General features: G+C 38.8%; 4 protein-coding genes and 1 non-coding gene across 5 annotated transcripts in view; 2 read left to right on the top strand and 3 right to left on the bottom strand.

Annotated features, from left to right (window-relative positions):
- Nucleotides 1-27540: 27540 nt before the first annotated feature.
- LOC145126694 (uncharacterized) lies at nucleotides 27541-28835 on the bottom strand. The gene is made up of 2 exons (XM_079062004.1): nucleotides 28421-28835; nucleotides 27541-28268 (listed from the first exon to the last, which is right to left on the bottom strand). The coding sequence occupies exons 1-2, from the start codon at nucleotides 28833-28835 to the stop codon at nucleotides 27541-27543; spliced, it is 1143 nt and encodes a 380-aa protein (XP_078918130.1).
- Nucleotides 28836-32091: 3256 nt separating this feature from the next.
- LOC145127958 (small nucleolar RNA R71) lies at nucleotides 32092-32198 on the top strand. The gene has a single exon (XR_013716562.1). It is a non-coding gene; the product is annotated as a small nucleolar RNA R71 (small nucleolar RNA).
- Nucleotides 32199-37837: 5639 nt separating this feature from the next.
- On the top strand, nucleotides 37838-44131 carry SPP (Insulinase (Peptidase family M16) family protein). Its single transcript, XM_079061679.1, has 22 exons — nucleotides 37838-38179; nucleotides 38631-38822; nucleotides 38895-39344; nucleotides 39431-39478; nucleotides 39567-39674; nucleotides 39747-39935; nucleotides 40007-40309; nucleotides 40396-40497; nucleotides 40576-40710; nucleotides 40798-41022; nucleotides 41102-41305; nucleotides 41389-41559; nucleotides 41666-41953; nucleotides 42043-42270; nucleotides 42359-42511; nucleotides 42605-42716; nucleotides 42800-42920; nucleotides 42993-43113; nucleotides 43198-43278; nucleotides 43400-43501; nucleotides 43612-43762; nucleotides 43829-44131. The coding sequence occupies exons 1-22, from the start codon at nucleotides 37973-37975 to the stop codon at nucleotides 43921-43923; spliced, it is 3786 nt and encodes a 1261-aa protein (XP_078917805.1). The 5' UTR covers nucleotides 37838-37972; the 3' UTR covers nucleotides 43924-44131.
- Nucleotides 44132-46942: 2811 nt separating this feature from the next.
- On the bottom strand, nucleotides 46943-53652 carry NRPA2 (nuclear RNA polymerase A2). The gene is made up of 26 exons (XM_079059906.1): nucleotides 53347-53652; nucleotides 52815-52897; nucleotides 52587-52715; nucleotides 52347-52423; nucleotides 52195-52258; nucleotides 51956-52026; nucleotides 51775-51852; nucleotides 51649-51694; nucleotides 51380-51560; nucleotides 51222-51274; nucleotides 51050-51123; nucleotides 50823-50940; nucleotides 50653-50740; nucleotides 50446-50561; nucleotides 50243-50370; nucleotides 50052-50131; nucleotides 49661-49902; nucleotides 49428-49589; nucleotides 49179-49343; nucleotides 49018-49092; nucleotides 48827-48930; nucleotides 48674-48749; nucleotides 48427-48555; nucleotides 48195-48335; nucleotides 47648-48115; nucleotides 46943-47568 (listed from the first exon to the last, which is right to left on the bottom strand). Exons 1-26 carry the CDS (start codon nucleotides 53552-53554, stop codon nucleotides 47155-47157), a joined length of 3570 nt encoding a protein of 1189 aa, XP_078916032.1. The 5' UTR covers nucleotides 53555-53652; the 3' UTR covers nucleotides 46943-47154.
- Nucleotides 53653-66994: 13342 nt separating this feature from the next.
- The window catches only part of KEG (protein kinase KEG), a 7934-nt gene continuing 2839 nt past the window's right edge, over nucleotides 66995-72089 (bottom strand). The window contains exons 5-16 of the mRNA XM_079060695.1: nucleotides 71713-72049; nucleotides 71404-71561; nucleotides 71137-71294; nucleotides 70921-71042; nucleotides 70673-70807; nucleotides 70424-70548; nucleotides 70157-70261; nucleotides 69830-70063; nucleotides 69342-69675; nucleotides 69063-69251; nucleotides 68680-68985; nucleotides 66995-68603 (exon numbers count right to left, since the gene is read on the bottom strand). Coding sequence (XP_078916821.1) covers nucleotides 67359-68603; nucleotides 68680-68985; nucleotides 69063-69251; nucleotides 69342-69675; nucleotides 69830-70063; nucleotides 70157-70261; nucleotides 70424-70548; nucleotides 70673-70807; nucleotides 70921-71042; nucleotides 71137-71294; nucleotides 71404-71561; nucleotides 71713-72049 — 3448 coding nt within the window. The 3' untranslated portion in view covers nucleotides 66995-67358. The remainder of the gene's footprint in view (nucleotides 68604-68679; nucleotides 68986-69062; nucleotides 69252-69341; nucleotides 69676-69829; nucleotides 70064-70156; nucleotides 70262-70423; nucleotides 70549-70672; nucleotides 70808-70920; nucleotides 71043-71136; nucleotides 71295-71403; nucleotides 71562-71712; nucleotides 72050-72089) is intronic.

Raw genomic sequence — 72089 nt, 5'->3', positions numbered from 1 at the left:
TTATCCTCACAGCTTCAGGAGCTGTTGGGGAAAGGATTTATCAGACCGAGTAGCTCACCTTGGGGAGCGCCGGTCCTTTTTGTCAAGAAAAAGGATGGTTCACACCGGATGTGCATTGATTACCGGGAGTTGAACAAGTTAACGGTCAAGAACCGTTACCTACTGCCGAGGATCGATGATCTGTTCGATCAGTTGCAGGGAGCATCTTGGTTCTCCAAGATTGATTTGAGGTTGGGATATCATCAGATGAGAGTGCGAGATGAGGATATCCAGAAGACGACGTTTAAGACTCGTTATGGGCATTACGAGTTCGTGGTGATGCCTTTTGGGCTCACCAATGCACCGGCGGCGTTCATGGATCTCATGAACAGGGTGTGCATGCCGATGTTGGATCATTCGGTGATTGTATTCATCGATGACATATTGGTGTATTCGAGATACAGAGAGCAGCATGAGGAGCATTTGAGGGAGATCCTCGGAGTTTTGAGATCGGAGAGGCTTTACGCCAAATTCTCCAAATGTGATTTCTGGTTACGAGAGGTCCAGTTCTTGGGACATCTCGTCAACTAGAATGGGATATTGGTCGATCCGGCCAAGATTGAGGCTGTGATGAGTTGGGAGGTGCCGAGATCCCCCACCGAGATCAGGAGTTTTCTGGGGTTGGCCGGCTATTATCGGATATTTTTCAAGGATTTCTCCAAGATTGACGTTCCTCTCACCAGGTTGACCCGGAAGGGCATGGCTTTTAGTTGGGGTCCTCAGCAGCAGGCCTCGTTTGAGACTCTTCGCCAGAGGTTGTGCGAAGCCCCGGTGTTATCCCTTCCAGAAGGAATGGAGGATTTTGTGGTGTACTGCGACGCATCGATATCAGGGTTGGGTGCGGTGCTTATGCAGAGAGGGCATGTGATAGCGTATGCATCGAGGCAGCTGAAGCCTCATGAGACGAGGTATCCCACCCACGATCTGGAGTTGGGGGCAGTGGTGTTCGCCCTCAAGATCTGGCGTCACTATCTGTATGGGGTTCGTTGTAGCATATACACGGACCACAAGAGTTTGAAGTACCTGATGGATCAGCCCAACCTGAATATGCGCCAGAGGAGATGGTTGGATGTGGTAAAGGATTACGATTGTGAGATCCTGTACCACCCGGGCAAGGCTAATGTTGTAGCTGATGCTCTGAGCCGTAGGGCAGAGAGTGCCCCGATTCGAGACACTTGTATGCGATTGACGGTGATGACTCCGGTGTTGGACACCATTCGGGAGGTCCAGGCAGAGGTCGTAATACCAGAGAACCGCAAGAAGGAGCGGGTGAGCGGGCAGGTGTCTGAGTTCGTTACCGATAGCCGAGGGTTGATGACCTTTTAAGGTCGGATTTGGGTGCCGTATACAGGCGGGGCACGTACCATTCTGATAGAGGAGGCGCATTGATCGAGGTTCTCGATCCATCCCGAAGCCACTAAAATGTATTTGGATTTGAAGAAAAACTATTGGTGGCCCTATATGAAGAGGGATTTTGCGTGGTTCGTTGAGAGGTGCTTGACCTGTCGTCGGTTTAAGGTCGAGCACCAGTGTCCGCATGGCAAGTTGTAGCCACTTGAGGTTCCCCAGTGGAAGTGGGAACAGATCTCCATGGATTTTATCACCAAATTGCCAAGGACCGCGAGGGGTGTCGATGCAATTTGGGTGATTGTTGTCCGGCTGACGAAGAGCGCTCACTTCCTTGCCATCAGTGAGAGCTCTTCCGCAGAGAGTCTGGCCGAGTCGTATGTGAGAGAGGTGGTATCACGTCATGGAGTACCGACCTCGATTGTGTCAGATCGAGATGTGTGTTTCACTTCCAGGTTCTGGAAGAAGTTCCATGAGGAGTTGGGTACGAGGTTGCATTTCAGTACCGCCTACCACCCACAGACGGACGGACAGATTGAGCGGACGATCCAGAGACTTGAGGACATGCTCCGAGCATGTGTGTTGGACTTCGGTGGAAGTTGGGACACGTACTTGCCGTTGGCTGAGTTTTCCTATAACAACAGCCACCATTCGAGTATTGGTATGCCTCCCTTCGAGTTGTTATACGTGAGGAGATGTCAGACTCCCATTTGCTGGGGAGAGGTAGGGCAGCGCGTGATGGGTAGCACTGAGATAGTGCTTCAGACGACCGAGCAGATACAACAGGTCAGGCAGAGGTTGTTGACAACCCATAGTCGCCAGAAGACTTATGCGGATAGACGACGATCCGAGCTTGAGTTTCAGGTGGGAGACTTCGTACTCCTAAAGGTGTCTCCTTGGAAAGGAGTGATTCGATTAAGGAAGAGGGGCAAGCTGGGGCCCCGGTACATTGGTCCGTTCAGGGTGACCGCGAGGGTGGGCAGGGTAGCGTATCGTTTGGAGCTACCTACGGAGTTGAGCCAGATTCATGATACCTTCCACGTGTCTCAGTTGAGGAAGTGTATTGCCGACGAGACAGCAGTGGTACCGCTAGAGGACATTCAGGTGGATGCGAGCCTGAATTATGTTGAGAGGCCAATCGCGATTGTGGATCGAAAGATCAAGGTTCTGAGGAACAAGGAGGTGCCCCTGGTTCAGGTCCAGTGGCAACATCGGAGAGGGTCCGAGCTGACTTGGGAGCCGGAGTCGCAGATGCGGGAGCAGCATCCGGAGTTGTTTACGGCATGAGACTTCGAGGGCGAAGTCTGGTTCTAGTGGGGGAGAATTGTAACATCCCGAAATTCAGGTACATCTCTTATATCCTTCTTCTTTTCCAAGTTGTCAAGTTTGGCCCCTTAAAGGAAATATTAAGGCAAATGAGTACGTTGGGCGTACTGAAGAGTACGCTGCGCGTACTCATGCGCTTAAGTTGGACGCGGACTCGCCTAGGTACGCTGGGCGTACCCAAGGTTACGCCGGGCGTAACCGGCCCAGATGCAAACCCTAAATTGTGGCTTGTGCACTATAAAAGGAATGTTAAGGCCTTATCCTCAGCCACCATTTCAGAGAGTGAAACCCTAATAGAGAGATACCCTTTGTTCCTAGCTTGTGTGTGTGTGTGTTCTAAGCTTCAAAGTGCCATTTCAAGGTGGTGAAAGAGAAGAGGAGGCCATTTTAGGAGCTAGAAGTTGGTGGACAAGAGTAGATCTGAGTTCTACAGAGGTTGGAGCTTCTTTCTGAGGTAAAAAGCTCAAAGCTTTCCTTGTCATTTGTGATTTGTGCTTCTTGGACCAATTTTTAGGGTTTTTGGTCCCAAGGTGGAGACTTTATGAGCAAATGGTCTCCATAAGCCTAGACCTGCCATATTTCAGAGTAAAATGAGTTGTAGGTTCATAAAAATTCAATCTTGGACGTGAATATTAAGCCATGCATGAGATCTAGACTTTATGAGAAAGAAGGAAATGTGTTAAAGTGATTAGGGACCTTTACAGCCATGCAAAGGCTTAAAGGTCTCGACTTTATGGATTAAGTGGTCTTAGAGAAGTCAGATCTGGAGTTTGAGTTTATGTCTTAACCGTTTAAGACCAAAATCCATGAATGCATGAAACTGAGACTTACGATGGGCGTAAATCTCAGTACGCGCAGCGTAAGGGTCTGAGACCCCGATTCTGGATCGCCGGAGTACGCCCAGCGTGCAAGAGCTGGTACGCGCCGCGTACTGCCCCTGTTGACTTTTGTTGACTTTTAGGGTTTTGGTCAACATTTGGACTTTTGGGTCAGGGAGGGGTAAAATGGTCTTTTACCCTTCTGTGGGATTGTAGGAAGGGATGTAATCTAGTCTTTGAGAGCCTTTATTTATTCGAGAGTACTGTTTATGTGTTTAGGCGGGGACTAGATTAGTGTTTTCGTGTGCGAGATTATCCGAGATACCTGAGGTGAGTCTTCTCACTATACATAACCTAGAGTGGTATTTGTGTGTAGACCAGAGGGTCTTGTATGCTATGTGTATATATGAGATTATGTGCATTGTGTTATATGTATGCTATGTGTTGAACAGACCGGGCCGGAGGGCCCAACGATATAGACCGGACCGAAGGGTCCAACGACACAGACTGGACCGAAGGGTCCGACGAGCTATGACCGAACCAGAGGGTCCAACGAGCTACGGGACTGGAGGGTCCCGCTGAGACACATCTACCGGAGGGTCGTACTGTAGCCTCGAGTGGCGTATGTGTTGTATGTGGTATTTTGGGGAACTCACTAAGCATTTATGCTTACCGTGTTGTGTGTTATGTGTTTCAGGTACCAGTGAGGATCGCGGGAAGGCGCCGGCATGATCAGTACACACTCATAGAGATTATGTTGAGATTCTGGGAATTGTTTTGTGATGATGACATTGTATACATTATGTTTTGATATTGTTTTATGATTAAAAGTATGATTTAAAAATGAAAAAATTGTTTTGGAAATTTACGTTGTTACACTTTTATACTTTTCCATTTTTGAATTTGAAAGTTTATATGGTTTTAACAATTTCTTTAATGCTAAATAACTCAACACTTAACCCTTTTGGGTTAGATTAATAACTATATTATTTTTATTTTTATTTTTACTATAAAACTACCATGCTTATATACACTTAGGCCATTAGTCAAACAACCCTGCCATAAGTGGTGTGAAATCAATAAAAGCCACAACACAGAAAAAACAAAATATGTTCGAAAACATCTATATAAATCTCGTCACACATCATTTCATTGTTAAACCAAAATACATGTTTTATCAACTTCATGTACTATAAATATATTTACAAAGAGTTATCATCTTTGACAGATTCAGTTGTTATAAAATTCTTACTAATATATCTAAAACACGATTAATGAGTCTTTAATAGATTGTTATAAAAGTATTGCTAATACATTCAAAATACTATTTAAGACATTGTGACAATAAATCTTGAAACTCGATTTCAAGTAAACATTTTCCATATATGCCCTCGTCCACTTATGATTTACTATTTCCAACTTTACCCTTGTTATGCTAAAACCACCTTACCTTGACACATATCTCATGTATGTTCATAACCTTCTAAAAAGGTTCTTCCATCAACACTTGGGTTTAATGCCGTTAACTCATCAATTGGAGTAATTACCCCTTTACCATTTGATGACTCTAAACCTGCCATATCTGATATAGTTAGCCTCTCAAGCTAACTTTATAACCATAGACCACATAAATAAAATTAAAAACCAAACACACCACCCAACCATGTTGCAACTAAAACCTGACAAGAGAGCAGTGAAACAATGGAACAATTTTTACATAACATCATGTCAAGTATGTACAACATGATCCGGTACAATGCATGGATTTTGGAAAAATCCTAAAGACTGATAGACAAAGCATATAACTCCCTTAACCCATCCAACCCATACCCACCAAAAAACTTGGTGGGATGTCAAGTCCACCAAGCAAATTACACCCTTTGTTTGCAAATAAAACGTAATATAATGGTAAAAAAGGGTATCGATCCTCGGGGAAATGGTTGTATTCAATCACCAATGCAATCCAATAGAACTAGTGTAAATAAACTAACTAACTATAATTAAACTAAGGGGGGGTGTTGTGATTGCTCAAAAACTAAAAGACTTGAATAACTAAAAAGCTTGCAATTAAGCAAGATGGTGAGATGCTCAAATATTGGAGAGAATTTGTTAACCAAGGCAATTCAACACAATGAACATTTGTGTGTTTATCACTAGGATTCAATATGAAGCTTATCATTCACCCCAAATTGGTTATAGCAATAATGAAGCATGATATGCCAAGATTCCTCATAGGTGGTATGGAGGTTAGGGAAGCCCACAACACACCTTCTTAATCAAAATCAAGGATTCAATTAAAGCAATTGAACCCAAGAAGTTGATTAGCCTTAAGAACGAAGGAATCCCCAATTCCTAGAGGATCTCAATGCTTACACATCCATAAAGGAGTCATGATTCATAAGCTAGAGATGATTTCTACTATCATAAAACCATTGTTCTAAGTAAATTCAATGATTCAATGCTAAACCAAAGAAAAAAACCAACAATTACTCATTCAAGTACCAAGCTCATGATCAAAGTATTAAACAAGCATAAAAAATATGAACTAGAATCATAAACATAAGATAAATGACAATTAAGCATGATTCCTTCAAAAACCCACAAATATCCAAGGGTTTTAGCCAAAGTTAACCAAAATAGAGAAATTGGCCACTCATGGCAACAAAATAACAATCACAAAAGTGTTTTTGCATCAAGAATCTACCAATTACTTAGAAAGATGAGAAGAATAAGTATCCAAGCTCCAAAAATCGCCTCTCCATGTCTCTAATGGTGGAAAATCGAAGTGTGCTGAAAGATCCAACCCCCAAACGTAAATGGTAAACAAAATGACCAAAATGCCCAAAAGTGTGCAGTTGCGCGGGTACCCGCGCAAGCGTTGCGCAACTGAGATTCCACCCTCGCAAGTGTTGTTGGAATGCTATTGGTCCATTCTGTCACACCCCCCAACCGGAATGGCGGAAACGTTTGGGGGTGGATGGCGTCATGTGTAGTATCATAACAATTTTATCATAGCAATCATAGTAAACACAACCATTACATTGAATACATATATGAAAAGAGTTTACATCTATTTAATTCTTGTTTTCATACATCAAAAGTATAATCAAAAGAAAAAGACGTGACTCTATACGCTCCGTCTTCTCAAAACTCCAGGAGGTACCTGTCTACTAATTTCCTGAGAATACAAGCAGTTTTGAAAGAGTATCAGCATAAAGCTAGTGAGTTCATAAGCGATGTTTTTGTATTGAAAACCTGTCGATGACTCTGTAAAAATGTTTGCGTGATTCCAAGAAAATCCAATATTTTCTTTAGTAAGGGTGAGATAATATCAGTTCTATCTATAACCACTTAGTTCATGCTAGCCACGTATAAACCAATATCGAACAGACAGTTGACTATGTGAATCTGCCCTAAACCCACAACCAAACAAGGAACAGGGAATGAGGCGGAAACCACACATTCCACAGTCTATCGAAAATGCTCCATACGTAACCCTGTTGCCTAAACTAAGGAGTTATAGAATTAATAATGAATATTTATTACTGTATTTTGTTGTAGTATAGAAAAACGTTGGTTTGCATGTCTATTTACTATCAACCGTAGTGTGTGTGTATTCTTATACAAAAACCTTTGTATAGTATATTCTACATGAAAACTCTGGCTAATAAAAGTAGTTTCATTACTTAAAATAAAACTAATGAAGAATGAAATCCTGTAAACAAATGATTAGTTTATACTATTGTGAGTCGTATAACCATGTTTGATATGACCTAGTGACCTTTACGATGTTCTTCAAGTGTCGATTAAATAACATTTGTCACCTCAGGCATGCCTGCCTAACTGTAGCTAGCAGTTCAGGTGTGGGATTGTCAGTCCCGAATAGATCTATTCACAAATCTCACGCTCTCCCTCCAGGAGACTCTGGTCATACTATGATAGGATTTAATTCAGTACACCTAAGGGTACAGTTTTGAAGTAGAGTCTCACAATCCTATATAATCTAGTTTACATGTAATTATGTAGTATTCTCTTGTATTTGGATCCGTTGTATATTGCTTAAAGAAATAATTATACTTAAATAATTATTAAATATTGTACTCCTGATAATGTATATCATAAACTAAATCTGTCATAGTTTATATGTTTAGCAGTGTATAACTCTAAACTTGCAAAAGCTGTGTATTTAATTCCCCAAACTATACCCTTTATAGTTTGCTTGAAATGTTATGTACTTGGTTTGTGTATTGTTATGAAAATTATGTAATTAGGTTTCCAAGATAAAAGTGTCCCTTATGCTCAACATAATACAAAAGGGATAAAATATCTAAATATTTTATAAAACGTAGAAATCGTTTGATTGTATCAATTGCATAAATTTTAAACTTGTTAAAATCATTTGTGTTTGGCTTGTATTCCCCCTGGAAACATTTAAAATCATAAAATGGTAGGGGTATGAACTCACTGTTAATAGTGTGCAGACGTCGAATCAATGAACTGAAAAGAAGACCCTCGAGTTGTAGCGTGTGGCACTTAACGGAATCCTAATAACAATTAAATACATTTATGTATTTAAATTAGTGATTTCGCTAGATAAAGTGTAGAAAAACACATGAGTTCGGTTAAGGAATGTTACCGGGACTTGCTTGAATCGAGGAAAGTGAACTTTCAGTCTAAAGCACCACTTAGGAAGGGTGTGTACGACCGTGAACTAGGGTGTACGGTCGTGGACAGGTGTACGGCCGTGAACCAGCTCTTGAGTGGTGTACGGCCTTTGAAGGTGTACAGTCGTAGACTAGTGTGCGGTCAATGAACTTGAAGGTGTACGGTCGTACACTCAAGAACAAAGATGCTGATTTCGACGAGATACGAGCTCTAGATGCTCCGAAATGATCCCCAATGGTGTTTTTCGATGTTTTCCGGAGGAATAAAGGTGCTTTTAGGGGTGTACGGTCACAAGTCTAGAGAGAGAATGAGTGGGTGTTCGGCCAGAAGAGTGTAAATGAGGGGTAGGGTCTCATATATATAGGGGTTGTTATGGTCGGTGGGTGGGGTCCACCTGACTCCGGCCGTAAACGGGTGTACGGCCGTAGACAGGTGTACGGCCGTGAACCCAAGTCAGGGCGTGAACTCGGTCTTGTTCGAAGGAATTCCCGAAATTTCGCGTGGTTTTGGTTCCGTCTCGAATATAGAACTCAAAATATATAAATAAATTATTTTCCAAACCGAAGGAAGTTGACGGAACCCAATAAAATAGAATTTCATTAACGGAAATTAATTAACGGAAATTAATTAACGGAAACTAGAAAAAGGTTCGGGTTGTCACATCATCCCCCCCTTAGAGGGAATTTCGTCCTGAAATTCAGACACATAATACAAATTATGGACTCGGAAATAGATGAGGGTACTTTTGTTTCATTGAATCTTCGCTCTCCCAAGTGAATTCAGGTCCCCGCTTGGCATTCCAGCGAACCTTCACTATCGGGATACGGCTTTGTTTTGTTCGCTTTACTTCCATATCCATGATTTATATGGGTTCCTCTACGAAGTGTAAGTTCTCGTCTAGTTCGATCTCATCGAGGGGAATCAGAAGTGTCTCATTGGACAGACATTTCTTTAGGTTCGAGACGTGAAAGACAGGATGAATGTTACTAAGTTCTCGGGGTAGACGAAGTTTGTATGCTATAGGACCAATCCTAGCGAGGATCTCGAATGGTCCAATGTATCTTGGATTCAGCTTTCCACGCTTTCCGAAGCGTATCATGCCTTTCCACGGTGAGACCTTCAAAAGGACACGGTCACCAACCTGGAACTCCAAGGGTTTTCGTCTCTTATCGGCGTAGCTCTTTTGTCTGTCTCTTGAAGCCTTTAGTCGTTCTCAGATTTGTACGATCTTTTCAGTCGTCTCTCGGATGATTTTTGGGCCTGTGAGAGTGCTATTGGGGACTTGACCCTTGACTAGCTGCGTGTCACCCACCTCAGCCCAGCACAGAGGGGATCTGCACTTACGGCCATAGAGGGCTTTGAACGGCGCAACCTTGATGCTGGTATGGTAGCTGTTGTTGTAAGAAAATTTGACCAAGGGAAAATGAGTGTCCCACGACATGCCAAAGTCGATGACGCAGGCTCTCAACATATTTTCCAACGTTTGAATGGTTCTCTCACTCTGCCCATCTGTTTGAGGATGGTAAGTTGTACTCATATCCAGCTTAGTTCCAAGAGTCTTCTGTAGTGACTGCCAAAATCTCGAGGTAAACCTGCTATGTCGATCAGAGATAATGGATACTGGCACACCATGAAGGCGGACTATCTCTCGAATGTAGATTCGTGTCAATTTTTCCATCTTGAAGTTTTCTTTGATTGGCAGGAAGTGGGCAGATTTAGTTAGTCGATCGAAAATTACCCAGATGGTGTTGTGCCCACTTGGAGACTTGGGCAACTTAGTGATGAAATCCATAGTAATCCTTTCCCACTTCCACTCAGGTATTTCCGGCTGTTGAAGTAGATCTGAGGGATTTTGATATTCCACCTTCACCTTGGCGCAGTTCAAGCACTTGGCCACAAAGGTAGCGATCTCTGCTTTCATGTTCGGCCACCAATATAGTTGTTTGAGATCCAGATACATCTTATCTGAACCTGGGTGAACGGAGTATTTAGTCTTGTGAGCTTCGTTCATTACAACCTCCCTGTAACCGCCGTACTTCGGGGTCCAGATCTGGTTCATGAAATAGTAGACTCCATCACCTTTGACCTCCAGGTTCTTTTCCATTCCTCTCAAGGCTTCATCCGACGTGTTCTCCGGTTTTAAGGCTTCCAGCTGAGCCTCTATGATTTGATCGGATAAGTGGGAATGGATGGTCATTGTCAGTGCCTTCACTATACGACCTGAATACTCTTTCCGACTAAGGGCATCCGCTACCAAATTGGCCTTGCCGGGATGATGGCCTATTTCTCACTCGTAATCACTGAGTAGTTCTACCCATCGTCGTTGTCTCATGTTCAAGTCCTTCTGATCGAAGATATGTTGTAGGCTCTTATGGTCGGTGAAGACAGTGCACTTGGTTCCGCAGAGATAATGTCTCCAAATCTTTAGCGCAAAGACCACTGCTCCCAACTCTAAATCGTGAGTTGTGTAATTGACCTCGTGCGTTTTCAGTTGTCTCGAGGCATAGGCAATAACCTTTCATCGCTTCATGAGCACACAGCCTAGGCCCTGATTGGATGCATCACAGTAGACAACGAAGTCCTCCGTCCCTTCGGGCAGGGATAAGATAGGTGCGCTGCATAAGGCCTGCTTCAATGTTTGAAATGCAGAGTCTTGCTTTTCTCCCCAACTAAAGGTTACTCCTTTCTGAGTCAGGGTGGTTAAAGGCTTAGCAATTCTGTAGAAATTTTGGATAAATCTGTGATAGTAGCCAGCGAGACCCAAGAATTGACGGATTTCTGTGGGCGTCTTCGGTGCTGACCAATTCTCAATCGCTTTGATCTTGGAAGGGTCCACGTGTATGCCTTCCTCGCAAACCACGTGACCAAGGAATGTCACTTTTCTGATCCAGAATTCGCACTTAGAGAATTTTGCATAGAGCTTCTCCGCCCTTGGTGTTTCTAGCACTAGCCTCAAGTGTTGTCTATGATCATCCTCGCTCCAAGAATAGACAGGTATATCATCAATGAACACGGTTACGAACTTGTCTAGGAAAGGGCGGCACACCCGATTCACCAGATCCATGAAAACCGCCGGTGCGTTGGTTAGACCAAAGGGCATCATGTCACACCCCAAAACCGGAATGGCGGAAACGTTCGGGGGTGGAGGACGTCATGTTTAGTATCACAAGACATACATCATAGTAATCAAATTAACAAACAACCATTTCATTAGAAAGAAAGTGTTTACAAAGTATGTGGTTCACATAAGATAGACTACAATAGTAAATAACAAAACAAGACATGAAGCTATTATGCTCCATCTTCTGAATCCCAGTGTGCGTACCTGTCTACTGGTCTCCTGAGAATACAAGTTATTTTGAAAGCGTATATCAGAATTTAAGCTGGTGAGTTCATAAGATTTTAATGATGTAAGTAAGTTGTAAGAAAGTTGTAGTAAGTTGTAAGTTCTTTTAGAAAAGTTCGTCTGTTCCTCCAGAAAATCCTATATTTACTGCTTTGATGAAAGATAAGTAAAAATGACTCTACAATCCTTTCTATGAGTACTAAATGGATACAAGTTATATAAAACCCAGAGTAAACAAACAATCGGTTGTGTGTATCTGCCCTAAGCCCACAACCAAACAAGGAACAGGAAATGAGGCGGAAGGCACACATCCCATTGTTTGTTAGATCATCGTTGTATATAACCCTGGCGTATTCACTTGGTACTCATGGAGTTAATTGTAATAGTTCCTTTATATTTGATGAAAAGATCCTTTAAGAAAACCCTTATTTCTTTTAGTAAAAATGGTAACCACAATAGTTCTTTCTATAATCACTTATTTTATACTAGCTATATATAATCTAATATCTAACAGATAGTTAGTTGTGTGAATCTACCCTAAGCCCACAACCAAACAAGAAACAGGAAGTAAGGCGGAAAGCACACATCCAACTACCTATCGGATATTAATTATATATAACCCTGATCTATAAACTAAGGTATTATAGAATTAACCACCTAAGGTCCTTTAAGTTATACTGGTTTAATAAAATGGATTAAACCCTTACTGGTAAGTTTCTAGTTTTGTATACCAAATGTTCTATTTGAAAAGTATGTTTTGTACTAGAAAACGGTGCATTGAATTAGTGTCCTATGACCTGACCCATACCTGGTACTCCTTATGATTACTTGGTGTATACGGAATATATATATAGCTAAGATCAAATAGATAGTAGGCTGGGTGAATATGCTCTAAGCCCACAACCAAACAAGGAACAGGAAATGAAGTGGAAAACACACATCCTACTACCTGTCGGACCCGATTAATATATATCCCTGATGTATAAACCAATGAATCATAAAGTTAGCATTATAGGCCCCTTTCTACTGAATATACTAGACTCGACTGTTCTGTTTGTCGCTTGGAAAGATGTAAGTTTTCCCTAGTTTATAACTATCTTAACTCGAAAATAGTTTGCATTAACTTTCAAGTGGAACTGTCACAATATGAAAGTAATGGGAAAATGTAAGTACACAGTTGTCTTTTGAATTGACATTCTGAAGTACCGATTACCTTAAAACAAGTTTGTTTTATTAAGGTCATAATGTGATGAGTAGTACCCATACTATACGCTCTCCCTGTAAGAGATTCTGGTTACCAAACGCGACTTCCGCAAACATATTGCTAAACCGTGTAAATTCACATTAAAGTTATATGATCATGTATACCCAATTTATTATCACCTTTTGTTTAGAACACTAGTGATCATTGGTATAATTAGATCCTGGTTTGTTCTTCTGCTATAGCATCTTAGTATGTTCTTTCTGTTATAGTATCTTAGTATGTTCTTTCTGTTATCGTGTATTGTATCTACCTCCCTGTTTCTCTTTATAGTATGTTCTACTATCTAGTATGAACTGAACCCCTAAACTATACCTATTATAGTTTACTAGTATGTTTACTTTGAACTGTTACTGAAAAGACTCATTTATCTACTAAGTTATGATTGTACTTTAAAAACAGAGTTTTATAAACTATAAAGTAACATAACTTAAAAAGAGTTTTTGAAATGTTTTGATCACTTATAAAAACATAAGCAACCCTTTAAAAGATGTTTATAACAAACATTTACACAATTATCATTGTGTTCAACTTGTATCCCCCCCCCCTTAAAAGCATTTAAAACAGTTTAAAAGATTGATTATAGGGGTATAAACTCACCTTATGTGGGTGATTCAAACGAATGTGCGCGTAAGGATGAGAAGTTCCACGAATGAAGTCCCGAGACACAAACGAGTCCTAAATGACATATATGGCATGTATTGGCATGAATATAGTGTTTATAAGCACCTAACATGCAAGGAAACACCCTTAGGGACTAGGAAACACTTGGACTAAGTGTTAGAATCACATGTGATTCATCATAGGGGAGTGTACGGCCACAATAGGGAGTGTACGGCCATGGGTGTACGGCCATGGAGTGTACGGACGTACACTCATGGTAAAAAGGGCACAAAAGTGTGTTTGAATGATAGGGAAGCTTGTGGCACTATTGGTCAACAAGCATGTGAACTAGATTCTCACTTTGGAGGCCCTTTAGGGGTGTTTTGAGCGGTTTACGGCCACACATGGGTGTACGGTCGTACACTCCTTATGTTCCAGTTTTAATGTCTATTCGATGGTGTTTAACATGAGATCCTAACATGTACTAAGTATAGGGAAAGGGTACTTACAATTTGGAGGCTCAAAAGGGTGTTCACAGCCACCAAGAACAAGTGTGTGTTCTTGGTGTTCTTGGTGAAAGATGAAGATCTTGAAGATCTACCCAAAAAGATGACTTCCATGGATGAAATCAAAGGGTGATACATGATCAAGAAGGATAACAACAACTAGAGGGAAGAAACACTTACGTTTTTGAAGATCTAGGATGAAGAACTCGATGATACTTGAGAGAGAATCCGATTTTCTTGACTTGGGAGATGAAGAAATGACTGGAAATGGAGGGGATATCATACTTATGGAGGGGGTGTACGACCAACATGGGTGTACGGCCGTACACTCATATGTACGACCGTACACTCCTTCTGATGGAGTGTTCGGCTCGATTTCAACGCGAAGAACTTTAGCTGACACTTCCCTAAACCCAATACTTGAATGTACTGAGCTTAGAACCTTTAAACAGACTCTAAACAATGCTAACTGATAGCAGGAATGGGTCTGATACACGATTGAATTGACTGGATGGACTTACAAGGCAAAAAAATTTCGGGTTGTCACACATCACTACAAACTCGTAGTGTCCATAACGAGTTCGAAATGTTGTCTTGGGAACATCATTCTCATGAACTCGCAACTGATGGTACCCTGATCTTAGGTCTATCTTCGAGAAATAACTGGCTCCCTGAAGTTGATCGAAGAGGTCGTCGATTCTGGGTAAGGGATGACGGTTCTTGATGGTAAGCTTGTTCAGTTCTCGATAATCAATGCACATCCGAAATGATCCATCTTTCTTTTTCACAAATAAGATTGGGGCTCCCCAGGGTGAGGAACTCGGTCTTATGAATCCTTTGCTGAGAAGCTCATTGAGCTGGCTGGATAACTCTTGCATTTCTGCCAGTGCTAGGCGGTATGGGGATTTAGCTACAGGAGTAGCTCCGGGGAATAAGTCGATACGGAACTCGACTTGGCGCAGGGGAGGGATTCCTGGAAGATCTTCGGGGAAGACATCAAGAAAGTTGCAGAATTCGGGGATGCTCTCGAGGTCTTTAACTTTTTGCTTTTCGTCAACAATGTGGGCTAGGAATGCATGACACTCCTTTCGCAGATACTTCTGGGCTTTGATGCACGAAATGATGCGAAGGTTTGAGCTGATTTTATCACCGTAAACTATGAGGGCTTCACCCGAGGGTAGATTGAGGCGAATGGATTTTTCATAACAAAGGATATCGGCACGATTGGGGCTCAACCAATCCATACCAACGATGACGTCGAAGATTTTTATGGAAACTGGCATAAGATCGATTGGGAAGGAATGATCGTTTAGGGTAAGGGTACAGCCTAGGAATATGTCGTTAGTACTCTCTTTCTTTCCATTAGCCATCTCGACGGTAAATGTTTCAGTTAAAGGTTGGGATTTACATTTGAGTAGATGTTTGAATGCATGACTAACAAAACTCCTATCCGCAGCAGAATCGAAAAGAATGCATGCATAAGAGTTGTCAATGAGGAACGTACCCGTAACAACGGTAGGATCAACGACTGCTTCCTCCTGGCCCATTGCCAGCACCCTCCCTGTGTTACCACCTGTTGTTATCTTGGGTCAATCTCTCTTGAAGTGCCCAACCTCTCCACAGCCATAACAGGCTTGACCGGCGCCCACTCCGGGAGCCTGATTGGTTGGTTGGACTGGTGCCTTGCAGAATCGAGCTGTGTGTCTCTTTTTACCACAGTTGTTGCATTGCAAATCACGGAAGGGTCCGCGGTGATGAAAGTTGCACTTGTTTCACTTTGGAAGAGTACCAACATATCCACCGGTAGGTGCTTGGGTGGTTGGAACAGCAGCAGGAGTAGTAGTAGCGTGGACTGCCACTGTTTGTTGTCTCTTGGAGGGCTCCTGTGAAGACTAGCCCTTTCGTTTGTTCCAGAACTTTTTCTTTCCACCACTCTCCTTTGGTGGTTCGGGAGTGGCTGTCACTTCATCCAGACCAACTCTGTGATCTATCAGAGTCTGTGCCAGGCACTTGGCGCTATCAAATGTAGAAGGCTTAGCAGCCAAAACATTCCCTTGAGTTGGGGGCGTCAATTCCCAAATGTACCTTTCAATCTTCTTGCTTTCCGGGGTGACCATTCCCGGACATAGGAGAGCCAGATCGCAGAATCTAGCTGTGTAATCAGAAATGTCGGAACCCTTCATCTTCAGGTTCCAGAGCTCGTGCTCCAACTTTTGCATTTCTCCCCTTGGGCAGTACTCAACAAGCATAAGTTCCTTTAAGCTTTCGCAACCCATGGCATTCGCTACCGGCAGGGTTAGGGATTTGACTCGACCATTCCACCAGGTCAGCGCTTTGTCGGTGAAGGTGCAGGCGGCGAACTTCACCTTGTTGGCTTCCGAACAAGCATAAATTTCGAAAATGGATTCGATCTTCTCGAACCATCGGGTTAAGGCAATGACTCCTCCATTGCCGTCGAAGGATTTGGGTTTTGCATTCATGAAATCCTTATAGGAACACTCCTTCGGGTGTCCCTGACCGCCGAGATTCTGGGGATGAGTACCACCTCCGGATCCGCTAGCTCCACCGGGGTTCATTTGCGCCATTGCTGCAGTCACGGCGGCTGTAACTGCTGCCTGGAACATGGCAGGGTCGAACTGAGGAGGGGGCGACGGTGGAGGATCGTTGTTCTTCCTGATGGGTCTCTTTCTGGGAGGCATCTTTTTCTAAAAAAATAATCACGAAGAAGAGGATGGTAAGTCCCCTAGATTTTAAATCATGAGATATGAAACAATATATATCTCATCCTGATAGATAAAGTGTTCTACTAAGCGATAAACAAAGAATGGTTACTAATGCAAGTAAACTATCGCTTAAGAAGAAATATGTAACAACACTTGGAATGAATATGTATACTGTATTCGACTCTAGCTAAAATACTCCTATAGTATTTTAAGTTGTATGCTCTGTTCTATCGATATCTTGATGTATATAGCTTGGTAAGTTTTAGGCTTGCTGCAACACCACGATCACTCCCAGACACATGTTGGTCATGTCTCAAATAAATATGGTTGATCATGCTATATTGATCCCAGACATGATTACATAACTATCCAAGTTTAACCACAGTGTCCAACATCCAAATACTTTTGTTTTGTTCTACTTATGATACTGTTTTCTGGTACTTATGGATACTTGTATACTCTTTATAAAATACTTATATTTTAAAAGTATACTTTTAGTTCAGAGTACTTCGGCCCCTTAGTGTTTATAGTTGTATACCATGTAAGGTTCGGTATACTTAGTAAACTATAAATAATAGCTCTGATACCAATCTGTCACACCCCCAAACCGGAACGGCGGAAACGCTTGGGGGTGGATGACGTCATGTGTAGTATCATAACAATTGTATCATAGCAATCATAGTAAACACAACCATTACATTGAATACATATATGAAAAGAGTTTACATCTATTTAATTCTTGTTTTCATACATCAAAAGTATAATCAAAAGAAAAAGACGTGACTCTATACGCTCCGTCTTCTCAAAACTCCAGGAAGTACCTGTCTACTAATTTCCTGAGAATACAAGCAGTTTTGAAAGAGTATCAGCATAAAGCTAGTGAGTTCATAAGCGATGTTTTTGTATTGAAAACCTGTCGATGACTCTGTAAAAATGTTTGCGTGATTCCAAGAAAATCCAATATTTTCTTTAGTAAGGGTAAGATAATATCAGTTCTATCTATAACCACTTAGTTCATGCTAGCCACGTATAAACCAATATCGAACAGACAGTTGACTATGTGAATCTGCCCTAAACCCACAACCAAACAAGGAACAGGGAATGAGGCGGAAACCACACATTCCACAGTCTATCGAAAATGCTCCATACGTAACCCTGTTGCCTAAACTAAGGAGTTATAGAATTAAGAATGAATATTTATTACTGTATTTTGTTGTAGTATAGAAAAACGTTGGTTTGCATGTCTATTTACTATCAACCGTAGTGTGTGTGTATTCTTATACAAAAACCTTTGTATAGTATATTCTACATGAAAACTCTGGCTAATAAAAGTAGTTTCATTACTTAAAAGAAAACTAATGAAGAATGAAATCCTGTAAACAAATGATTAGTTTATACTATTGTGAGTCGTATAACCATGTTTGATATGACCTAGTGACCTTTACGATGTTCTTCAAGTGTCGGTTAAATGACATTTGTCACCTCAGGCATGCCTGCCTAACTGTAGCTAGCAGTTCAGGTGTGGGATTGTCAGTCCCGAATAGATCTATTCACAAATCTCACGCTCTCCTTCCAGGAGACTCTGGTCATACTATGATAGGATTTAATTCAGTACACCTAAGGGTACAGTTTTGAAGTAGAGTCTCACAATCCTATATAATCTAGTTTACATGTAATTATGTAGTATTCTCTTGTATTTGGATCCGTTGTATATTGCTTAAAGAAATAATTATACTTAAATAATTATTAAATATTGTACTCCTGATAATGTATATCATAAACTAAATCTGTCATAGTTTATATGTTTAGCAGTGTATAACTCTAAACTTGCAAAAGCTGTGTATTTAATTCCCCAAACTATACCCTTTATAGTTTGCTTGAAATGTTATGTACTTGGTTTGTGTATTGTTATGAAAATTATGTAATTAGGTTTCCAAGATAAAAGTGTCCCTTATGCTCAACATAATACAAAAGGGATAAAATATCTAAATATTTTATAAAACGTAGAAATCGTTTGATTGTATCAATTGCATAAATTTTAAACTTGTTAAAATCATTTGTGTTTGGCTTGTATTCCCCCTGGAAACATTTAAAATCATAAAATGGTAGGGGTATGAACTCACTGTTAATAGTGTGCAGACGTCGAATCAATGAACTGAAAAGAAGACCCTCGAGTTGTAGCGTGTGGCACTTAACGGAATCCTAATAACAATTAAATACATTTATGTATTTAAATTAGTGATTTCGCTAGATAAAGTGTAGAAAAACACATGAGTTCGGTTAAGGAATGTTACCGGGACTTGCTTGAATCGAGGAAAGTGAACTTTCAGTCTAAAGCACCACTTAGGAAGGGTGTGTACGACCGTGAACTAGGGTGTACGGTCGTGGACAGGTGTACGACCGTATACAGGTATACGGCCGTAAACCAGCTCTTGAGTGGTGTACGGCCTTTGAAGGTGTACGGCCGTAGACTAGTGTGCGGTCAATGAACTTGAAGGTGTACGGTCGTACACTCAAGAACAAAGATGCTGATTTCGACGAGATACGAGCTCTAGATGCTCCGAAATGATCCCCAATGGTGTTTTTCAATGTTTTCCGGAGGAATAAAGGTGCTTTTAGGGGTGTACGGTCACAAGTCTAGAGAGAGAATGAGTGGGTGTTCGGCCAGAAGAGTGTAAATGAGGGGTAGGGTCTCATATATATAGGGGTTTTTGTGGTCGGTGGGTGGGGTCCATCCGACTCCAACCGTAAACGGGTGTACGGCCGTGAACCCAAGTGAGGTCGTGAACTCGGTCTTGTTCGAAGGAATTCCCGAAATTTCGTGTGGTTTTGGTTCCGACTCGAATATAGAACTCAAAATATATAATTAAATGATTTTCCAAACCGAAGGAAGTTGACGGAACCCAATAAAATAGAATTTTATTAACGGAAATTAATTAACGGAAACTAGAAAAAGGTTCGGGTTGTCACACATTCTTCTCCACTACCCAAGATTCCATTGGTCCCCTCCATGACTCACATGATTTGAAATTGGCCAATCACCTTCAAGCTTTAAATATGGATAGTCCATGCCCAAAATAAGAATCCATGACCCATCTTCAAAAGCCCACTCCATCCAAATCTTCAACTTTTTAAGCCCAAATCTCCTTTGATGGATCCGTAAAGCCCAATAATGCATCGAGAAGCCCACTAAGCCCAACTCCAGTCAAACCGCAACCGCAATGAGCTCCAAAACCCTGTAAAATATCTTATGCAAAATAGAAAGTACCCGACACGATCCATGATAAAGAAAATAAAGAATATACAATACAATATTAATAAAAAGAGATAAAAATACTATAATAAACTAATAAAAATAAGGAAATAAAATAAGCTATTAAATCACCCCAAGCTTAAACCTAACTTGTCCTCAAGTTAGAACAAGACTAAAATGAGCTCGGGATGAGCTAAACTACAAAGGAAAAAGAAAGATACCATAGAACTTGGTTAACATCAGTCAACATGGTCAGAATCAGTCTTTCGTGGACCATACGCATCTTCAAAATGTTCCCCGCTTTAGAGCCATAAACCACATTCTCGAACCACTTGATGGGCGAATAGATCACGGCTGGATGTAGTCGCGGTGTGCAAGACAAAGGAAACAGAGGATGCGCCCAGTGGGGGCACTTTAAATCACCAATGCAGATCATAATGCATGAAGGAAAGGCGCCTCTTCACACACGATGATTCCTATATTTGTTAGGCTATAGTGTATAATACGAAATAGGGTTTTGCAGCACGGCCTCCGGGCAAACATCCGGTTTCAGAGGCTTCTGCCTTGTACTGTCCTTTACAATCTACCGTCTCATCATCATTGCCTTTTCTCACCGAAAATCAAAAATAAAATAAAATAATAAAAGTTCTACTTAACATAAATCTAAACCTAACAACTTAAATCTTCAATCTTGAACGTCTGTTATTTGGTTTTCAGCCTCTTTGTAGCTCGATCTTTTTTTTTATTTTTTTTATGGAGAGAAGTCTTGAACTTGGATTCTTGTTCTTCTTTTTGTGTTGCTCTTTTTCTTCATGTTTATTCTTTGTTTTTGTTGCTTTTCTTTAATCTTCTTCATTGTTTCTTTTTGTCTTCACTTTTCCAATTTCTTCATTTTTTGTGTTTTCTTCTTGGAAGGTCTAAGGAATTTCACCATGTAACATAGGACTCCAATAATGAAAATGGAGTAATAGATAGAGGCTAACATGAACACCTAATGATCATTCACAATGTGTCAAGATCTACTAAAAAGGGTGGGGAATGACTCAAAAATGGGTGTTACCAAAAAAAAAAAAAAAAAAAACTTGGTCCCAAAAGATGTGAATTAGGGGACCCGCCTCAAAGTTCATCAAGCACTTCAATGCAAGGTGTGATAAACAAAATCTATCCAACTATCTATTCTAGACCTCTAGAAAATGATGACCTATCCTAAAAAGGTGGTGAAAATCTAACTAAGCAAGGCTCGGACGAGACTCGGGAGTACAAAGGGGTACTTCCCCCAAAACCAAGATACGAGTCTTCAATGTCTTCAAAATACCTTACCGGGCTAATCTTTGCTCGCACACATCGGTTTGACCAACCACATCCCTCCGCACCTAGACCCAATCAAGCTACCTGCATCTGACCCCCACACAAGCGGTCTCAAAGTGGTCTGTGAGGCTCAAAACGTGTCCCATTTATCCAATACAAGGAATTCCATATCAAGAGTCGGGACCAATCTATGATTCAATACTTATGACTCGACGCTATGGTACCTGTAGGGATGAGAAGACAAAAGAGAACAAAAATGCATGACCTTAAACTAGAATGCATCTAAAAAGTATGAAAATTAGAAAAGAAATAAACAAAATATGCAATTTTTTTAAAATTTTTATGCAATTTTTATGAATGACCTAAATGACTTACTCTGAATGCAAATATATACAACCTAAATGCAATAAAAAATAAAAGATAAAGAATACCTTACCCAAGCTTAAAATTAAGTATTGTCCTTACTTCTTAGGATGAGAGTAAGGAAGGATCGTACCGGGATCAAGGTGGAGGAGGCCCGCGAGGACGGTAACCGCCTTCAGGCTGAAAATGATGCCAAAGATCCTCCATGTAGTTGTTGGCGCGAGCTTGCTGCTCCTCGATGTGCCGAATGGCTGCTGTATTCCGGTTGCCCTGGAGGCGCAAGGCAGCAAGTTGATTGTATATATCAAGAGGAAACTCGAGTCCTGGCTCGTTGTGTTGTTGGTAAGACTGGTACTCATGTTGTGGCTCGAAGTGTGCTCCCGAAGGTTGATCATAAAAGGGTGGTGGCAGTTGTCGGATTGGGAGGTCATAATGGTCTTCGACCTCAAATGGGCTATCAGCATTGCCAGTGTCTACCTGCATGTCATCATCATCATCATGTAACTCTTCAGGCAAGAACCAAGTTTCGGGATCGCTGGTGGTAAAGGCGGATATGCTGGTATTAGGTAAGATGTAAACTGATTCATTGACATGATTGAGCCAAGAGTAATGGTTATTGCTGGTAGGTAGTAATAATTCCATCCGGGTGAGAGCTAAGCAGTCAAGGAGGTAGAGAGGTGGGTCAAAAAGTGGATCGGGTCCAGGTAGGTTTTTATGTAGGTTCGGGTCGGTTTCGGGTGATCGGGTGGGGCACGGTTCGGGTATGGGCATTAGAGGGCTGGTGTGGTGGTCGCGCAATGGGGATGGAAGTTTGGTCTTGGTTATGCAAGGGTTTATGTGACATCCCCATTTTTACGGCCAGAAAAGACCGATTTCGTTTATGCTTTTTAACAAAAATCAGAGTAACTTCTTAAGAAAAGTATTGCGGAATTTGTTCCCAAAACAAAACATTGATATAAATTTATCAAAGCATTTCTTAAAGAAATGTGTTTTCATTACATTACGAAAACTCGGGATGTCAATCATCGATACAGACCATAAGCATAAACCAAACAGAAATAAACATCTTAGGCCACAAAACACAATCTGGCCTCAAATCCATAATCTCTCGTCAAGTCATCCAACTATGCTTTTGCCACTACCTGTAATACAAGAAACTGAGTGGGTCAGGCCGGGGAGCCTGGTGAGCATATAGGGTTTTCAACCCACAATAAATAAGTTTATTATTTCAATAATCATTAAACCCGATTACCTGTTCCCGTTATCCTCACCTTACGTCCCTAAGCATCTCTCATAAGGGACCTATCCTAAGGAATTTCATTGGGATGGACACTACTGCTAAGGGGATTCCTCAGCCATATGTGTCCGTAAGGCAACCATGGGGGGGGGGGGATGGAGTACACCGGTGAACACTTCGTTCACAATCACCTACAGGTTGTGAGCCTGCTAGCGTTCCACTAGACTTCCTAGAAGAGTCTGTGGTCGTCATCCATACTCCGCTAGATGACTGGAACAACGTCAACATTGAGGCCTCTCATCATTTTATTTCACCACACACCAACTATTTTATCTACCCATGTTCTACCCAACATATTTGTAGATATAAAATGCATACATGGTCCAGATCTGTAAAACAAAGCTTACATCTTTTATCCAGCATAACCTTCAAAGCATAAAATACATTTACTGTCTAGAAAAAATTCAGATCTGAAGGAAAGAAGTTCAGATCTTTCATCCAACATAGATCTCAAAGTATACGGTTTAGATCTGAAGAAAAGTTTAGATCTGAGATGAGGAAGTGTAGATCTAAAGGAAAAAGCTTCAGATCTAAAAGAAAGAAGTATAGATCTTTCATTCAGCAAACATCTCAGGTAAACATATAGCATATATATACACATAGCACATAATTTATATAAAATACTTCATATCTATGTGTAAGATGAAAGTGACTATACACTCACCTGATACGGAGTGATTCGGACAGCACTTCGCTTCTTTAAAATAATCTTCTTTGATGAAACCAAGAAGTTTGCTTGAAAACCGGGCTCTGCACGGGCAAAGTTTCAAACCGAAAAACTCTTTTTTCTCGGAGCCTTCTAGCGCTCCGGGGCTTTCTTCAAGTGCTAGGGAAGTTTCCTAGGCTTTTGGGGATTTAGGGAGGCTAGAGAGAGAAAGTAGTGAGAGAGAGAGAAGATTTTGGAGTGAGGGAAGTGGCTGCCCTCGGCCTCCATTTATAGGCGAGGCCTCGGACGAACGCGGGGCGTAGCCCTCGCTGTGCGCGGGGCGTACAGCTCGGCCGTACACACGTGGCGAGACTTCGGTGGGCGATGTGGCTCATTGTGGACCGAGGAAAAAGTCAATACACGGGGCATACCTCCTTCGTACGCAGGGCGTAGTGCGAACGCTGAGAGTCCGAAGGTACGCTGGGCGTACCCCTTCGCATAGCCTTCGTGATTTCCCACCCCAACTTCAAAAATTCATATCTTTCACGTACGAGCTCCGTTTTCGACGTTCTTTATATCCACGCGTAGGTGGGATTGTACTCTTCAACTTTCGTTTAGATTGCTAGGGCTAAAAAGTCCTTTATCGTAAATTCACTATTTACGTCACACAGTGTCGTGCCGGTTTTGTCGTGAAACTTCGACGGACCATAACTTCTTCGTTATAGCTCGGATTTCGACGTTGTTTATATATCCGGAATCGTTGTTTCGGCCACTACAACTTTATGTAAAGGTATCGGGTTTATCTCGCACTTTAATTTTGACGCTTATTTTTATCCTTTATTTATTATATTATTATAAACAAGTAATAAGCACACAAAAGCACATAATTCACATAATATTCAAGTAATTCATCTTTATTACTTTAAAATGGGTCACAATGGTTGACCTAGACTATTACATCATCGCTTCAATGCTTAGCCTCAAAACACGGGAGTTACAGTTTACCATGGTAGGGGTCAGGTCGCGCAAGAGGTTGCGAGGGTGAGTTTTAGGTCGCGCAGAACCTCCCGCACCCGCGCGCATACAAAATTTTGTGCTCAATATGGGGGTAATTTGGACTCGGATTTGCGCGGCTGGGGGTCGGTCGCGTAACGTTTGCACGAGTACACTTTTTGCATACTTTACCAAGATCATTGCTAAACTTCAAGATGCTTATTTTTGACAAAATTCAAGCCTAGAAACACCAAAACTTCAAGCGGAGATTATTTATTTACAATGCATTTATTTAACGTTTTTGCCAAGACATAGCCCCTCTTCCTTCAACCTTCGTAAATCGGAGTTTCCAATGTTACATTGTCGAATTCTCCCGTGTCAAACCCTTCATAAAATGGTTTCAAACGGTGCCCATTCACTTTGAATATTTGATTCGTTTCCAAACTCTTAATTTCAACCGCACCATGATCAAACACTTTTATAACAATAAAAGGTTCGTGCCATCGAGATCGCAATTTTTCCCGGGAATAGATTTAAGCGTGAATGATAAAGAAGAACTTTTTAGCCCGAAATAAAATGCTTTCGAGTGATGTGCTTGTCGTGAAACACTTTTGTCTTGTTTTTGTAGATGCTTGCATTTTCATAAGACTCGTTCCTCAACTCTTCGATTTCTTGAAGTTGCATCTTTCGGTGCTTCCCGGTTTCTTCAATATTGAAATTACACTTTTTAACCACCTAATATGCCTTGTGTTCCAATTCCACTGGTATATGACAAGACTTTCCATAAACGAGGCGGAATGGAGACATGCCAATTGGAGTTTCGTAGGCGGTCCGATACGCCCACAATGCATCTTCTAACTTCAAGCTCCAATCTTTTCGTGTAGTGTTGACTGTCTTTTCAAGAATTTGCTTGACTTCTCTATTTGACACTTCGGCTTGGCTATTTGTTTATGGATGGTAAGCGGTTGATATCCGGTGTGTGACACCATATCGCTTCATCATGGCTTCCATCATTTTGTTGAAAAAATGAGTGCCCCTATCACTCACCAAGGCTCTCGGTACACCATATCTTGCAAAAATATTTGACTTCAAGAAGTCAATTACAGTTTTAGAATCATCATGCCTTGTAGCCTTTGCTTCCACCCACTTTGAGATGTAGTTAACGGTCAAGAGTTTATACGTATAACTGAAAGAGACGGGGAATGGGCACATGAAATCGATTCCTCATACATCAAAGATCTCACAAATAAGGATAGGGCTTTGAATCATTTCGTGCTTCATGGATACGGTTCCCATTCTTTGACATCTATCACAACTCTTGCAAAATAGATATGTATCTCTTGACATTGTTGGCAAATAGAGTCCACATTTTAGCACCTTTCGCATGGTTTTGTTTTGACCAAAATGTCCTCTGCATGCATACTCATTGCAAAACTTCAAGATTGATTCAACCTCGTTTTGGTGAACACACCTCCGTATTAGTTTATCCGGACAATGTTTCCAAATATAAGGGTCGTCCCACACGTAATATATGGAATCACTCTTCAACTTGGCCTTTTGGTACTTGGTAAATGCGTGTGGAATTTCTTTAGTAACCAAGTAATTGACAATATCCGCATACCATGGAATGGTGTTTGAAATGTAGAAGAGGTGTTCATCCAGAAATTCATCAAGAATGGAAGTAGAAGAAGAACCACCAATATTCAACCGAGTTAAATGATCCGCAACTAGGTTTTCGGCACCACTTTTGTCCTTTATCTCAAGATCGAACTCCTGTAAAAGAAGAATCCACCGCATTAACCGTGTCTTAGCATCTTTCTTGATCATTAGATACTTCAAGGTCGCAAGGTCGGAGTATACAATCACTTTTGTCCCAAGAAGGTATTGCCGGAATTTCTCCAAGGCGAAGAAAATGGATAGAAGTTCCTTCTCGGTGGTAGAATAATTGGCTTGAGCATTATCCAAGGTTTTGGAGGCATAGTAGATAACATGTGATGCTTTGCCATCCTTTTGACCTAAAACCGCTCCAATGGCAAAATTGCTTGCATCGCACATGATTTCAAAAGGAAGCTCCCAATTTGGAGGTTGGATAATGGGGGCGGATGTGAGTAGGTCTTTAAGTTTGTCAAAGGCTTCTTGACATGCTACATCGAAGTAAAAGTCAACATCTTTTTGGAGAAGGAGGCACATCGGTCTCGTGATCTTCGAGAAATCTTTAATAAATCTCCTATAGAATCTCGCATGGCCCAAGAAAGATCTCACTTCTCTAACACATGTTGGGTAAGGAAGGGTTTGTATGACATCGATTTTGGATTTATCAAATTCAACTCCCTTTTTGGAGACGATGTGTCCCAAGATGATGTCTTGATTGGCTATGAAATGGCACTTCTCAAAGTTTAACACCAACTTCTTCTCAATGCATCTTTTCAAAATCTTCTTAAGGTTATCCAAGCATTCATCAAACGAATTACCATACACAGTGAAGTCATCCATTAACACTTCAATTATATTCTCAACATACTCGGAGAAGATGCTCACCATGCATCGTTGGAATGTGGCGGGGGCATTGCATAATCCAAATGGCATCCGCTTGTAGGAAAACATGCCGAAAGGGCATGTAAAAGTCGTATTGTCTTGATCTTCGGGGGAAAAAGTATTTGATGAAAACCCGAGTATCCATCGAGGCAACAATAATGCGATTTTCCCGCCAATCTTTCGAGCATTTGGTCGATGAAAGGAAGAGGAAAATGGTCTTTTCGTGTGCTTGAATTCAACTTTCGATAATCAATACACGCCCTCCATCCATTTTGAACTTGAGTGGGTACCATGACTCCTTTGTTATTCTCAATAACCGTGATTCTCGTTACCACTTGAACCAGACTAACCCATTTGGAGTCGGAAATGGGGTAAATCATGTCCGCATCAAGGAGCTTAATTATCTCTTTCTTGAAAACTTCCATCATAGGAGGATTTAATCGTCTTTGAGCTTCCCTCCTAGGCTTACAATCATCCTACATGAGGATCTTGTGAGTGCATACATTAGGACTTATCCCTTGATGTCCGCTATTGTCCACCCCAGGGCCTCTTTATGATCTTTCAAAACTTCAACCAATTGATCTTCTTCAAAGTTTTTCAATTGAGAGGAGATGATCACCGGGAGAGTTTCGTCTTTACCTAGATAAGAATAATTCAAATGGCTAGGTAAGACTATCAATTCAAGTATGGGTGGGTGTATTATGTAAGGGGTCATTTTGTTTGGAGAATGAGATAAGGTAACTTGAGAGACATCCTTCTTTGTTGAATTGTTAACTTCTAGAGTATTCACAATCTCTTCAACTTCGGAGTCTAATGTATACATATCCAATGTTTTCTTCAAACTTTCACAATCAAGACTCATGTTTAGTACCATCTTCAAAATATCCCCATTGGATAACTCGAATAGTTCTTGGGTGATTGGATCAATCACATCAACCCGATACAATTGAGAAATGTTGCTAGGGTACCTCACTTCTTCAAAGATGTTAAAGTGAATGTTTTCTACATCAAGCTCCATGGTGATCTTCCCATTATGGACATCAATAATCGTGTGAGCGGTATTCATGAAGGGTCTTCCAAGAAGGATCATATATGACTTGGAAGGAGTCTTCTCTTCAAGGTCAATGACATAGAAGTCTGCGGGAAATACTAGTTGATTGATTTGCACTGGTACATCCTCCAACACGCCTCTAGGAAATACACTTGATTTGTCCGCTAATTGAATGATTACTCCGGTTTCTTCCAAAGGTCCAACATTGAGAAATTAAAAAACCGAGTATGGCATCACATTGATCGAGGCTCCAAGATCTAGCATGGCACTTTCAACCTGCAGATCACCAATAGTGAAAGGTATAACAAACATTCCCGGGTCCTTGCATTTGGGTAGTAACTTCTTTTGGATAATCGCAGACACGTTTGCATTAACTTGAATCTTTTCATTTGCCTTGAATTTCCTCTTATGGTGCACAAATCCTTGAGAAATTTTGCATAACTTGGAATTTGCTTAATAGCATCCAATAGTGGAATGTTGATTTGGACCTTGCGGAAGGTCTCAAGAAATTCTTTCTCTTCCTCCTTTTTCTTTGAGGGAGCCAACCGGGAGGGAAAAGGTGGTGGCATGAACAATGGCTTGATGGTCTTGTTGGAAGATTCAGGTTGATTAATGTTTGGCACAACCGGTTCCGTTGGAGGAACTACAACTTTTGAAGGTTCAACAATAATAACTTCATCTTCATCTTCTCTTGAAACTCTTTTAGGGTTGTTTTCTCCAAGTGTTTTCCCACTTCTCAAGGATATTGCACTCATATTGGGATTCTTCTCAGTTTGAGATGGAAGTTTACCCCTTTGTTCCATCTTGTTGAGAGCGGTGGCCAAATATCCAATTTGTGCTTGAATGTTGGAGAAAGTGTTCTTGGTATCTTGTTGAAATTGGGTTTGGCTTTGAGCAAGAGAAGTGACGAGTTCTTAAAGACTCGTTTAATGGTTACCACTTGATTGGCCTTGTTGTGGAGGTTGTTGGTAATTTAGAGTGGGATGAGATGTTTATGGATATGGAGGTTTTTGTGATGGGTATTGAGAAAATTGGGGACTCATCATAACATGTGTTGGGTTTTGCTTTGGTGGGTATGGGTTGGTTGGGTTATTCCTCCAAGTTGGGTTGTAAGTGTTTTGAAACCCCATGGGTCTTGGTTGACCTTGATATCCTCCCATTGCATTAATATCCTCTGGTTCACTACCAAGTGTGGGACACTTATCCGTATAATGTCCCGTCATTGCACAAATACCACACACCATCAATTGTTGACCACTTCCCACCACCATTTGACTTAACATATTAGTCAAATCCAAGAGCTTTGATTCCAAGTGTTGGGTGTTACTAACTTCACCAACCACTTGTGGAGAATTTCTCTTCATTTCATTTCGAGTCCCAAAGTTCCTTTGATTTTGAGAAATGGTTCCAAAAAGTGATCTTATGTCTTGAGGTGTCTTGTTGAAGATGTCACCACCACTTGAAGCATCAATCATCCTTCGATCTTTTTCATTCACACCCTCATAAAATTGTTGAAAAAGTAGTTGTTCGGGTATGTTGTGTTGAGGACAACTTGTACACAAGTTGTTGAATCGCTCCCAAAAATCATGAAAAATTTCATTCTCCCCTTGAAGAATCCCTAAAATGTCACTTATTTGACTTGATATTCGGGAGGTGGGATAGAACTTGCTATTGAAGGCTTTGAGTAACTCTTCCCATGTGTGAATAGATCCCGGTGGTAAGTTGAATAACCACTCTCTAGCTTTATCTTCCAAGGTGAACGGGAAGGCGGTTAACTTGAAATCATCTAATGTAACATGTTCGGGAAACATGCTAACACATATCATATGAAAGGACTCCAAATGCCTTTGAGGATCTTCTCTATCAAAACCATGGAACTTGGTGAGTTGATGTATGAAACTTGACTTCAATTCAATCCATTGGCGGTTTGCGGGATAAACAATACCATGAGGTGTGTAAGTAACATCCGTCTCCATCATTTGTCGAAGTGTCAACTCTTGAGGGGGATTGGGTGAATTGGGGTTATTGGGATATTGTTGCATTTAATTAGGAGGTTGTTGGTAAGGTGGGTAGGGGTATTGTTGGTGATTATACATTTGGGGTGGATAAGGTTGGTAGTTAGGATATTGGTTGTAGGGTGGTTGTTGTGGATACATTGGGTATTGGTACACTGGAAGTTGTTGGTAATTGGGTTGATTTTGGTGATGTCCTTGTTGTTGTTGAACTTGAAAAACATTATTTTGAGGTTGGTTGTTTTGGTGGAAGTTTTGGTTTTGAGGTTGTGGTTGTTGATAATTGGGTTGATTTGGTTGATGAGGGGGTTGATTCCAAGGTGGCATATCTATGAGAGGTTCTTGGTGTTGTTGTCTTGGTTGTTGGGGTGGGGTATTGACATCTTGATTGTTTGGGTTTGGGTTGGGATTGTGAGGTGGAGTGTGATTCATGGATATGTAGTTTTCAAACAGAATGTCTTCAAAGGAATGACCAACAATTGGAGAACTCGGTTCGGTGTCGGTATCACTTGAAGTATGAACTTGATCTTCTATGTTGATTAGTGGAGAAGAGGAAGAAGCTTGAACGAGTTGTTGTTGCTTTGCTTGTTTGGCTAACTTTTTCAACCTTTTTGCTTCTTTTTCAATCTCCGGATTGTAGAGTAATTCACCGGTTCTTGTAGACCTAGGCATAAACAATCAAATAACAATAACCAATTTCCCCGGCAACGACGCCAAAACTTGGTGGGATGTCAAGTCCACCAAGAAAATTACATCATTTGTTTGCAAATAAAACGTAATATAATGGTAAAAAGGGGTATCGATCCTCGGGGAAATGGTTGTATTCAATCACCAATGCAATCCAATAGAACTAGTGTAAATAAACTAACTAACTACAATTAAACTAGGGGGGTGTTGTGATTGGCGAGTGTCTATTAGATCTTGGAGGAACTTCGCGTATTCTGGAACTTTTGCAAGTGAATCAATAAAAGGAGTATTAATAGAAATACCCTTTATTTGTTGAATAAACTCCAGATGTTCCCTTTCCAGTGGACTAAGACGTGCTCGAGACGGAAATGGTAAAGGCGTGTGATAAAATGGAACAGCTACGAAATTCTTCTGTTCAGACCGAGCCCACGACGTGAGCTTATCGGGCTCACGACGTGAACTTGGTATTCCAGCAAATTCTTCGTCTTCAAGTTTTGTCTTCTGAGGCTTCGGTTCATCTGGCTTTGGCTCCACTTCTAAAGCTTCCATGAATTCAGAAATCGCTTCTTCTTCAGTATCAATGGCCATGACGTGAGATTGTGTCGTCAATTCAGGAACTGGTGGAGACAGTCTTTTATTTACCAAAGTAGTGAGTTGACCAAGTTGAACTTCAAGGTTGTTGATGGAAGCTTGTTGATTTTTTAATAATGATTGTTGGTCAATCATCATAGCATCAGTAGCATCATGCCTTTTTTCTGAAGCTTCCATAGATTTCATCAACATGGTCTCTAATTCTGATTTCTTCTCAACTAGTGGTTGCTCTCTTTGGTAGAACCCTCTGCCAGTTTGTCTATATTTTTCTTCCTTTTGCTTCTTGTATTCATCGTAACGCAGCCACTCTTTCTTCGGTTTCCTCCAGTCTTCATCATACTTGTCCCCACTTGAGTAGCAAACTTGAGCTTTCTTGTTTCCATATTCATCCAAGTTGCAATCTTTTGTCAAATGTGGGCCACTACATCTCTCGCAACCAACTTGAATTGCATGAATTGATTGGTCCATTTGGGTCAATCTCCTATCCATAGTGTTAAGCATTGCCATCACAGCAGCCATCTCTTCGGTTTGTGCACCCCCAACTCCTTTCATGCCTTCATTCCTTGGATTGTGGTATTCACGAGAATGTTTTGCAAATTCTTCAACTAATTCCTTGACTTCGCCTGGATTTTTCTTTGTAAGTGGTCCTTGAGAATCAAGGAGTTGTCTTGTCATCACATTGACCCCGTCATAGAATATGGACACTTCTTGTTGAATGTTAAGGTCATGTTGAGGACAATTCCTTAACAACCCTTTGTAACGCTCCCAAGCTTCGTAAAGTGACTCCCCCGGGTTTTGCTCAAAATTGGCTATTGCCTTCTTGAGTTTAGCAATCTTGGATGGTGGACAGAATTGGTCTAGAAACTGCTCACGCATTTGAGCCCAAGTAGTTATTGTACCAGGTGGAAGTGCTTTTAACCAATCCTTTGCAGCTCCTTTAAAGGTAACGGGAAGCATCCTTAGCAAGACGGTATCTCTGTTAACATTCGGGACATTGAAGTAATCAGCAATGTCGTTCACTTCATCTAAGTGCTTGAATGCATCCTCATGATCTTTCCCATAGAATGGGGTATCCTTTAGTGCAGAAAGGATATGTCCTTTCAGCTCGAATGTGGCAGTGGCAGGAATAGCAGGTTGTACTAAGCCTGGACCGACGTCTTCTCGAAATCTTTTTCTGTAAGCTCCCATAGACATTTCTTCAATATTCGCCATCTCGTTCCTTGGCTCGTTCTCGGGTTCACTTGTATGTAATTCAAATTCAGGCTCGGTATCGTATTCGGACTCGGCTTGGACGGGTATTTGATCTAAGTGTTTAAGCTTGCTCTTGTTCTTTGAAGATGAACTTGACTCCCCCATTTTCTTCCCTGACTTCTTTGAGAACACTGATTTGAATTTTTGTAAAGGTGTCTTCTTCGGTGTTTGATCTTCTTTCACGCTCTTATCCTTCTTTTTGTGAATTGCAGACTCGGGATCTTCAAGTGGTGGTACCAAAGGTGTGTTATAACCTCTGGTCATGAACTCCTGGAATAAAACAAAAAGATAAAACGTAAAACTGAACTAAAAAAACGAACTGAAATAAACAAAACTAAGGACTTCAGTTCTCACGTCGTGAATCTTGAAGGTTCACGCCGTGAGTCCTGTAATGCAGAAAAAATTAAAACAGAAAAGTAACTTCTTGTAGGTTTTAACCTACAAAAAGGATCGATTAATTTAAAGCAAACAAACTAATAATTAACTAAGTCGTTCCCCGACAACGGCGCCAAAAACTTGATGTGCACAAAAGTACCCACTAATTTTAATATTTATAACCTAACAAACTTAGATCAACTATGCACCTATAGGCAGTGTACCTAGTCAGATTATAGTATAGCTTGGGTAAGTCGGGTATCGATCACAAGGAACGGTGTTACTAATTAATCTACTTGCTATCAAATTAACCTAATTATTAACAAGTTTAAAAAGGGTTTTATCTGATTTTACAAGATCAGACGAACTTAGCTCAAATTCAATCAATAAGTAAAAACACTATTGTTTAGTTCGAATCCACTTCGTCCTTATGGCTAGCTAATAATTATGGATTATCAAGTTGGTTTTAATTATATTAGTAATTTAAGTCTAATTTTACCAATATTTAATTAATTCATGTAAAACTATGTATGGTCACACACGATTAAACACATAACCAATTATGAATATGAATATGCTATGTAAGATTTATTATGTAAACGCAATTATAGTCATAATCTACGTTCTCTAGCACAGCTAAGTTTATTTGCTTTAATTACTAACTAAGATTGGTCAATCCTAGCTCTAACAATTTAATGTTCACTAAATCATTAGGTAAACAAGTTCATGCAGTTAATGGTCACTAAGCTACACATAACATGGAATCAAGCAACTAAGGAAACAACCATAAGCATGCTAGGTAATTATAAATCAAACACAAGCAATTTACCAACTAAATAAATCCATACAAAATTAAGCTATTCATAAGTTTGAAGCTTCATCTAGCTAAACAAGAGTAGCTAGATTCAGCTGCTCATAATAGCCACTAACACACTAACACAAATCAAAGTATAAGGAAACATGTTCATAAGTATCAAATAAGTGAACTAAATTATGGACCTTCACTCTTTTGGTGTTGAAAACCTTTTTCCAGGACCTTTCTTCTGCTAAAAATCGCCTTCTGGAAACCCTTCAATCAGCCAAAAGTCTTTCAAATCGTAATGGGCAAGGGAATTTATAGTATTCTGATTTCCCGAGTTCACGTCGTGAACCATAAGGATTCACGTCGTGAATATGAGATAACCGTGTTCGGAAAGGACTCTTCCACCCGCATGCATATCTTCTAGAATTCTCGACTCACGTCGTGAATCATGAATTGTTCACGTCGTGAGTACGTCTTTTGGGTGATTTTCCGTTCTTCTTTCCTTCAATCCTCCAAAGTTCCATATTCTGTCAATTTCAGTCCCTATCTTCGAAGATGCTTCTGTTTGGCTGCAAAATAACAATTTAAACTCATAAGTACCATTATTTTATGCAAATAACCAAAATATTAATAGAAATGTAAATAAATATTGCCTAAAAACATGTATAAATATGGCAATATCAGTATCCAAGCTCCAAAAATCGCCTCTCCATGTCTCTAATGGTGGAAAATCGAAGTGTGCTGAAAGATCCAACCCCCCAAGGTAAATGGTAAACAAAATGACCAAAATGCCCAAAAGTGTGCAGTTGCGCGGGTAACCGCACAAGCGTTGCGCGACTGAGATTCCACCCTCGCAAGTGTTGCTGGAATGCTATTCGTCCATTCTTCTCCACTACCCAAGATTCCCTTGGTCCCCTCCATGAATCACATGATTTGAAATTGGCAAATCACCTCAAGCTTTAAATATGCATAGTCCATGCCCAAAATAAGAATCCATGACCCATCTTCAAAATCCCACTTCATCCAAATCTTCAACTTTTTAAGCCAAAATCTCCTTTGATGGATCCGTAAAGCCCAATAATGCATCGAGAAGCCCACTAAGCCCAACTCCAGTCAAACCGCAAACCCTGCAATGAGTACCCGACACGATCCATGATAAAGAAAAGACAAAATTGCAAAAATGGTCCCTATGGTATGCATTTTTGGGGGTTTTAGTCCAAACCACGACTTTTTTGGATTGGTGGTCCTTTTGAGATAGTTTCGTTGCGTTTTTGGTCCCTCTGTAAACTGAAATGACTGTAATGCCCTTGGGGTATTTATTTTCTATTTTTCTTTCATTTTTAAAAAATCTTATATTCATTTATTTATTTAAAAAAATTAAAAAAATAAGTGGGCTCTCTCTCTCTCTCTCTCCTTCCTAACCGACAAGCCAGAGGCTGCCACAACCTCCTCAGACCGCCTCCGCATTCCTACCGTCGGGTAGCACCACCCCATCACATTCTTTCGGTTGTTGATGTTGTTCCCGATATATATTCTCCCTCTCTTGTTATTACACCGACAGAGGAAAGAAGAAGGAAAATAGGTAAGCAAGTCGATTGTGGCAACACCTTCAACATCGAACACACAATATAGTGAGAACAAGACAAGAAGACCCCATACTTCATGTATATACATTTATCGGAAACCTACATCTGGATCTAAATTCATTGTCGAAAGCCCACCATCGAAGCCTCCATGTCCGATAGGTAATTCAATTTGGATTTAAAGTCCCCCGACGTCTCTATTGACCCAGTTCGTTTAGCACGTCACCCATCTAGAAACAATTTCGGGTGGGTGATACGATTTGGGTATGAGCACCTCAAAATTCAAACTCAACATGTTTTTCCAACGAGGGATCTGAGCACGTTGTGTAGCAGTAGATCGTTTTTCCAACGAGGGGGATGCTTGTAAAGATAGTCCTGAAAGCTTTAAAGATCAAGTGGTGTAGAAGAGGTTTCTAAGGAAGAAGATGAAGAGGAATCTGGTTCTAAAAAAATTCAAGGGCAAATATCCGACAAAATTCTTGTAATTTTACTAACCCTCTTAATCTGGAGTCGGGGAGATGCCGGAGGAAAGACGGTAAAAATCGTTGCTATCAAAGATCTGGTGTGGATTTTTCTTGTTTGTACTTAAGCATTAAAGATCTGGATTTTTTTTAGCAGATGTGTGTGCTCATGTGTTAGGTTTGTTCTAGTGTATACCATGTGTTCGCTGAAATGCTTGACCATGGAATCGAAGCTAATGTAGTCACATACACAAAGTCGACTCTTGCAGTAAGCTTTTGGGTTTTTAGGAGGGATGGTTGAAGAATATGAAGAGGGTGATTGTTTAGTGTGTCTACGAGAGAGAGAGAGAGAGAGAGAGAGAGATGTGGGTCTAATTTAATTAATTATTTTCTTTTTCATTTAAATTAAATAGAAAAAACATAAAAAAAATATATATCAGATGGGCATTACAGTCATTTCAGTTTACCGAGGGACCAAAAACGCAACAAAACTACCTGAAAATGACCACCAATCCAAAAAAGTCGTGGTTTGGACTGAAACCCCAAAAAATGCATACCACAAGGACCATTTTTGCAATTTTGTCTAAAGAAAATAAAGAATATACAATACAATATTAATAAAAAGAGATAAAAATATTATAATAAACTAATAAAAATAAGGAAATAAAATCTTATTGAAATCTTGATTGTATGTTGCTGAAATCTTATTTCACATATTTTTTCGTTTTTTTTTTGTTTGTTATTGTTGATTTTTTCCCTTTTTATATTGAATAATGATAATTTCTTGATGAAATATCATTATTTTTTGCTAAAATATATTTATTTTTTGTTGAAATATCATTATTTTTTGCTGAAATGTCATACATTATTAAATTTTCGGTATTAATAAACTATTTTCGGTTTATAAAATCAGTTTATTTTAAATTTTAATATCTGCAGCAGCATGCATATGTTAAAAAAACAAACACGCTTCTTATTACAGTCTGCAGCCGTTTGGTCCACCTCTTCTACTGCAGAGGGTTGCAGAGATGGTCCGTAGACTTTATGAATTTTTGCTTAAAAAAGACAAACAACACCTAAGAATTATTTGATGGCTATTTCCTCACATACACAATAAGCATGGGTGTTTATTTTTGTATTAAAACATTTATCCCAACAGTTCAAAACATTCTCTCATGGTTGCATTGTTTGGTTTGGTAGTCTCATTAAATTCTATTATATAGTTATTTTATAAAATGGTGAACCAAGGTTCATCAAGCAATGCTCAAACTAGTATCAAAATTCTTAGTAAAGACAACCGAACACTTAATATTTGGCTTCATTAAGAATGGTTTCGAATCGTGTTAACATTTTTTTTCTTTAAATGATAGGTTAATATATTCAAAGACTTTATTGACTAAAAATTATATTCAAATGTCGACTATTCTCAAATACTACTACGGTTCGTTTATTAGAAATCAATATGAATTCAAAAAATATTGTTGGAAACAAAATATTTAAAGATGACGCAAGACCAACGACAATTTCAAACGTGTCTTATCACTATGCATAGTATTTTCAAAACTCAATAACCATCTGCATCTTCTGGATTCGTATGTCGCCACCATGGCCGCACTACAATTGGAACGATTATAATTTTTTTTAGTTTACGTCACAAATATTCTTAATTTATGAAATACTTCTTTAAATTTTTGTTTATAGTTTAGCATATTAACAAATAAATTGAAAGTGTTTTTTTTTATTATTATTGTGTAATTTAGAATTAGTTAATAATTAAAAAGAATAGACTTTTCTGAGGTGGGCCGGACTGATATTTCTCCCCTAGAGTAAACTGGACCGACGGCTGCTTTTTGCTTAAAGGGCCGGACCATGTGCAGCTCTCTCCGTGATTACTTATTACCCACGTCACGCTTCAAATAAAAATTGACTTGAACCGAATCGAACTGAACCGGGTTTGAGTTCCATAGAAAGAAGTTTGGAAGTGAAGGAAAGACAAGTTTGTTGCCACAAATATCAAAACTAGCCTTCAATAAACTCTTTTGATTTTGTGAGGATAAAAGTCGCCCCCTTATTTTCATCTCTCCCGACTTCCTCCTGCAACTCTCCTTCACAAACCAAACGACAACGACAATGGAAGCTTCATCTATCATATGCGGTTCCGCACCATTACAAGTCAAGTCGAAGTCCCCTTTCTCTTCATCCTCTTCGAACAAATCCAATTATGTCGTATCACGTCGTAACCTACCGGCTAACAACAAGAAGACTGTTACTTTGCGCTGTTTCCCTACACATAGTCGCCGGGCAGTCACCGCTCCGCCTCGTTACTTAATCTCTAAGGTGTTTTTTTTTTATCTATCTTCGGTCTCTTATTTATCGATTAGTTTGGGAACAAACAAAATCATAGGAATCTTGTTTGGCAGCTGTTCGTTCTCGTATCTTGTGTGTAACAAATTTTGTTTTGGAGGAGCTCTTTCAAGCTGTAATTTTAGAGCATGGCTATGTTTACAAGTTATTGATTGAAATACACACAATTCCCTTATTCCTGATTCATGAAGTTTATTATAGAACTTTGACAAATAATCACAACGCTTTTGTCGATTTATTAGGTTAAAGTTTGCATTTTTCATGGGATCATATGTGGAATAATTGATGATTCTAGCTGATTGTATAACTTTGAATTGAACATTATCTTCTTACATGATTTGAAGCGGAAATAAATGATGTAAGATGGACCTTCCCCCTTTTTTTAGTATCTTTATCTGACTAAATTCTGTGCCTTTTACTATAGATTGTTGGGGATAGAATAACTTCTCCACTGGATAAACCATTGATTCAAAGGCCATTGCTAGATCAATGTACAAGATTCTCTTGCTTTCATCATGGACGAAGAAAACGGACTCCTATATGCAATTCTACCTCAAGAATGCTGTCGGACAAATCTATATTTCATATCTCAAAGCATGGAGTAAATAATGTGCCTGTAAGTTCACTAATTACATCAAATTACATATGATCATGAATCCTTTCTGATCTATATCTTATACATTGTTAGGAAAAACGAGTCCAAGTTTCATGTGCAGCTGTGGGTCCCGATGAGCCACATGCAGCAAGTACAGCATGGCCAGAGAGTGCTTTAGAGCAGCAATCATCTGATCTATTGTTCGACACAGAAAGCATTGAATGGAGGAGGGAGTTAGAGGGTTTTTTAGGTTCTGAACTTCCATCACATCCCAAGTTGTATAGGGGACAATTGGAGAATGGACTTCGGTACCTCATCTTGCCCAATAAAGTTCCACAAAACAGGTTTGAAGCTCACATGGAGGTTCATGTGGGATCAATTGATGAAGAAGATGATGAACAAGGTATTGCACATATGATTGAGCATGTCGCGTTTCTTGGAAGTAAGAAAAGGGAGAAACTTTTAAGGACTGGTGCACGATCAAATGCTTATACAGATTTTCATCATACGGTTTTTCACATCCACTCACCTACTTCTATTCAGGTTTGTAAAATAAAGCTCTCAAATTTATTTTATATTTCCTTATAATCCCTTTTCCATCTTTCTTTACACAATCATTTGATCTATAGGATGCTGATGATGATCTACTTCCAACTGTTTTGGATGCTTTAAATGAGGTATGACAAGTTTGGAAACACCATGATAGTTTATTGTGAAGTGTAATAATTGTTCTTCATTGTAACAATTGTTATTTTTATGATGTAGATAGCTTTTTACCCAAAGTTTCTTGCTTCTAGAGTTGAGAAAGAAAGACGTGCAATACTATCAGAGTTGCAAATGATGAACACTATTGAGTACCGTGTTGATTGCCAGGTATTCAAATAATTCGTTTTTCTTGTTATTGTTGCCACTTTTTGTAATCACTCTTTTACTTTGTAACCACAGTTGTTGCAACATCTACATTCTGAGAATAAATTGAGTAGAAGATTCCCAATTGGATTAGAAGAACAGATTAAAAAGTGGGATGCAGATAAAATTAGGAAATTCCATGAACGTTGGTACTTCCCAGCAAATGCAACTTTATATATCGTGGGGGATATAGACAACATTTCAAAGACAGTTCATCACATTGAAGTATGCCATTTCAGTATTAGAATCTTCATTTTGGTTTTCAAAATTGGTTGATATAAAGATTTTTTATGCAGGCTGTTTTTGGAACAAAACATGCTATCAATGAGACTCCTGTGCCACCTAAAACCAGTGCATTTGGTGCAATGGCTAGCTTCCTTGTACCTAAATTCACAGGAGGGATATCAGCTGATTCATCACATGACAGATCATCATCTCTACAAGTGGACCAATCAAAAGTTGTTAAAAGAGAAAGGCATGCAATTCGTCCTCCTGTAGAACATAACTGGTCTCTTCCTGAAAGAAATGAAGATCTCATATCTCCCCAAATATTTCAACATGAACTGCTTCAAAACTTCTCAATTAACATGTTCTGCAAGGTAAGAAACAACCCATAAACTGATAAACTTGCAAATATTTATACACACAAGTATCCTTGTGTTTTTACGTGTTTACCCTTTTGCAGATTCCTGTGAACAAAGTCAAAACATATGGCGATTTGCGTAATGTTCTTATGAAGAGAATATTCCTTTCAGCTTTGCATTTTCGGATCAACTCAAGATATAAGGTGGTGTATCTCATGAAACTTGATTTGCTATTTTTGTTTTGTGCAAATCTTTTATTAATAAAAAAGGTAACTTTACAGAGTTCTAGCCCTCCATTTACATCCATTGAGTTGGATCATAGTGACTCAGGGCGTGAAGGATGCACAGTCACCACTCTTACAGTCAGTGCTGAACCTAAAAGTTGGCAAAGTGCAATTAAAGTGGCTGCACAAGAGGTCTGCAGTTGTACTTTTCAATAACAACAATAATAATGATAACAATTAAAATTATAGTATTTATATTTTTTTGGATCTTGTTTTCAGGTTCAAAGGCTTAAAGAGTTTGGTGTTACAAAAGGAGAATTAGCACGTTATCTTGATGCATTGTTAAAAGATAGTGAACAGTTAGCTGCAATGAGTGATAACATTTCATCAGTGGATAATTTGGATTTTGTTATGGAAAGTGATGCACTTGGACATAGGGTTATGGATCATAAACAAAGTCATGAAAGTTTGATTGCAGTTGCTGGAACAGTCACTCTTGAAGAAGTAAACTTTTCCAAGATTATGTTTTTTTGATGATTGGGAGATAATCATAAGATTGATTAATTTTGTTGAATTTATGTAGGTGAATTCCATTGGTGCACAAGTGTTGGAGTACATATCAGATTTTGGAAAAGCATCTGCACCTATTCCTGCAGCCATTGTTGCATGTGTCCCAAAGAGAGTGCATGTTGATGGAGTTGGTGAAGTTGATTTCAAGATAACTCCAAACGAGATAACAACTGCAATTGAAGAAGGTTTGAAGGAACCCATTGAGCCTGAAGCAGAGGTATATCTCAATATGTGATTATTTTCTACTTTTTTATATAATATTAGATTTTTGGCTTTCTAACTTATATCTTGTGATTACAGTTTGAGGTACCCAAGGATTTGATAACCTTAGAACAGCTGGATGATTTGAAGTTGGAACTAAAGCCATCTTTTGTATCTGTTGGTTTAAACTCAAATGATACTAAAGTTCATGAAAAAGAAACAGGGATTACTCAGTGTCGTCTCTCAAATGGGATTTCCATAAACTACAAGGTATAAATATATTTATTATTACTTGCGAGTGTTATAAATTTCTTACTATTTAACTTGTTCGACTGACATGACATGACATGAATGTTTGTTGTTTATGTCAAATAAGATATCAAAAACGGAAACATGTGGTGGGGTGATGCGGCTTATAGTAGGCGGTGGACGGGCGGCAGAGACGCCGGACACAAGGGGGGCAGTTGTTTTGGGTGTTCGAACTTTGAGTGAGGGAGGGCGTGTTGGTAATTTCACAAGGGAACAGGTAGAGCTATTCTGTGTGAATCACTTGATCAACTGCTCATTGGAGTCCACAGAAGAATTTCTTTGTATGGAGTTCCGATTTACCACAAGAGACAATGGAATGCGTGCTGCATTCCAGTTGCTTCATATGGTGCTTGAGGTAAATATATTTAGTTCAAATTACTATATTTATAAAATGGTAAATGATTGATTATATTAATATTTATATATATTTTGATCATGATGCAGCATAGTGTGTGGCTTGAAGATGCATTTGATAGAGCAAGACAATTATATTTATCATATTATCGCTCTATTCCCAAAAGCTTGGAACGTTCAACTGCTCACAAACTCATGATAGCAATGTTGGATGAAGACGAACGATTTGTGGAGCCCACACCAAATTCTTTACAAAATTTAACATTACAAACTGTAAAAGATGCAGTAATGAGTCAGTTTGTCAGTGATAACATGGAGGTACAGTGCGCTTATTTGTTTATAATTTCATTTCATAAACTGTAACAATTGTCTAATTCACTATTAGTTATTTATATATAAATAATAGGTGAGCATCGTGGGAGATTTTTCGGAAGATGATATTGAGGCTTGTGTGATGGATTACTTGGGTACAATTAAGGCAAAAAGAGGAGCTGAAAAGGCTCTGGAGTATACCCCGGTTGTTTTCAGACCATCTCCTAATGATTTGCACTTTCAGCAAGTGAGCAAAAATGCAAAATTTTATTTTATTTGTGTAATTAGTTTGGAATAATTGTATAAATATTTGGGGTTTTTTTTTTGTACTTGATAATAGGTGTTCTTGAAGGACACTGATGAGAGAGCATGTGCATACATTGCGGGCCCCGCACCGAACCGGTGGGGATACACGGTTGATGGAACCGACCTTCTTGACTCCATAAGTAATGGTAAGCTTTTTGCAAATTGCATTATATAAATAATTATTTCATTTTTTATATATCTCACATGTGAAAAATATCTGTAAAACTAGAAACCCAAGGGCAGATTGTGAAGACAGAGAACCTGAATTTTGACCTAGAAAAGAGATCACGGAATCACCCGTTGTTTTTTGCAATTTCTGTGGGGCTGTTAGCTGAGATTATTAATTCCAGGTAATTCTGGCCATAAAATTGTATTTTATTTTTTTAATTGTTGTTAATAAATTCTGATGTTTTGTTTCACAGGCTTTTCACAGAAGTTAGAGACTCACAAGGGTTAACATATGATGTGTCTTTCGAGTTAAACCTGTTTGACCGGTTGACTCTCGGTTGGTATGTTATCTCTGTCACATCTACACCTGGCAAGGTGAGTCAACTCAGTTTACAAGTAGTACTTGAGAGAAAATATTCTTTTTTTTAGTTTTTTAACCTGTTAAGAGTCTAATTTCAGGTGCATAGAGCGGTTGATGCTTGTAAGAGTGTCTTACGAGGCTTACATAGCAAAAAGATAGGCGATCATGAACTGGACAGGGTTTGTTCTTATATTATTTGAAGTCCATACATAATACACAACGTGTTTTGATGTTAGTTTTTAAAATTACGGATTTGACCCTTGAGGTGTTGTTTTGTATCCTGTTGATTGACTCTGACAGGCTAAACGGACCTTGCTGATGAAACATGAAGCTGAAAGTAAGTCGAATGCGTATTGGCTTGGGTTGATAGCTCATTTGCAGGCTGCTTCTGTCCATAGAAAGGTGATATTATCTTATTATTAATTGACAAAAGAATAAAAAGACTATTTTACCCTTTTAAAGTCAAAGTCAAAAACAAACCCTTGATCATATTTTATAACTTTATCTTGCAGGATATATCATGCATTAAAGATTTGACAATGCTATATGAAGCTGCAACGATTGAAGATGTGTACTTGGCTTATGAACAGTTGAAAATTGATGAGCAATCTCTGTACTGTTGCATTGGTGTTGCTGGTGCTCAGGCTGGTGATGATGTTTCAGGTACTTTTTTTTTTCTTTATGCTATTAAAAAAAAAAAAAGTTTGTAATTTATGATATGATGTGCAGGTTCTTCACAAGAGGAAGAATATGTTGTTGGAGGTATTCCTGGTGTTATTCCTGTGGGAAGAGGTTCCCACATGATGACAATGCCAACAACATAATTATCATTAAAAGACGGGAATGCCCTCATTGTCATCAGTATTCATCTGCATAAGAGGGGATTTATGTAAACAATAAGTCTCATTCTCGAATCAAATAGCCTCTAATTGCAGGAAAAACTTGTGTATTCTTCTTCTAGTTCAGTCATATAGTTGTTAGCTAATAATGTACATGTACTTTGTTAAATAAAGACAGCCGATAGTTTCTTCACACGTTTTGGTTTGTTTTGCGCTTCAGGTGTATGGATTATTATTGCATGGTCATATAGATGATTTATGAATGAGGGTTAATGAAAGAAATTACATTTTTATGTTGATTTGTTTTTTTTATTTTCTATCTTATTACAACTTTGTATTTTAAAAATTCTAAATAATCATAGGCTTGTGATCCAAATACAAATTTATTTTAATTGCTACAATTTGACAGATCTTTTTCAAAGTATGGTTTTATAAGAAAAAAGTTTACAATACAATCCAATATACTTGTAATGTAAAATCCTATTGCTGTGGGTGGTTTCCACCATTTGATGTTATGTCATGTGATCCATCATGCGACTGGTAAATACAGTTTAGACTAAATTGCCTAAATATAGTCTGGTAAATCGCGGGAATAGTCGCTTACATCGCCAAATATGACATTGTACTTTACACCCAATGTTACCCAATAAGGCAATGTGGCAATGTGGTTACCTGCCAAAAACATGTTATTAATTGCCTATGTAAATTAGAGACAAGTATACAACATGCATTCAACATAAGATGTAAAGTAAAAGTCAAAGTAACGAGTGTTGGAATACATTCACCACAGTTCAAACTAGCCATAACAACGTAGTATGCCTTTATATATAATTGGCTAATTCAACCAAAAAAGGATATTCAAAAACTTAACCAATAAGGGCTACAACATCATTTGCCTAAGATTGTATCCCTCAAAACCTTACGAACCTATGTTAATTGGAATGGTAGTTAATCATCCACTACCATCTTTGAGAATGACACGTTTCTTTAGCTTCTACATAATGATCCTCTTAAAAGGCCTTCTTTTCCTGGATTTGTCCAAACAACTAAGCCTATCACCCTCATCATCAGCAAAATACCCAAATCCATCTCTACCCTCATTTCCTTCATCCTTGTCGCCAACCACCTCGTCTATAATATCTTATTCTATACTTGGATGATCATCATTTAACATCATGTTATAAACATAGTAAGTAAAATGGTGTTTATAAACTAATTGATGCCTAGTGGGTGGGATATTTTATATAAAAAAAGGAATATGACCAAGGGAAAAGTAAACAACTTGATTAGATCAAGGATAAAGTACATAAACACCATCAAGATTAACCAAATTAATGAATATTGATGTTAATAGTCAACATCACCACACTAGCAAAAATCAAGAATCGACTCCTTTCATGTATGACCGCTCATATTCAGCTCACAAGTTATTGTAAGTTCATTATTCAAAAGATGATTCGCTAGTACAACTTGGAACCATATATATATATATATATATATATATATATATATATATATATATATATATATATATATATATATATATATATATATATATATATATATATATATAAAAGGAACATAACTCTTGGTCCTTGGAAAATTAAAAGACTAAAGAAAGATCAAAAGTTGGAAAACAATTAAAGTACTATTAAATACTTGTTAATTAATTATTAATAGGATGACTAGGAAGACTCTTCCAATCCTTTGGAATGCCAAAAAATTACACTTCTCCTTTTAAGTGTTTTGAACCCAAAATAATCAAGTCCAATGTAAGCCCAAGACATGAAATGGGCTAGTCTTGTACTAGCTAAAACTAACATGGATGCCCTTGCATCAACCTCTTCTGGTTGGGATGGATTTTCTCTCAAATCAACCTCTTCAACCATCTTCAAGATAAGGAGAAAGATCTCCAACATTAAAACTTGATGATATGTTTGAATCCAACTCTAGTTTGTAAGCATTATCTCCAATCCTTTCCAACACCTTAAATGGTCCATCTCCTATTGCACTCTTGCCCCAGTAAGCATGACATGTCTTCTTGAGAGGGCATCTGCAACAATGTTAGAACTTGTTTTATACTTTGAAACAAAGTTAAATGATTGGAGAAATTTTATCGATTTTGCATGTCTTGGGTTCAACTCTTTCGGCCATTTATATGCTTTAAAGCTTGATGATCAGAATGTAGAACAAACTACTTAGGCCTGAGTAATGACTCCAATGATCCAGAGCATGCACAAGAGTATACAACTCCTTGCCATTCGTACTATAATTCTTCTTTGATTCATTCAATTTCTCATTGAAATAAGCTATAGGGTGTTTATTTTGTGCCAAGACAACCCTTATACCAATCGCGCTTGCATCACATTCAACCTCAAATAACTAATTGAAATATGGAAGGGTCAAGATAGGAGACGTGTACAAACAATCTTTGATTTTCTCGAATGCATTATGGGTAGATTAAGATCATTCAAAGGAGCCTTGTTTGATACAATCTTAAAAACACAATACCTAGCTTAAAGTACTTGTTCTATGCACTTACCATAAGCAGTATTTAGGTTGAAATGTGTGTTTATTCAACAAATTGACCACATCTTGGTACGCAAGTGAAAATGTGAGAAAAACAAAGCTTGACATACGAAATAGATGGACAGTCTCAAGAAGCTCGATACGATGAAGAAGAAGGACAAGATGAAATGGTCACACTTGCATGTGGATTACTTGCTAACGTAGTCATACATCATGGTTTAGTAGATGGAAGAAGCTTTGGCTGAAAATATAGTTATCCCTAACATCTAGCATTTGTGTTTACTTAATATAACATGATGCTATATTTGTTCCAGTTAATACAATATGATGCCATTTTCAAGCTTATAGTTTGGTGGGAGTCAATGGGATACTTAAGGCAGTGCTACTTCCATCCTCCTCTCACGAGTCTCATGTGACATGAGGGTCCTGTTGAAACTGAATGCAATGTTGAGGTTGAGGTGGTATGGACAAAACAAAACAAATGTTATATTGCGTTTGACATACATTGAACTCAAACGTATCCATTCTACTTTAGTCAACAAAACAATACTCTGTTTCCTCACCAAAAAAACTCACCCCTTCCATTCTACAACAATTTTAGATGTCACATATCGATGCATATAACTTACAGACCATAGAAAACGTTTCAAAATTGTATAAAAAAACACAGGCTACACAAAATTACGTTCACGCCCCCGCTCCATTACTTAATTGTAACGTCATCCGAATATTCATAGCCGCCAATTCCGCAGCCAAATACCTAAACACATACGGCATAGCAACCGTCTCCATACCTTTACTTGTCCCACAATTAACACATATAACTTTCTTCGGAACCCTGCCAGGTGGCAGCCCAGCAATCTCCCTCATTGCCTTTTTCTGATGCTGAATCAGCGATGTTGTCAGAATACTCCCACAAATTGAACACACATCAGCAATATGATGATCAGAACTTGTGTGAAGCCTATCATGTAACAAATAAGCCGCTCCATGAGCAAGAAGAGAATCCCTTTCCATTTCACCAAACCGAATCCCACCTCCTTTCTTCCTCCCCTTTATCGGTTGCCTCGTAACCTGGTCAACCGTTCCCGTTGACCTAACCTAAAACACACACAAGTGAGAAACGACGTTATTTATCTAGCAAATGTTGGAATCGGAATTGGAGATTCCATTACGTTACCTGAAACTTGTCGGAAACCATATGCCGGAGCCGTTGGTAATAAACCGGACCGATGAAAATCTCGCAAGTCAATTCCGTCCCATAAACTCCACTATACAAAACTTCCGTACCATAAAAATTAAACCCACGGGAAGTCAACATTGACCCGAGTTCATTAACGAGAGAATCTTCTTCATTTTCTAGGGTTCCATCTGGTTTTTTAACTGAGCTAGAAAACGGCGTTGCATCTACAAATTTTCCATGTAAAGAGCCTCCTTTTGCAGCTATGGATTCTAGAAGCATTGCAATTGTCATTCTAGAAGGAAATGCATGAGGATTTATGATTAAATCGGGTCGCATTCCTGTAACTCCTGAAAATGGCATATCGATATCGGGCCATAATTGTGAGCATACACCTTTTTGACCGTGTCTACTGCTGAATTTATCACCAATTACAGGGTTTCTGCCACGTCTTAATCGTATGTTTGCCTGTTTGATTATATATGATTTTGATAATTAATGGACTTTTTTTATGAAACAAATGAATAAGTTGAATATTGTTACATACCTTTTGTAATTGTTTTTTGTTTTTGACATCGATTGCAACATAATCGACTGTGACAGGTTCTGACCCTTTTAATTTTTGGTTGAATGAAGTACTTGTGACTTCGTTGTACATGCTGTAATATGGTTCGCCTGGTTTTATTTTCTGAAAGTTGGTAGGGTGGTTGACTAGTCAACATTCTATAGAGATAGAATATATTAGAGAAAAGTAGAGATTCAAACAGAAGAAGAAGAACCTGGCCAACGTATGGGAGTCCATCTGAATCGATGAATGAATGTGATTTTTTATCTAAATTGCTTCTTCTGAATACTCTATTGGCACGATTTGATTTGTTCTTCTCATCAGCCAAATCAATGGATTCAGTCTGTATTATGTAAACAGTATCCCTCATATTAGCACAAACTTGGTTTCATATTAGCACAAAATCAAAATTAGCAACATCTATATATATAATATAGAGCATAGAGATAGGATTTATTTACCTGATAAATGTGTCCATGAGCAAATCCACGATCAACAGATGATTTATTTAAAACCATAGCATCTTCCATATCATATCTGATGCATGATAATGATGATATGAATCACACCATGAAAAAAGATAATTAAATTGTTTTTGAAAACAAAAGAATTACCCTGAATAAGCCAACACTGCAACAATTGCATTTGTTCCTAATGGAGAGTCATCAATCCTATACTTTTCATATGTAGCAGTGCGAACTATCGGAGCTTGAGGAGTCTGCAATAACCAATTTATATAAAGAGAATCCTTTTTTTAAATTAAAAAAAAAAAAAAGCATAAAACTGTTGAAAGAAAAAGACAAACCTGAAGGTGATAAAGCTTTTGATCTGCACGACAATTGATTCCTTGTGAAGAGAACCCCATTGTTTGTTTTGCCATCTGCCCAAGATTTCACAATCTTTTTAACCACTAAAACAATAATACATCAAAAAGTTATTTTTTTTTTTAAATAAATAAATAAAGACCTGACACTGGTACATATTTCTTGGACTCTGATTATGATCAGACCAAGGGGTAAGATTGCCAACAACACTAAGTATTCCAGTTGGATGAATTTCTTCATGAGTAGCAGGAAACTCCTTTAATCTTCCACCATTTCCTCCATCTGGACACTCTATCTCCATATACACCTACCAACAAACACACAATATTCTCATTTTCTTAAAAACAAAGATTTCTGTTTCTTGACCATGTAAATATAATTATATATTTACCTGTTCAAAGGGACCAATCAGTTCAATATTATTGTTTTTTTCCTCTGGAAACTTCTGTTTAACAGGGCGTACAAATCTTGAAGGACTTGTAAACAGATAAAGACCAGGGAAGGCGCCCCCCATGCTAATAGGTACATACCCCACCTCCAGATCTTCAGGGATCTGTTTTTAATTATATAAACTTTTTAAGTCACTTTTATAAAAAAAGAAGAAAGAAAGTGAAAGAAGCAAACCGCTGAAGCTGCTGATAGTTTTAATTTTCGTAAATGGTTGACAGCTTTTTCAACTCTATCAGTGGGAATAGCACCAACAACACGCCCATCAAGTAGAACATGAAGAATTTCAGGAGGACCAGCTTTGACAAGTTTGGGAATTGCAGGGGTCATACCCGCTCCAACCAGAACACATAGGATAGATTTGTTTATTTTTGAGAAATCTCTGATTATTCCTTCTGAGTCATAATACGAGGTGATACCTATAATTCGTTATCATTGACAGAGAACAATAGCCTATTAGCATCAACAATATAATGCATTTAGAAATAGGAATGTAGTTCATTTATTTCTTTTACATTTTTTAAATTCTAAATATAAAAAAAAACATCAAAAAAATGTGTGAACTTACGACATGAGGCAGTCAAATGATTCAGCAGTCCACATGGAGAGCCATCTGGCGTGTGAACAGGGCATACAAAACCCCATGACCTGTAAATAAGTAGAGAAAAAAAAGAGCATACAGACACAGTAAGAAAGAAAAATATATATAAAAAAATAAAAAAAAAGATTTATATTTAAATTTAAATTTAAATTACGTACTCTGGCAACAATTTACGCACACTTGTAGTACGAAGTCCTGCAAGTGATGAGCCTCTATGAACAGCTCTAAAATGTGACAAAAAACGGAGGAAATTCAGCCTTTCTGCTTGAACTGTCATACCAGCTTTCTAGAAAACAAATGTGATTACCCAAAGTTAAAATTTTTAAACAATTTATACAAGATTTATTAAAGAAATGAGTACCTCTTTCAGATCAAGAGTTGACTGTGTAACCAATCTTCCAGTCTTCAACATATTTTCAACAGCTGAACCGACTTGTTTTGCAGGATTCTTATCCAATGCCTTCTTCACATCAGCTACTGAAATAATTAAAAACAAGAATTTAGATCAACAATGTTTTAACATCTAGAGTTTGAGTAAAGCTATAGAGTGACATGGAATGGAACATACAGCTTCCAAACTCAAAGTTTTTCTTTCTGTTATCAGCATCATCTTGAAGTAGTTTTTTAGCTTTTAGCAGCCATTCCTGGAGCTTTTCCTGAAAATGAGCAGAAAAGATTGTCTACTCTTCCATATTTTCAAAATGTATGTATGCTTAAATAAATGTAGTTGATTTTTACCTTAACATATATTGTAACCAAGTGACCTGGCAGAAGAACTTCCTGAGTTTGCAATGAATCAGGATTGTCTGGTATAGATGTCTGATCAATAAAAGAGAAAAGTTTCTGCACCATAAAGCTGGAAACAAAAAAAAAACAACATATGTCAGAACTTTCAAAGCCAAGAAATTCAAAACTCTTACCATATAAAGTGAATAATCTATAAAATGAGATTGAGATTGGCTCACATTAGCAGATTAAATTTATCATGATTGTTATCAAGATGAACCAATATGAATTCTCTTAGAACAGCATCAGCAACCTACAAAACGAAAGAAGTTTTTTTTTAAAAAAAAGGTTAAAAAAGAGAAAGTAAGATTGCAAAACTGATAAAAGATGTAAAGATTTATATACACTTACAGCAGAGTGACTTTCGTTTTCCATACCATCCATAAAAGGTTTGAAATACTCTCCTGAATAAAGATGTGAAAAGAAGAATGGAGTTTATTTGGTTGACTTTGAGTTGACTATTAAGTAAGAATAGTGAAAAAAAAAGGGTGATGACAGATTATAATTACCAATATACTGCAAGCATTGGATGCGAGTAAATAAATTCAAGTCTCTAACTTCATTAAGAATAATCTTTGCCCTTTCACTCAAAATCTGAGTACCAACACAGCCCATTGCTTTCTCGTATTTTTCATTGTAGACAGATGTCAAACTCATAAAAACTTCATGATCAGTAGTATCAATAAGTGCCTATTGAAATTTAACAAGATAACACATGTGTTACATACAAATCATGTCAAAAGAGCAAGATATTGGATAAATATGTACATTAAAGTACCTTCAAAACTAGACCTATGGGTAACAAGTTTTCTCTCCCTCGTATCCTACAAATGTTACAAAAACAGTCAGCTGTAATTATTTAAAGTAACCAAACACTTTTACTAGACTATAAATTATTAATTACCTAAACCCGACCCTTGCACTCCCATTGCTAATATAATATAAGTTGAGAGTCACAGCTGATTGGTCTTCTCTAACACATCTGAGAAGGTAACAGAAAGAACAAATCAACAACTATATTCTAAACCTAGAAAAAGAATGGAGAAACCTAGAAGTAGTTACTCTTGTGTTCTAAAAATAATAACCTTATCACCACAGCTTTATCAGTGAACCCTTCTCTTCGGTTTTTAAATGCACTTCTGACCATACTAGTTGGCTGCAAATATGGACATTGATGATTAAAAAAAGTGGACAATAAAAAAGTCAAAACAAAGAAGTGGGGAGCAAATATCTATGCAATGTTACAATTCTTATTTTGGCTGAGATCATTATCAATTCTTTTAAAGATTGCAATAACTTCTGTACAGTATACAGAACAACTTACATAGTTTCTTTTTGGCACAACTAATAGCCTGACAACTCTTTCAAGTCCATTTAATACAAAGTACCTACATAAGAAATAAGAATTGAATAATTGAAGAATTGAAGTCCCTGTATATGACATAAAAAAATTAGTAAACCATAAAAATTACTCACCCTCCCATTTCTGATGGTTCTTCATTACAAGACACCAGTTTTTGAGGGTCAGCATCTTTAAGGTGACAAAGTTTTGACTGCAAAAAGGTTCTTGAAATGATGAGTAATAACAAGAAACAATGAAGGGACATTGTTTACATTCAACATAACAGGTAAATAGATGTCCAAAATTAAATTTTTTGTGACATAGAGTCTCTTATACCAAAATAAAATAAAGATCAATGAAGAGATATTGCTTACCTTTAACATAACAGGTAACTGTCCAAAATTAAATTTTTCTCTTATAACAGCTCCACCAGGGCCATCACCATATTTGAAGCAAACATCTACCAAAAATTTACCAGTATAGGAAATCTTGGCCTGTCTACACTGTAGTATGAAGATACAGATAATCCAATAAGTTTATGTATTTTTTCCTGTTAAGGGAAGGAGAGGGTAAAATTTACCAGTATTGTTGTGTATTTTTACCTCAAAAGGATAGAGAGATTCACGAACTGTCCGAGAAAGGCGCTCCTTTTGGGGAGGATATAGCTCAGGTTTTTCAAACCAGAGTATGATGTGGGTCAAGAACAAAACAAAAATGACACAAGAATTCAGGTTGTATTGAAATGTATGGATAAACCAAGCAAATAGAAGAATCTGTAATTGCTCCTCAGGTGAAAATTTGTACAAAAGGTAACAGATTCCAGCATATTCAAGAATTTCTCTTATTTTTACAAGAAGAATGAATTCATAGTCTTAAAGTTAATAAGAAGCCAATTAGATTCTAAAACGCGAACAAAAAAAAACACCTTATTCATCAGAGCAATAAAGCAGATTCAAAGAATAGAACTTTCTAGTTTAATAACCTAACAAAAGCTGCAAACAAAAAAGTTCCGAATTCCATTCCAGAAACCAAATTTGTTTAAGTAAAGATGAAAAAAAAAAGGTATACTGAACCCGGTTACCGATTAAATTCTATTTCAATAATGCAATTTTAAGGAAACAAGTAAAAGGATATTTCTTAGCTTCAACTGGGTGTTAGAATCCACGACTTCGATGGGTTTGATGTTCATGAGTGCCTTCTCTAGACCATATTCGATGAAGTGGTCGAATGAATGAATATGGTGGCTGAAAAGCTCCCTTAACGGTTCATAGTCGGGATTGTTGGGTAGGTGCGGCGTCATTCTATGCCTCCCTGAGACCCTTGCTACTGCTTCAGACTTCATGGTCCTTGCTCCTTAGTCCTCGTTATTCAACTGATGATACTGCAAATGCTTTACGGTGGGGAGGAAGAAGGGTTTTGTGTTTAGGGTTTTAAGAAGAAGTTTAGTTGGTTGTAGATTTTGAACGTTTGGACACTTTGTTCGTTTTTTAACATATTTTGGCACAAAAGTTTAGTGTATTGGCGTTTTAGGTCCCTTAAGCTGAATACATTCTATGCCAACTCATTTTTTATTAACAAAATGCAAAATTGGTCTAAATGGTTTACAAAAAAAAAAATTGTGTATAGGGTCTAAAAAGTTTTTGTAACTTGCATGGAAAATCCAAAATCAAGAATTTCCTGTGGTTTTGGTCCGGTCCATTTGGTCATTGATAAACTTGAAATGACAATTTTACCCTTTTCATTTCTTTTTTGTATTTTTTATATTATCCTAAATACTTTATTAAAACAAAATAAATAAATAAATAAAAACATTAGGTCTATCCACCTCACCCCCACCGATGATCTCTCTCTCTCTATCTATCTTTATCTCTCTCTCTCTCTCTCTCTCTCTCTCTCTCTCTCTCTTGTTCATCCTTCCAGTCTCAAAAGTTAAAACTTTATTTTCGGTACTGGCTCATCCATGACCAGCACCGACCCACCCCTACTCTCCTTAATCTGGAAGAACTATGAAAACACACACACAACTTTAAAGATAAACTCCATACACATATTAAGAGTAAATAGAACCAAGAAAAGACTATGCAAATCATGTAAACATTTCACTTGATTCTCAAAGCATGTAAGATTTTCATTCGGTTACAGATCCAAATTATAAATTCTCAAATCTTAGAACCAAATTGCTCCAAATTCTACATGATTCATTACAGTCAACGAAGCATAATTGTGAGAACCACTATTTCTCTAATACCTTTACAATATTATTACTCCAAACATGTTATATGCATATTCATAAACATATTTTACATATATGGTCTTATTACAAATGACAGGATACAAACCGACTAACGAGGTTTCTACAAAGTTTTATATATTACATAACTTCCCAGGAATTTATACACTAAATACAAAAGCTATAATATTATCTATTCTACATCTTCTACCAGTACATGACTATACCGGATGCTTATCACCTGCAATAGTTTAAACATTGAGAGGGATAAGCGGGTGACGCTTAGTGAGTTCAATAACAGTTACAATATAATGCTATGCCATATACATATCAATATGACAGAAGCAAAGAGGGACAAAGAACAACAAAGGCATATGTGTATCATATGACAGGCTTTCCATATCAACCAATAATCTGATTCAATGATTTACAATCACTGAGACATAACAATTTCAATTTGATATACATCAATAAAGCTTCAGCCCAAATGGCACAGAAAATACAATTTCGGATTATCATTTTGCTAGAATATACAGGCTTTCAGCCCTACATAGCCCTATGCCAATACCAGAAGTTATACGAGTCATGCTCTACATGGCCAAAGGCACAAAGTCAATACCAGAAGTTATACGAGTCATGCTCTACATGGCCAAAGGCATAAATCCGATACCAGAATAATACGAGACATGCTCTACATGGCCAAAGGCTCAAAGCCAATACCAGAAGTGATACGAGTCATGCTCTACATGATCAACAATATAAAACCAGAATAACTCAGGGAAGCACATTAAACATATAACACATAACATACAATTGTCCATATATTGAACTCACCGTGAAATAACCAAATGATAAAATGATAATTTGGGCAGCACTTCGTTTCTAAAAATGATTTTCTTTGTCGAAACCGGGGATTTTAGTTGAAAACCGGGCTTTGTGCGGGCAGAGTTTCAACTTGAAAAGAGTATTTTCTCGGGTCTTCGGAGCGTCGGGACTTGCTTCGGGTGTCGGGGATGTTTCGTAGGTTTCGGGGGGTGTTAGGGTAAATTGAGAGATGAAAGAGGATGTGAAAGTGTTAAAATTGTAAACAAAATTCGGAAGGTCTCGCTTTCTATTTATAGTGGTCTGAGGGTTCGCATTACGCTGGGCATAATCCTCCGGTACGCGGGACGTACTGCCTCGCAAACCTCTTCGTTGAGCGTACGAAGTGGATCAGCTCGGACGCGTCAAGGCTACGACACATGGCACTCATGTGAAGGAGTATGGAGGGTGACGGACTCCGGATCACTTACACGAGTACGTTGGGCGTACTTCGGTACGCTAGGCGTGCTCCTTCGGACCAACCTCGAAGTTTGTGCCCAAAACTTCAAAAATTCGTAACATTCGCATACGAACTCCATCTTTGACGTTCTTTATATCCACGCGTAGGTGAAATTATGCTCTACAACTTTCGTTTAGACTCCGTCGGCTAATTTTGACTTTATTTTTAAAGTTATATTTTTAACAGGCCGGGACAGGAAAAGTTCGTTAAAAATTCATAACTTTTTCATCCGACGTCCGTTTTCGTCTGTCTTTTTACCGTTGTACTGCTATTGACGAGATCTTTGATTCTCGTTTAGGTTGTGTCGGCTAAAAATCACTCGATCTTTATTTCGAGTTTCGGGCTGTGTACTGCTATGTCGAATCTTAGAAAAATCATAACTTCTTCATACGAAGTCAGATTTGGACGTTCTTTTTATGAGAATTCTCGGTTTAAAGGATACTACGACTTCCATTTAGATCACTAAAGCTAAAAAGTAGTTTATCGTAAACTCACTTTTTACGTCATATGGTGTCATGTCGGTTCTGTCACGAAACTTTAACGAGTCATAACTTCTTCGTTATAACTCGGATTTCGATGAGGTTTTCGCCTAAATGTTTCTAACGAGATAATCTGCAACTTTCAATAACATCATTTTTAATTATTTCCAACTTTATATTTTCGTTAATTTCAATAGTTGACTTTTGATTGGAATATCATAAGACTTCCCATCACTTTTCTGAATGATTCTAAACATAGTTTTACTTCAATCTCATAAACTATCTTGTTAGAACTCAACACTCAAAATCATATATTATTTAATAATATTCATTTTTAAACAAAACACGATAACTGAACGTGTATGTTACAATAATATTCACTATCTACCTCATAGTTCTATTAACCTCTGAATCCATACAAAGTTCTTCCCTGCCTCTTCAAAGCATACACAACATCCATGGTCGTTACAGTCTTCCTACGAGCATGTTCAGTGTAGGTAACAACATCCCTGAGAACTTTCCGACGACGCTTTGTTCCTCTCTTTCCTAGCCCTTTTCCATCGTGTTCATGGACGAGTTACACAACATCACCCAAAGCTTTATCCAACATTACCCAACATACATGTCTCTTTTACTTTTCCTTTATCTCTCGTATCTGTTTACATATCTCTCACATCATGCCTTCATATGCTCTCTTTTATATGTTGAATTGGTTGCTCGAGATAGGATGTATTTAGATTTATTCATGAACTAACAAAAATGGGGAAAAGAACAGTGCACTGGAAGTACTCGATGAAATGCTTGAGAGAATAATTACTTCACATACCAAGATCATAGAAGTTGGTTCAGGTTCAAACTTCATCAAATCCAAATGTAACTGTAGCACCCATTTTCCAGAACGGATCAGTTAAAGAATTAATGGAATCTAAGATATGGTTGTTAGGGAAAACCACATGTCACGACGTGGAGGGTTGATGGTCACGACGTGGCATGTCAACTTAATGGAGATCGTGTCAGGATTGGTTGCCATGACGTGGCAAGTGGATGGTGTGACATCCCCATTTTTACTGTAATTTTCAAACTTTTTGTTTATGTTTATTTAAAACATTTGTTGTTGCGTAATTGGTCCTAGAATATCCTTAACAATATATAATATCATAATCAAGGCATTTCAGAAGATGTTATATATTTTTTTAAAAGACTGGGATGTCATAACTGATACAAGAAACATAAGCGTAAACGGAGACTTACAATGTCTTAACATACTAACGGTCTATATCTCCTTGAATCTCCCTGTGAATACATACATCATTATCCAAGTATCTTTATTTAATAACATGTGATTCAAATAAACTGAGAGGGTCAGGTTGGGAAACCTGGTGAGTACATAAGGTTTTCAACCCATAATAATATATTATATTTAATCACCAAACAGTTAACCCGAATACCCATTCGCGTTATTCTCACTTCCTAATCTTTTAATTAGTGATCTCGAGGGATCTTTCCTAAAGGATCTATATATCAACAGTGGTATTCATCTATTTCTCCTAAAAAATCTAGGCACAATAGTACAATGGTACTTTGGGCAATCACAACAGTACGATAGTACTTTGGTCACAACACAACATTTTAGCACAACAACACAGCAGGTAACAACTTATTATTTGGCACAACACTTTTCTAACTAATGTTTTTCCTAAATGACTAGGCACAACAGTACAATAGTACTTTGGATAGACATGACATTACAATAATGCTTTGGACAGATACGACAGTATAATAGTACTTTTGGATAAACATGGCAAGTCACAACTTATTTGTTTCACACAACTCTTACTAACCTATCACAACCATTATTACAACATGTCATTTATTATTTTACACAACGCATTACTACCTAATCATGTTATTAAGTATGACATACAATTAGATCAAGTAACAATCATGTCATATTGTACATATATATTAGTCACAACAAAAACAACACACATAACATTTAAGCATATAGTAACGTTTGGTCCAGGTATTATTTCATTTCTCAACATTAGGGTTTTTGTGAGAACTCGACGAGTTGGGGACTTAAACCCTTTTTGTTGGCCTCCTTACCAGCCTCCCTGTCCAGGAAACCCTAGATTCGTGTTTCATCTTGCAAGCTTATGTGTGGTGATCTTAGAGAGTGGTTTTTGGTGATTCTTAAAAGGAGCTTGGAAGAGGGAAGCATCTAGCTTGGAGGAAGGACCTTAGATCCAGAAACTCTTCTTCAAAGGCAACATTTTTGAGGTATAAATTTGTCACCTTGTCATGTATTCATCTAGATCTCCTTATTTGAAGTTTAAGCATGATTTTGGGGTTTTGGTTGAGTTGTCCAAGAAGATGTGGATTCCAGGCATTGATAAGCTAGATCTGACCCCTTCATGATATCTCTTGGCTTAAAGTAGCAAACTTTATTGGTCCCAATGTCCCATTTATGCAATAATACCCTTATTAAGTCATTAATGAGCCTTAGAGTGTGTTCTAGCATGCATGGACGTAAAGTTGGAAACTTTATGTGTTTTGCCAACCTTGGGACATCAGATCTGTGTTTTGGGACGTTGATGTGGGAGTTTTAGTGTAACGCCTGGTTCCTGGTATGTATTTAACTTATAATTTATTCCATTTTATAGAGAAACTCGACGAGTTGGGAGACCCAAATTCGTCGAGTAGAGTTCATTAGGGTCGCGTATTTTAAGTAACCTACTCGACGAGTTGGGAGGCCTCAACTCGACGAGTAGGCTGGCAGAGGTGAAACCCTAATTTCCGGGGTTTGCACCCTATTTAAACACCTTAAACCTTTCATGTTGGCCTCATTTCCAGCCTCCAAGTCCCAAACCCTAAATCTCGAAACCCTAATGCTATAGTGAGTGTTTGTGAGCTATTTCAAGTGTTTTAGTGTGTGTTTTTAAGCCATTGGAAGAAGGAGAAGCTTGAGAACATAATAAGAAGTTTATAGATCCATAACCCTTGCTTCATCCACAACATAATGCTGGTATAAAGCTTGAACCTTGCTTTGTAGTTGATTAGATCTCCTTTTGGGGTTATTTTGCTTGTTTTGGTTCAAATGATATGATTCTTGGGACTTGGACGTCCTAAGTGAAGAACATCTCAGATCTTGGGTCTTGAAGGGTTCTCATGGCATAAAGGTGCCAACTTTATGGCCATGGAAGCCCCATGCAACCTCTAGACCATCATTTTGGTCTTTTGAAGCTTTTATGGCCATGCATGTGGATAAAGTTTAGGGCTTTACGTGATCATTTAGTCCCTAGAGTCCATATCTATGACCTTATGGTCTATCTTGAAGTTTTGTTGGCTTTTGATTTCGGATCTATATCATTTTGAGTTAGGGTTTGAGTTTTTGCCTTAGGGAGAGGTTCTTAACGGGTAAAGTTAGAAACTTTACCCTTCTAGACGTATTTTCAGCTTAGATCCAGAAGATAAGGCCCTGGTTTGAAGAATGGTGACTTAATGCATTAAGAAGGGCTAACTGACTGAAGAACTCGACGAGTTCATAGAGGAACTCGACGAGTTGGGTTGAACTGTCCCGATTCTGTTAAAAGGAAGAACTCGACGAGTTGAAGGAAAACTCGATGAGTTGGATCGCGATTTCATGTTTTTGTGATTCATGGGAACTCGACGAGTTGAGTCAACTCGGAGCGTTGACTTTGACTTGACCTTGACTTTGACTTTGACCACAGTTGACCCAAAAAGGGGTATGAGTATAAATGGTATCTTGGGGGTTGTTTTGATTCAGGTAGTGTGTAGAGATGATTCCGGGACAGAGACGTTTCAGCTATCATTCGACATTGGAGGTGAGTTTTCCTCCTATATGAATGGGTCAAAGGCACCAACGTCGGCCCGTATATGTATGTTAGTATAAACCGGACTAGGGTCCGATGTCGGGAAGTGCCCGATGTAGGTTTATATGTTTCCGCATTCCGATCCGATGTCGGGAGGTGCCCGAGGAATGTTTGTATGCTTGATGTCTTTGTGATTCTTGCATGTGCTTATATTATATGTTTCCGGATTACGGTCCGATGTCGGGCAATGCCCGAGGAATGTTTGTATGCTTCCGGATTTCGGTCTGATGTTGGACGGGGCCCGGGGAATGTTTATATGTTTATGTTATGTGTATTTGTGATATGTTTATATGTATACTGAGCTTTGCTCGATGTCGGGAGGGGCCCGATGAAGGGGCGGGGCCCACGATATGTTTATATGTAATTATGTGCTTATGTGTATGGTATGTGGTAGTTTGGGAAGACTCACTAAGCTTCGTGCTTACACTTTTCAGTTTTGGTTTCATGTACTTCTGATAGCAAAGGGAAGAGCTCGGGATGACTGCAGTGCACACACCATTATGTTTAGCCTGGGATGATTACTCTGATTTTTTGATTTGGAAACTCTGATAATAATGTTTTTGAGATAGTTTGACTTATGTTTCGATGAAGTGTTTTGATAACTATGGTTTTAGTTAATAATTTAAAACGAAACTTTTTGGTCATGATTATGGAATGTTTCAAGTTGGTATTAGAACCTTGGTTTGAGGGATTCGGGCACACTCTCGGGTGTGTCGGAACTCAAACTGTGGACTTGGTACAAAAATTTTCAAAAGAAAACCATTTTTTTTATAAAAAAAAGGATTTTGAAAAGAGAAAAGGGTGTGGTGCATGCAATTGGCCGAGCTCAAGTAAGTTCTCCTAAATTACCCATACATGTTCGTTATGATATGATATGATTATGAGAACTGCATGCTAGATTAAGGCTAAGGATCTAGGAAGGATGCCTTGTACGCCTGTTGTATGTGTATGAGAATTGCATGCTAGATTAGGGCTAAGGATCTAGGAAGGATGCCTTGTATGTCTAGTGTATGTGCTTATTGAACTGCATGCTAGTTTTAATTAGTCAGTGATATGATGGCCTAATTAGGATATGCTTGGTTTTGGTTACTCAATGCTCGAATGTTGCTTGCTTTGTGCTTATAGGAGTTCTAGTTATCTTTAACTAACTAGTAAACGAATACGTTAAGTTACATATTACGAGGACTAAATAATTTCAGAAGGTTAGGTTTAGCCCTATTTCGTAGCTCTTGTTTGAGTCCAACCATTGTAGGGAGTGACTTCTCATTCGAAGAATTATCTGGTCTTAGTAATATGTAATGGTATTCGCGAGCTAGTTAGGGGGAGATAGCAGGGACTTCTTATGCAACTGATGGCAAAGAGTGGGTCTGAGATTACCCTAGGGCAAGCCTAGAATGAGACTAGCGCGAAGAGCAGTAGTAGTAGAAGGGACTTGGTGGAGTCAAGGCATTTCTTGAGGAAAGTACGGATAGATGTGGAAGGTAGCATGGGCCCGTACTACTGAAATCAGAGGATCTGTACTCGAGTCAAGGAGAGTTGAGACGAATCCAGGGAACTTGTAGTGTTTGTGATCCCTCGAGTTATGATGAGTATTCTGATGTTTGTTATGGTGTATTTTCAGTATGGTGACGCTACGCACTAGACCAGTTGGCAGTTCTGGCGCCGGCGAGGGATCAGGCTCGGGCTCTGGAGCCGGGCAGCTCGATGATCAGACGAGGGAGTTCATTTCATCTGAGGTCACGCGCAATATCATTGAACAGACTCCTGTGATCTTCGGTACGGTCAAGGAGGGCATTTTGGAGATTCTTGATAAGAGGTTGGGTGTATTCCGCACTGAGATGGCGGCCATGATGGGGGCGCGCACAATGACATTCGGGGAGTTCCGAGCTTGTGGGTCTCCAGACTATCATGGGGCTCGGGACCCCATTGCTAGCAGCAGGTGGTTGGGTTCAATTGAGATTGTTTTATAAGATCATCTAGTCTAAACGAAAGTATGGTTGGGTTCAATTAGGAGTGTCTTATGTGGTATTAGTGTGTTAGACACAAAAACTCAAATTTCCGGGTATAGACATGGATTCCGCGGAGGTGAGCTCCGAGGGCTCCGCAGAATCAACTTAATCTTCGAGGAATCGATGTGACAAAAAAAATTCTCAAGATCCATTCTGCGAAGCTACCTCCGAGGAATGAAGTCATTCCGCGGAGGTGCCTCGAGGAATGGATCTTGAGAACTTTTGTTTTACCACATTGATTCTTTGGGGCTTATACTCCGATTAAAAGACAATTTTTTCCACCTCACATTCATTCCAAACATTGTCAAGAAAATTTCATACCATCATACTATTTTCTTGAAAATAATTAGTTGGGAAATGAATATAAGCCCCGAAAAATCAATGTGAAGAAAAAAAAATCTGAAGATCCATTCCTCGGAGGTACCTCTGCAGAATGACTTCATTCCTCGGAGGTACCTTCGCGGAATGGATCTTGAGATTTTTTTTGGCACATCGATTACTCAGAGATTAAGTTGATTCCGCGGAGCCCTCGGAGCTCACCTCCGCGGAATCCATGTCTGTACCCGAAAATTTGATTTTTTGTGTCTATATTTTGGAATTCCCTCCAAAAAAATGTCTATTAGTGGCAAATCCCCAAAATCTTATCATGTTGTGTTGTTACAAATACGAGTACTGCATCGTAAGGATTAGATTTAGAACTGGAAAACCGGACCGGAACCGAAACCGTTAGAACCGGAATATATAGAACCGGTTCCGGGTTTAAAAAATGGCTTTATCCGGGTTCCGGCTAATCCAGGTTTGGGTCCATCGGGTCCGGGTAAACCGGGTCTAAAAACCGGAACCGATGTTTGGAACCAGAACCACTTTTAGGATCGGAACCGGTTTTTGTGAAACATTTAAAAGATGTGTATCTCATTCGTTTCAACTCCGATTGACATGGGGTTTTTTTCCAACATGTAGTTTTGAGTTTGTACATGATTTTAGACTATAAATTTGATATTTTTAGTTTTATATTCATTGACTTACAGTCCCCTAAAGTCGAGATATCAAAGCTGGAAATTTTTAGTTTTTCAGTTTTTTTGTATTCGGTGAAAGTTTTAAAACATGCATATCTAATTCGTTTGAAGTCGGATTGACATGTGGTTTTTTCCAACTTGTAGTTTACAGTTTGTACATGAGTTTAGACTATAATTTTGTCATTTTTGGTTTAACATTCAATGATTTACAGTCATGCGAAGTCGGGATATCAAAACTGAAAATTTTCAACTTTTCAGCTATTTGTTTTTGTACTGTATATTATGTGAAAATGTTAACACATGCATATATCATTCGTTTAAAGTCGAATTGACATGCAGTTTTTTCCAGAGTGTATTTTAGAGTTTGTACATGATTTTAGACTATAATTTTGTTTATTTTGGTTTCATATTCAATGAGTTATAGTCCCCCAAAGTCGGGATATCAATATGAAAATTTTCAAAGTTCAACCCACTAAGTATTAAGTAATTACCAAAAAATTCCGGTTTTTCCGGGTTTTTCGGTTCTAAACCCACTTTATCCGGTTCCAACCTACCCACTTTGATGTTTCCGGGTTTTTCGGTTCTAGACCCACTTTACCCGGAATCGGGTCCTATATACCGGTCCGGTTTTCGGTTCTACAAAATCCCGTTAACCGGTTCGGGGTTTTCCGGGTCCGGGTCCATCCGGTCCGGGTTTGGACCCACTTTCATCCCTACTACATCGTAATCAGGTGTGTGTGTTTTCTTTATTCCTTTCTTTGTACAATTATTTATACCCAAATCCCTCAACTAAATACTAATATTTTTTTATTGTGATTGTGACAGGGAGAATTGATGATAATATCGATACCACAAATGAACGATTTAAAGTTTTTGAAGCTTCGACTACTAGGTGTGGGCAACATGTTATTACATGTTATCACACTCAAATTGTCCACCTCATCATCCTAGTCACAATTTGGTGTTATAACACCAAAGGTGGAAATGGGCAACACCAAATAACATGGGATAACACATTCTATTTTCTATTTCTTTTTTTATTTTTTGTAATGTTTTTAATGTCCATTATTCTAATTTTTTTTATTTTTTTTATTTACTTCATATATTTCTAATTCGTTTTGTTTTTTTTATGTCATATATCTATAAAAAACATAAAAATTAATAAAACATAATTTCATTAAATAGTAAATTAAAAATACCATACAAACAAAAAAAACATTGAAAAAAAAACACACGATAGTCCTAATAATTTAAAAAAAAAACACTGACAAACTATTCTTCGCCCAAGTATTTGCTCTCGATCTTTGCCTTCATCCTCCGTATCACTTCAGCTCGTCTCGGTGGTAAATTTGCTTCGTTTGTCGTAAGAATTGCCAAATCCTTCGATATGCGATCTTTTTCGGCTTCTTGACAAAGGAAATCCAAATGCACCCGTTGCAATTCATATCTTTTATTTGCGATTTCCGTGTGGGCGTCAGATTTTTTTTCATTTCGTCGTGCTCTCGAAGCCGACTTTCATTCTCCTGCGCATGTCGTTGCGCGCGCTTGGCTTTGTCGCGCCCCATCGGTCGTCGTGGCGGAGAGATTTCCTCGATGTCATCAAACTCGTCCGGGATCTCATCGATGTCCGCGTTGAGGTCGATGTTCGCGTGTCCGTCGGAAACGTCAACCAAACCCGAACCACGAGACCTCTTTGATTGTTGTTCCGATGATGTTGGCGTTTTCATCCATTTTGGATCTTTCCTCACTATGTCCCATACTTTTTCATACTCAAATACGTGCCTCATTTGCACGTGATATTCCTCCCTCGCGGCTCTAAACACATCGAAATCATTGGCACCACTTTGACGTTGTGAAGAAAGTTTGTTGTATATGGAATTGAATTTGGTGCACTTCCGGCTAATTTGAGTCCACTTACCACTAAGCATATCATTATTGCGATATGTGTCACCCTTGTTCAAAATTGTGCGGAATTTGACAATTACGGCATCCCAAAAAGCAACTCTCTTCATATCGTTCCACATAGTTGGTTGTTTTGAAGTACCGCACCAAGCCACCGCCAAAACATGCTCTTCTCCGGTGTCCACCATGTTGGAGGTGCTTTTGTTTCTTCCGCCCCGACCACGATCTCTTTCCCTTTCTTTTTTGGTCTCCCTTTTTTCCCGATGCTTTCTGACTACCCCCGACTTGCGTCTCGACAACAGTTTCTTGCGTGGGTGGGGGTTGTGTGACTGTTTGGCGTATGGGACCGAATGTGTTTAAAAAGGTTTTGTTGAATGTTTGCATTTTGTTGCATAAATGGCGAGGTAGGGAATTGTAGTGGGGTGAAACGGGATTGAAAAAATTGTCGGAATATGGAATTTGTGGTGAGTTTTGGGAGTTTAGAAGGTTTATGTATCCCTCATATCCCGCAAAACCTAATGGAGTGGATGTGTTTGTGTTCGGAGGAGGGGTATTCAGGTTTTGATCCATAGTGATTTTTTTGTTTTGAATGAAATAGAGATAGATATAGAGAAATAGAAGTGTAATAAAATGAGGTATATGTATTGATATAGTTTAATTTTTTAAGTAGTAATTTTTTTTTTTAGAATTCACCGTATTAAACGGTAATATTACCGTTTTTCAACGGAACAAAATTTGCAACGGTCAAAAAAATGGCGTTACCATTCGTTACCATGGTAACGGGTAATGACGTAACGCCCCATAACGGCTACCTAGGGCGGTGTTCTGCGTTATGGCGCCGTTAAAGGCGCGTGCCACGTCAGATAACATGATGTCCGCGTTGCCCACACCCGTCTGTCTTATACTCTACCCGTTATTAAATACTACACTCGCAAAGGGAAGCTTTACAAGGTTCTCACTCACTTTTTAAGCAACATCTTTAAAAAAGCTATATAAGCAAAATAAGCATTTTAAATATCATATTTTATCCATGGTATAATACTAATGGATGTTGTGCCAAATCATGCAGATTAATGCCATAGGAACAGAAGATGAAATCTTTGAGCGAGTTCGGCCTATTTTTGCTATAGCTCATCCCTACATACAACATCATGCCTAACACAAAAATCATTTCTTTGACAATTTATTGATTTGACAAACCCATGTCATTAAAATATTGTCATGATTTCTAAAGATGATGGAAAATGTTGTAATATAAATCTTGGTTATAGGCGAAATAAGAATCTCAATATTTTTGTTATCATATATATATCCATACAACATTATCCCATGGGTAGGGGTAGGGTTTGGGCTTGTTTCTTGAAGAATAAAGATAAAAGACTAGCAAAGTTTCGTTCTTTTTACAACATGCATCATCCCATTCCCTTCCCATGTACGGTGTAATCAAGCCGAGTTGAGTACTATAAAGTTCGAAACTCGACTTGACTAAAAAACTCGACTCAAGCCTCAATTTCAAACTTGGGCTCGAGCTCAATAAAGTAATCGACACTTTCGTTCAACTCCACTCGACTAATTATTAAAAATATAAGTTTATGTTAATCTGAAATAGAAATACGACTAAGATTGCAACTCAATTACGCTTGTAAAGAGCTTCACAAGCTTAGTATTTCAATACTCGAGCTTGACTAAATAATATATTTTAGTAGCTCGAGCTCGACTTGAACAAAATCTATTTTGAGTATTTTCTGAATTGGTTTCAAGTATCTCACCTATACTCACCTGGTTCGAGTTAGTTACACCCTTATTCTCATGGCCATGGATAGGTTGTGTTTCCTTGAAGAAGAAGAAAGATAAAAGATGATTTCTAGTTTTTATGATGTTTTTTAGACCTCTATCAGACCACTGTCGTTAAAATTTAGAACAAAGCAGCGATTTAATTAAAAAAGAAGAAACAAGAAGGCCAGTGTATAAGAATAATAATATGAACAAGGAAGGCATAATATGAGTTAAAGATAGATACATGAAACAAAAACCCACACCATGTCTAACGTCTACAAACAAGAAAAACAAATATCAAATGGTGTTTATCAGTTATGTTACTTACGCCTCTCTCTGTATAGTAGAATTAAATAAACAGCAATCATCATATAGTAATATATATAGAGACTATTTACCTAAATACCCTTACCTCTTCCATATCACCTCCCATTTTCTAAATCGATCTCATATATATATATATATATATATATATATATATATATATATATATATATATATATTAACCACCACCTGACACCTACAAAATCCGGCCAGCTGGCAACCCATTTTCACTATCATCAAGTTCGATATCAGCCGGATCACCAATCCATGGCTTCCCTTCCCGCCATTGAAACTTAATCCTTAACTTCCCATTGGCATCCACCCCCACCACCTGACCTCTACTCGCATGCGTCTCCATCCCCCACCCCCACCGCGGGCTAACCAAACCCTTCTTGATCCGCACCCTGTCCCCCACCACGAACCGCCGGATCCTCTCCACTTCCCCCGCCTTACACAGCCACAACCGCTCCAAGAAACAAAACGCCACCCAAACATCACCCTCCTCCATCCGGTGCACCACCCCGATGCTCGAATGAGTCACCTCCCCCCAATGGTGAACCGGGGAGGTCACAGACGGTTTGACCCGGACCCAGTCCCCGATATGGAGCTCCTCTTCTTCAACCACTTCCACTTCAAACGGGTCAAGCATCCATGACTTTGAACCCGCGGGGGTATACATCCTTAGCTTCCCATCCGAATCAATACCCGAAATCACCCCGATGCTGGAATGTGTATGGCCCGACCACCCGAACCGCGGTTGTTTCACCGACGGTTTCACCCGAACCCGTTGCCCGTTTGTGAGCTTCTCGACCCGTTCGAGATCCGTACATGGGCCGACCCATTGGTCTTGCTCCCCGCAAAACCCAACTGAAATATTCCCGGCCCATTCATCCGATTCATATACGATCCCTTGTACAATCCCGATACTACCCGGCCCGATTGATTTCCAAACACTTGCGGTTTCACTCATTTGAGCCCACTCTCCAACTTCAAAAGTTTTTTCTATTTCCAAATCCGCCGGGTCGCCTCTCCATAATCCCGGCAGCCCGAAAAACGCAACGCGTACTTCGCCGTCCGCGTTCACGTTGATGATAACGCCGCGGGAGTTGGGCTGCGCGCCTCGCCAACCCCATCGCGGTTCTTCTAGCCCTGCCCGGAATCTCACGTGCTGCCCGATTTTGAACCCGAGGACTTTTTCGATGTCGGTGTGGTGAGTCATCCATTTACCTTTACGGAAACAACAAGCTAATTCTAGATAACCAGTGTCTTGTACACTATGAACAACTGCTAAACTTTCTTTTCCAATACTATACCAATCGTAACTAGGTCGAGTTCCTACACTCGGTTTTGATCGAACCCAATCGCCTACTTCAAATCCCGAAAGGACTTCCGCATCTCCGGGAGATACTTTCCATAACCCGTGTCTTCCCGCCACTTTAGCCTGAGAAAAAGGAAAAAGATTTAGAAATGGTTATTGGATGAGTTAATGGAGAAAAAAGGAGTTTAAGTTAACATACGTTTAAAGCTCCATCCATGTCGATTCGGACGATTTTACCCACGGTGGCGGGGCTTTCGTTGGACCATCCAAGGCGTGGTTGGTTGACCGAAGAAATTATATGAATTTCTTGACCTAATTCGAAAGGTGCTACTTTTTCGACATCTGTCACTGAACATGAAAAGGGTTTGCTTCTGAAGCAAAAGGCGATTCCCATGTCACCATCTTCTTCTAAACTGTGGATTAACCCGATACTGTTCCTGGTTATGTCCTCCCACCCGTATTTAGGTGAGGACACTGAAGCCTTAACTCTCACCCAATCTCCAACCTGCCATGTCACATAATTCGTTCATAAGTCATAATTGTTAAAGAAAATAAAATACCCAAAGATGTTTGTTAATTTACCTTAAAGTCCTCGACTTTTTCCATGTCAGAAGGATCAGCTTGCCATGGTATGGGCCTATTTGGAATTTCAATTATCAGGAGACCATCGCTTTCTATCTCAATAATCCTTCCAACACTGTGATGTGTTTCACCACCCCAAGCATACCTAGGTTCTGCAACTGACCTCTTCACACATACACGATCACCAATCTGTAGACATTGATAATAACATAAGTTGAAATATTCTATTTAGTATATCAAGAAATAGCAACAATAAAAAAATGTATCTTTATTATATACCCTGAATGGGTCAACAGGTTCAACTTCTTCGGGTTCACAATGCCATGGATTTGGAAGATAACTGAGTTCCAACAACAAACTATTATCGGGTCTAATACAATACACAATACCAATGCTTCCTGGTGTAACCGACCCTAACCCATGCTTAGCAGTTGTAAGAGCGGGTCGGACCCGAACCCAATCTCCAACTTTAAATTCCTCAACCCGCTCCATTTCTGCCGGGTCGGCCTTCCATCCTCTGGATGCTCCAGGAAACCCGACCCGCAAAATCCCATCATCATCAACACAAAGAACAGTTCCAATACTCTCTCTCGATTGCCCACGCCAACCAAATCTGTCAAGATTATCATTTTTTTTTATTTTTGTAAATTATGTATTAACTATAAGAATTACTTTCTCGGTAGGACAAAAGATTCCAACTTTTGTCCTATTGGCATCAAAGTCTAATGCATGCCAAACACAGTACAACTTGTCCTATGTAATCGTACCTTGGTTCTCTGACATCTGGTTTGAGTTGGACATGTTGGCCTCTGTCCAATGGGATGACTTTCATAACTTCATTGGCAAGTACACGTGCTTCACCAGAACAAAATGAGACAAAAAGATTGTCTTTATCTGGGACACTTTGAACAAAACCAACACTTTTGTGTGTTGCACCTTGCCACCCGTATGTTGGTGTTGCAACTGTACTTTTGAATTTCACCCAGTCGCCTACTTGGTATCTATTTGAAAGAAAAAAAATCAAGTCTTTTTTTGAAATGTAGATAGAAAAGATGTATATTAGAAAGTGAAAGAAATGAAAGATAGATACTGACATTGTTGGAAATAAATGAACTCCTTTGTTTGCAAGTGCCTCCATCAAATCCTCTGAAATCCATTCCCGAGGAAGGGCCTCCAAGAAGTCACGTAGTGTCATACCACTGACATCCATCACAAATACATAGATAGATATAAGTGCTAAATGAAAATTGTTATATATTTGGATGATATTTTGCTATAAGTGGGTAGATTTTTGAAAGTACAATGGAGTCATAGGAAGAAATGAAAGTAGGATGATATAATAAACAAATCAATGGAAGTACCTGTGATTCCTGACTTCTACAGCAGCCCCTGGATATTTAAGCATAACAATGATCCACTCCAGATTTTCACGTATCATCTTTGCTGTATCAGCAGCTATATGAAAAGCATTGTTTCCTTCATCATCCTGAAAAGAAAAAAAAAAAAAAAAAAAAGTTGAAATCAAGCAGCACCCATGTTAGAGCCATAAAAAATAATTCATAACAAACTAATATCTAATTTAGAATTGATAGAGGGAAAGGAATAGAAACCTGCAAATTACAATTTGCTCCTGCAGAAAGAAGCATTCCAACACATGATTTTGATCCTCTTGCCAATGCCACATGTAAAGGAATGGTGTTTTGCACATTCCTTATGTTCACATCAACTCCAGCATCAAGAATAATCTGTTCAGACAAAACAGCAGTTAATGACCCAATTCAACTCAATCATGTCTTTCTGTAGTGAAAATGTCACCACACTTGAGCAAACTGATGGAAGAATAAATAAATAAACTTACTTTAACTAACTCCACATCATTAGTCATAGCAGCAGTATGCAGAGCTGTGCGTCCATGTTGAGTGTCTTGAGCAGTAGCATCAGCTCCAGCAGCAAGAAGAATCTGTACAAGTTCTCTACCATCTGCAACAAAATTAAATTAATATATATTTAGGGTACTAATTAGCAATAAAAAAGTGATTAAGATGAATCATGAATATGAGATTTTAAAACTTACTAGCTTCATGATCTTTCTTTAAAGCGGCTGCCATACTCAATGCGGTCCCCACAGGACTAGGTACATCTATGGCTTCTGCAATTTCTTCAGAAGATGCAACTTCAATCCATCTTTTAACAACAGCTACATTCCATGTTGTCACACATAAATGCAGAGGCCTATTGAATCATACAATTAATCAATTAGGGACATATGAATGTTGGTATACCTCAAAATTGATTGAAATTAGCTTCTAGAAACATAAGGAAAGATAAAATTTGTACTTACGTGAGATTCTTTGAGTTTGAGATGCCCATGGATTTACATCCCCCATTTTCCAATATAACAAGAGCACACTCTGTGTACTTTTTTGTCACTGCTCTATGCAATACAGATTCACCTTCATCATCAACTGCATTTGGATCAGCACCAGCCACTAGCAATTCCTGTAGTTTTTTTTTTTTATAAAGTATAAGAACCTTAAACATTTGGAGAAATCTACCTAATTTTAAAGAAAGAAATGAAAGTAGGATGCTATAATAAACAAATCAATGAAAGCACATTGCTGTTTATTGCATAGAATTACAAAAAACTTACACGCATGCAATCTGGTTGACCATGATATGCACAAACATGAGCAATTGAAGGACCAAATCCATCCCTCAATCTAGACCTCACATTAGCATATCTACCAAGAAGAACACGCACACATTCTGGGGACCCTGCTGCAAGAGCAAACACAAGTGGTGGGTCCCCATCTTTATCAAGTACATCCACATTGGCCTCTCGATAACTTAAAATAGACTCAACAAGTTCAGAACTGCCACGTCTGCATGCCAGGTGGAGGGCAGTTTGGCCCTCTGCATTTTGAGCTTCTAGAAGAGAACGAAACATGTTGACATCGTTTTTTGATGAAGCCTTTGCTAGCAACTCACTGTATTCCAAAAACATAAGGAATCCATAGATGACAAAAT

Source organism: Lactuca virosa, chromosome 7, assembly GCF_052849685.1.
Source record: "Lactuca virosa cultivar CGN04683 chromosome 7, Lactuca_virosa_CGN04683_v6, whole genome shotgun sequence".
Classification (NCBI taxonomy): domain Eukaryota; kingdom Viridiplantae; phylum Streptophyta; class Magnoliopsida; order Asterales; family Asteraceae; genus Lactuca; species Lactuca virosa.
Note: the sequence above shows the minus strand (reverse complement) of the source record. Positions and strands in the feature narration are given on the sequence as shown.

Coding starts and splice junctions, on each gene's coding strand:
- LOC145126694 (XM_079062004.1), bottom strand. CDS start 28,835: ATGAGTGCAATATCCTTGAGAAGTGGGAAAACACTTGGAGAAAACAAC. Junction 28,269..28,420: donor TCTGCGATTATCCAAAAGAA/GTTACTACCCAA, acceptor GACCTTTGGAAG/AAACCGGAGTAATCATTCAA.
- SPP (XM_079061679.1), top strand. CDS start 37,973: ATGGAAGCTTCATCTATCATATGCGGTTCCGCACCATTACAAGTCAAG. Junction 43,279..43,399: donor GCGATCATGAACTGGACAGG/GTTTGTTCTTAT, acceptor TGACTCTGACAG/GCTAAACGGACCTTGCTGAT. Junction 43,502..43,611: donor CTGCTTCTGTCCATAGAAAG/GTGATATTATCT, acceptor TTTATCTTGCAG/GATATATCATGCATTAAAGA.
- NRPA2 (XM_079059906.1), bottom strand. CDS start 53,554: ATGAAGTCTGAAGCAGTAGCAAGGGTCTCAGGGAGGCATAGAATGACG. Junction 52,259..52,346: donor GAACCATCAGAAATGGGAGG/GTGAGTAATTTT, acceptor TTTCTTATGTAG/GTACTTTGTATTAAATGGAC. Junction 51,275..51,379: donor CCAATGCTTGCAGTATATTG/GTAATTATAATC, acceptor ATCTTTATTCAG/GAGAGTATTTCAAACCTTTT.